At 34.2% G+C, this 72,089-nt stretch overlaps 3 protein-coding genes and 2 pseudogenes across 5 annotated transcripts; 3 read left to right on the top strand and 2 right to left on the bottom strand.

The window, feature by feature from the left end:
- The first annotated feature begins 39,701 nt into the window (after window positions 1-39,701).
- LOC120132545 lies at window positions 39,702-43,079 on the top strand (annotated as a pseudogene).
- A 6,406-nt stretch (window positions 43,080-49,485) lies between these two features.
- LOC120132536 lies at window positions 49,486-51,293 on the top strand. Its single transcript, XM_039149282.1, has 4 exons — window positions 49,486-49,702; window positions 50,003-50,188; window positions 50,695-50,960; window positions 51,069-51,293. The coding sequence occupies exons 1-4, from the start codon at window positions 49,486-49,488 to the stop codon at window positions 51,291-51,293; spliced, it is 894 nt and encodes a 297-aa protein (XP_039005213.1).
- Window positions 51,294-63,478: 12,185 nt separating this feature from the next.
- LOC120132836 (chorismate mutase 2-like) lies at window positions 63,479-65,244 on the top strand. Of its 3 annotated transcripts, none has more exons than XM_039149540.1 (6): window positions 63,479-63,565; window positions 63,802-64,047; window positions 64,290-64,376; window positions 64,476-64,619; window positions 64,715-64,807; window positions 64,913-65,244. In XM_039149540.1, the coding sequence occupies exons 2-6, from the start codon at window positions 63,823-63,825 to the stop codon at window positions 65,141-65,143; spliced, it is 780 nt and encodes a 259-aa protein (XP_039005471.1). In that variant the 5' UTR covers window positions 63,479-63,565; window positions 63,802-63,822; the 3' UTR covers window positions 65,144-65,244. The 3 variants fall into 3 exon arrangements, with proteins under 3 accessions (XP_039005471.1, XP_039005463.1, XP_039005456.1); XM_039149532.1 differs by having other exon boundaries at window positions 63,547-63,631; XM_039149525.1 differs by lacking the exon at window positions 63,479-63,565 and having other exon boundaries at window positions 63,682-64,047.
- Window positions 65,245-65,349: 105 nt separating this feature from the next.
- Window positions 65,350-67,844, bottom strand: LOC120132825 (phospholipase D Z-like). Its single transcript, XM_039149515.1, has 7 exons — window positions 67,609-67,844; window positions 67,317-67,521; window positions 66,909-67,110; window positions 66,527-66,720; window positions 66,237-66,390; window positions 65,994-66,158; window positions 65,350-65,928 (listed from the first exon to the last, which is right to left on the bottom strand). The coding sequence occupies exons 1-7, from the start codon at window positions 67,772-67,774 to the stop codon at window positions 65,470-65,472; spliced, it is 1,545 nt and encodes a 514-aa protein (XP_039005446.1). The 5' UTR covers window positions 67,775-67,844; the 3' UTR covers window positions 65,350-65,469.
- Window positions 67,845-68,657: 813 nt separating this feature from the next.
- Window positions 68,658-72,089, bottom strand: part of LOC120132817 — a 4,406-nt pseudogene continuing 974 nt past the window's right edge.

The following is a 72,089-nucleotide window of genomic DNA, read 5'->3' as shown; positions in this document are numbered from 1 at the left end:
TGGTTGAATTCGGAAAGGTTAAGGAAAATCAAGGATGCAATTACAGGTTTTAAAATATTTAAGTATTGGATTAAGTGTGTTAATTATATGCTTGAAATTTTAGTAATTAATTTGAAGTGAGCATAATGGTGAAGGACTAATATGAATTAAATGGAAAATTTGATATGAATTCTAAAAGAAAATTCATAAATAGTGATTTTAATGCAAAGATTGTGAAAGTTGAATGATTTATGATGGAAATGAACATTTATGAAATCAGATAGCTATTTTGGAAAGTTTAAAGTTATGATGAAATCGTGATTTAGTTTTATATCGATTTAGCATCGATTATTTTAATAGATTTATTCTATCGGAATTAAATTATGTTAGTATAATACTAACATATAGTTTGAATATTTTGTATGAATGTGATGTCATACAAACTACGACAAATCTTGTGATCTTACTGATTTGGAAGCAAATGGAAAAGCAATTGAATAAAATAATATCGTATTAAAGATTCAATAGTGAGGTAAAGGTGAGTGTAATTTATTTATTTAATTATTTTTATTGAGGAAGACTTGGAATAAGTAAACCTCCTATTATTATTTAAGTACGATTTTATTTTATTTATGGAATATTTCCATAATGTTATATAAAGGAATTATGATTATTTTTGGGTATGAAATTACCTAATATTTTTTATATGATATCTTTTAAAATGGTATTCAAATGAATTTTCTAAAGTAATTTTAAAGAATGGTCTGAATATTTTTATGAATGGAATATTTCCTCGATGATTTTCAAAATGTTATTTGAATTATTTTAATGTATCAGTTGCCCATGTTATAATTTTATGATGACAAATGGAAAATGATTCTCTCCAAAAAATAATGATTACAAACATCTATGAGAAGGGCCCTCCAAAAAATAAAATTAAATAAAAAATTTAAATCAAATCTAAATACATCCTATAAAAAGTTGTTATAATATAAGCATTATTTTATATAAAATTTAATTATTAATAATTATTTTCTTAGATTTCCAATACACATTTTTAGTGTAATGATTATACTCAACAACTCTTTTTTTTAGTCTTTGTACTTTTATATATATATGGTGACGAGTGAGTATTATGTTAAAAAATCATTCTTGTATTTGGATTATATTTTTTAAAAGTTTGTACTTTTCTTTTGGCATTTTTCAAGATACAAAGATTATTCATCAATTCAGATACAAATGTCAAAGGTTACTCCAAACTAAGGTAAAATATATCTTATGAATTTATGATTGTACTTTGATTTTATTTTTGTAAACTCTGAATTTATGATTGTACTTTGATTTTATTTTTGTAAACTCTGAATTTTTATTTTTTTTAATTTGTCGTTGTTAATTATGTTTTTTTTCATAATTATGATAATATAGGTGAAAGTGTGTTATACCTTCGATTAATTTATCTAAAAGTGAGGTAAAACTTCAACGACGAGGACTCAAGTGCTATCATTCTATATTTTTTTTTACTTCATATTTTCATAGTATAATGTTGCCAGAAAAACATGCTTATGGTAGTGAAAAAAGAAAAGAAAAAAAAAAGAAAACGGACACAAGAATTAGTAGAATCACAAAATGGAGCTTTAGATTTTTTTTTTCAAAACTAGTAGTAGAGCCTTTGGATGATGATGGGTCGGACATAGATGAAGATAATATCGAACTTGATGGGTCAAATATTGATATTGACATTGATAAGCATATAATCCCTCCTTTTGATATATATGATCCTAGAAATTTGGGTGTTCTTGATACTAAAACTAGATATATTTTGATTGAAAAAGGACCCATTAGAGAATTAAATATCATATTTCCTAAGGATAATTTTTCTAGACATTTTTCTTATTCATATTTTTCTAAAAAATTGAACAATGGAGAAACTCTTAACAGAAAATGGTTAGTTTACTCTATACATGTGAATAAAGTATATTGTTTTTGTTGTAAATTATTCATTTCTCAAAATAACAAAACCCTTTTAGCAAATGATGGGATGGATGATTGGAAGCATTTGAGCGAGAGACTAAAATAACATGAGAATAGTGCGCGGAGCATATAACTAATATGAATATTTGGAATGAAACAAGAATAAGGTTAGAAAAAGAATAAAGGTATTGATAAAAATTCGCAAGACAGAATTTCAAAAGAAAAAGAACGTTGGAGACAAGTTTTAATAAGAATAATATTAGTTGTGAAATGTATTGTCAAAAATAATTTAGCTTTTAGTGATTCTAGTGGAAAACTTTATGAGGATAATAAAGGTAATTTTTAGGTTTAATTGAAATGATAGTTGAATTCGATTTTGTAATGCAAGACCATGTTAGACTATCCAAAACCAAGAAATTCACTATCACTACATTGGTCCTCAAATTCAAAATGAGTTGATTTTTCTTTTGGCTCATGGTGTTAGAACTTCTATGATAAGGATTATTAAAGAGGCAAAATATTTTTCTATTATCCTTTATTGTACCCCATATGTGAGCCAACGAGAACAACTGAGTTTGATAGTACGAAGTGTAAATGTATCAAGTAATGAAATAAAAATAGATTAATTTTTTGGAGTTCTTAAATGTAAATGATACATCTGGGTTAGGAATTTTTAATGAATTATTAAGTGTATGAAAGTCACTTGATTTAGATGTTAATGATATTAGGGGTCAAGGTTATAATAATGGTTCTAATATGGAAGGAAAACACTAAGGGGTTCAAAAGAAGTCACTTGAAAAAATCCAAGGGCTTTATATATGTGATTTCCTTGCCATAGTCTTAATCTCACTCTATCGAATATGGTTCATTCTTGTGTAAAAGCTATTTCTTTTTTCTTTTTCTTTTTTGGAATTGTGCAACGCATATACACATTATTTGTAAGCTCTACTAAAAGGTGGAAGATTTAGTTGATAATGTTAAAAATTGTAGAGTAAAATCTTTATGTAATACTCGATGGGAGAGTCGAATAAAAAGCGTTAAAGCTATTAGATTTCAAGCACCTCAAATAAAACCAGCTTTGTTGGCATTGTATAATTCTAGTGGTGAAGATGCCAAGACAAAAAGTGAAGCGGAAAGTTTAGTTAATTCTCTTGCAAGTTTTGAATTCTTACTTAACTTAGTGATTTGGTATGAGATTTTATTTACTATTAATAAAGTGACTAAGAAATTAAAATATAAATCTATGCGCATTGGAACTACAATTAATGAAGTGGAAAGTGTAATGTTATTCTTTGAGAAATATAAAAATAAAGGGTTCGAGTCTTGCATGGATATTGTCAAAAGCATGACATTTGATATTGATATAGAATCAACACTCCCAACAAAACGTCATGTGTTTAGAAAAAAATAATTTGATGAGAATGATAATGAAGAAGAAATATAATCACCCGAAGATTCTTTTAGAATTAATTATTTTCTTGTGATTATAGATTTTGTTATAGCTTCTTTGAAAACTAGATTTGAACAATTAAAATTAATTTGATAATATTTTTGGATTTTTATTTGTTTCCAAAAGATTAAAATATTTGAAAATGATGAATTACAAAAATCTTACATGAACTTTAAGATTTTTTTTCTCATAATGATTTGTCTGATATTATTGGAGAATATCTTTTTTCAGAATTGAAAGTGTTACAAATGACAGTTAAATGAGTTAATTTCAACATTTGAAATTCTCAAGTTAATCTCAACATTTGAAATTCTCAAGTTAATCTCAACATTTGAAATTCTCAAGTTTATCAAAGTTGTGAATTATTATCCAAATGTTTCGATTGCTTATCGAATTCTCTTAACTATGCCAGTGACAGTTGCACAGCTGAAAAGAAGTTTTTCAAAGTTAAAATTGTTGAAAACATATTTGAGATCGTCAATGTCACAAGAAAGATTGAATGGTTTAGCCATTTTATGTATTGAGAAAAATATGTTAGATCATATTCATATAGACACCATTGTTAGTGATTTTGCATCTAGAAACGCTCGTAGAAATTGTTTTATGTAGTAGTTGGGAGTTCAATAAATTTTCTTGATGTTTCTATGTGAAATTTGATTTATTTATTAGATAGTTTGTTAACTGTAATAAAATATTAGTTTATTTTTGTATACTCTTAGATTTATTTTAATATTTATTATTAGAGGCCCAATTTTTAATTCACCCCGGACTACCAAAATCTCAGAAACGGCCCTGCCTCGTTGATAGACTTGAGACTTCCCATAATCACTGTTATCTGATGAGGTTTTTCAATCAACAGTAACTGAACCGGCAGAAGCTTGAGCTATGTTGGCATTAATGCTAAGACTATCAAATTACTCGAAGCTCTTCTGTTAAGTTTCAACATCCATAAGAACGAAGACAATCCCCTCTAAGGTAAACGGTTCTTGGTTAGCCTTTATTACAGTAATAAACTATCGATATTCAGGTGGTAAACCATTGAGAATGGTATAGATTCGTTCAAACTTCGAGATAGGACTTTCACAAGTTGTTAGTACATCTCAAATCTCCTTAACATGTGAGATGTACGTCCTCATGTCAAGACCACCTTTCTTAACAATCTTTAACTTGTAATGCAGATTCATCAAGGTTGTAGTAGATTTGCTCGCAAAGAAGGAGTTCACCGTCTTTCACATCTGTACAGAAGACTCAACACCAACCAATTGAGGAAGCAACATCGGGCTAATGGTGGAAAGAAACTACGAAGCAAGTGCACTGTCTTATGCCATGAAGAATTTGAAATCTTTAGTATCCACTATCGTACCATCATCTCCAAAAACCATAGTAGATGGAGGTTGTGCTACACCAGTGAGCAATTTTTCAAGTCAATGACTACGAACCACCAACAGAACTTTTTGTTTCCATAAGAGGAAATTATACTCGTCGAGAAAGACACTGGCCTTCTTGTTACTGAAACTCGACCCACTTGATCCAGAATCCATCGAGACTGAGCAAGACTAATCCTCACACAACTGGAAAAATGCAAGATTATCCCAAGACGAAAGCGACTGATACCATGTTAGACAACCTAGGTTAAGAGTTTGTGAAGAGCGAACACGAAGAACGAGGAAGAAGAGTGAACAAGAAGAATATAGAATTCATAGATTTCACACACATATCAAGAAGTACAAATAACGTGCTTATTTATAGAATATGAGGTAGGCATAACAACTTTTAGACCTCCTAACGACTTAACCTCCTAGCCTAACAACCTACAGCTTTCCCGCCACAAGTTTTTATATCTTCAACACTAGTTGAGTCTCCTTGCATCTAATTTTCTTTAAAAATATATTTAGAAGGCACAGAAAGTCTATATCTTATTAATAGATCTAGTTTGATTAGATTTCTATTTACTTGGTGGGTTGAGGGCCCTTTTGGTGTCACTTTCTTAAAAGCAATTTTAGTTAAAAAGCTCGTTTTGACTGTAAAATCAATGTTAAAAAGGTAAAAGATAAAAAAAATACGATAGAAACGATGATTTCAAATCAATAACAAAAGCTAGTGTCATAACCATTTTTTATAAAACATTTAAATATTATTTAAAAAAATTATGACTTTATTTTGAAAAAAATAAGAGATTTTGAATTGATTTGAATTAATTTAGATGGGAGTCGCCATTGACCTTTGGGTTAGGTATGTTGAATACCTAAAACGTCTTTTAAAAAAAATTAAGTAAAATTGTTTTTCAAGACAAAACTTGGTCTGCGTCACCAAAGATTTCATTTAACGGATTCAAGAGTTGGTTATGCGTGTGGAAGGATTAACACCCCACAACGTCCAAAATTGGTACTATATCAATTTCACGTTGTTGTAATGGTGGAAATCGTAAATCGAACATAAAGTTAAAATATGATCCGTTTATTGAAATTGATTAATTTGTTTCGAATTGTTTGTTAGGGAAAATTCTTTAACTTGAAAAGAAATCTCGAGATCAGAAGTCCTCCATCGGGAAAGCTATCTCGTCCATTTCTTATCTGTAAAAAATATTCCCTCCCCGATAAAAATTCGTATCGAATATATAAACGAAAAATTGCCATTTGCATAAAATAACATAAATTGACATTTAGAAACATGCATTGCATCATTTGAATTAAAACCGACTAATTAGCACTAAAAATAACTTTGATTCATTTTAAGCTTTCATTTTGTTCTAACGTCATATCGGAATGCAAATACATTCCACACTCGTTCTACAAATGAAATTCTTAAAAATACTCAAATGACGTATCGAATAAAATTTAGTTTATAAGTAAACGTATTATAAACTAACATATACATACATAAATATGTAAAGTACAACAATACATTCGTTTCGTGCTTAGTATATATGTGTTTTACCTAAGCTTAAACCAGACATTCCTCATTATTTTGTTTTCATTTAAACCCGAGGGGAGAGAGAGTAAAATAAATCCTCTCAACTCTCCTCACCTTCTCCTTACTCCTCCGCCGTGAGGATAAACTGAAAAGCCACGACCGTCGTGAGGTGACGGTGATAGCTCGAGAAATCCTACCAAAATCAGATCTTTTTACCTCCTCTCTCTCTTTCTTAGAAAACCAACCATTTACTACCCAAAAAACCTGAGACCCCATTTACTCGAAACCCTAAATCCAAGAAAAGATAACGTTTTACCTTCGGTGAGGGGTTCTTCAAGCTTTTGATGAGGTTGCTAAGGGATAGATCTATAAGGTATGCTTCAGTGGGTTTCGTTTTCTCTCTTTTCCCCATTCTCTTTTTTTCATCTCTGTTTTTTCGATATGGTTTTCTCTCTTTTTTTGGTCTTCGAATATTTTCTTTACCTTCTCCTCTTTCCCTCGAATGGTTGATTCCATTTTTGATTTATGGTTGCTTTGGGTTGCTGAAATGATTAAGTCTGTTGGTAGAGAAATGATAACCTAGATTCTAGGATACGATTTGTACATTTTTTTCAGATTCTAACTGATGGTGTGACTTTCTATCACTATTAATGTAGCAGCGACGTCAGAGGCGGTCAAAGTTGGCAGCAGCAGTAGTGGCAGAACTAGTGTTGATATGGGCCGGGTCGGATCCTGGACACTGGTATGGGCTTGAATCGGGTCATCCAGGTCTGCTGTAATCTGGGTCTGGTGCTATTGGGTTGGCTTGTAATGGTTGGCTGCTGGGCTTGAGTGTTGTAGTTGGGATTGAGCTTCAGGCCTACAAAATGTAAATTTGTAAATTAAAATAATAATAATAATAATAAAATAACGATAATAATAATAATCATATTTTTTAAGACCCAGACAAAAATGGGTGTCTACAGCTGCCTCTCTTTGCACATTCTTGTGTTAACAAGAATTGAGTAAAGACGATAAGAAAACGAGTTTTTGTCATGTTTTCTTTTGCTTAAAAATTGGATATGTTTATTATTAAGGATAACACTGCTCATACGTGATGAAGAGCTCTGGTCGTCTAAGGGTGACACGGCTCCTATGTGATGAAGAGATATGGTCGGGGGATGTCACGGTTCCTACGTGATGAGAATGACTGGTCGTATTTAGGGAATGTTGTAACATGGTTCCTACGCAATGAGGAAGATTAGTTATCTAGGGGTGACACGGCTCATACGTGATGAGGAGGTCTGGTCGGTGAATGACACGATTCCTATGCAATGAGAATGGTAGACCATCTTTAGGGATGATTACACGGTTCCTACATGATGTGGATGGCTGGTTATCTAAGTTTGACACGGATCCTACGTGATGAGGAGGTTTGGTCGGGGGATGACACGGTTCCTACGTGATGAGGACGGCTGGCCATATTTAGAGATTTGTTTCAAGAGAAACTGTCTCAAGAGAGAAAAAAATTTTGTTTCAAGGGAAACATACTCAAAGATTTTTGTTTCAAGAGAAACTGTCTCAAGAGAGACAAAACTTTGTTTCAAGGGAAACATACTCAATGATTTTTGTCTCAACAGATACAAAAATTTGTTTCAAGGAAAACAGACTCAAAGAGTTTTGTTTCAAGAGAAATTGTCTCAAGAGAGACAAAACTTTGTTTCAAGGGAAACAGACTCAAAGATTTTTTTAAGGAAGACTATCTCAAGTGAGACAAAGTTTGTTTTGAGAAAAATAATCTCAAGTGAGATCAACTTTATTTCAAGTGAAACGAACTCGAAATTTGTATCTCAAAGGAAAAATGTCTCAAGCGAGATGAAATTTGTTTTGAGAGAAATTGTCTCAAGCGAGACAAAATTTGTTTTTAAGAAAAATTGTCTCTAGCGAGACGACACTTTGTTTCGAGAGAAACTACATCAAATGAGATAGATAATCTGCTTGTTCCTGCCTGTTGAGGAGATTTAGCTACCTTTAGAAGATCTGATCGTTCACTTCAGGATATTGAATATTCAGATGACATTGTTTCTTCAAGCTAGAGACATTTTGTCATTTTCGAACCTTTATTTCCTAAAAAATCAATAATGCATTTATGGATGATTATCCTTGATGTTTATGGATGCCAGTATAAAGTTTATTTAATGTGTTTGATTTGATAAATTTTGTCCTCATGAGATGGGAAAATCAAAGTTTTTATTGCACATTATGATGAATGTATGAGGCAAAGATGCAAAATCATGTGACTCTTATGTTGATGTATGTTTTCTCGATCTATTAGGGGAATGATTATGTAAGCAGTCTTCATTCTATCCCTGACTCAATTGTCTTCATTTTCCACCAGTGGATACTCTTGCAAACCTCGACCTAAGACAATTTCTTTTCCTTGCCCCATCAAATTTTGCCCCAACAATTTGGCTTCCCTTGCCCCAACTTCGATCATGAGCTTCGGAGAGATATTTGTTGAATTCAAAGATATGCTTCCAAAGAGATTATATTGTTTGAAAATGTTTTTCTTCTTCTTTTTTATTTTCAACATTTTGAAAAATATCAAAAAGAATTTTGATCTAAGTTTCACAATTGAAGCAAACCATAAAACATGAGTTCATCGAATATCAAAAGAATGAGCTGCTCTTTTAATCTTTGATAGCTGCAAATCTTTGACAAATATCAGGATCGACAGGTTGGTTTTGAGGTTGGGTGCCTACATTTTGAGGTTTGTTTCCTTGATACTTCCTTTTTCCTTTTCTCGATCATCATGAAAATTAGGACATGCCCCTCTTTCTTGGTTTGGCATTTTGATCGGAGGCGAACAAAATGACACAACTAGCATAGTCAATTGCTAGATTCTTTAGAACACTTTTGTTTCAGTTCTCTGAAATCGTCCGTCTATTCAGGCTTCGTAGACTCCTCTAACCAAGGTAATACAGAAATATCGGTCTAAAAATGAGATTTCTAAGTGCTCCTATAAATTTGACTATAACAGGTGTTCCTCAACTCCCTTAGTCCATCTTCACCAAAACTCCTTAGTTAGTAAATTTGATTTAATTTTCCATTGTTTGGCTAGCTAAATTCAACTTTATTGTACATATATATATATATATATTATAATTGCCTTTATCTGGATAGCTGAAGGATTCACATCGTCAAAAAGTCTTCGACTTGACAATCACAGTGGAGCAAACACCGAATTGCCAAGTACCCAATCAATGTCATGGTTTGAATGTAATCTATTCATAAAGCCAGGGCTTTCGAGTTTCCTCTATAACCAATTACTTTAGTGGAATAGCTCAGCTTTATTGTATACATACATATATATTTTTGGTATATGGATTCCATTTCTTAAGCTCGTCGAGGAGAACCTGTTATAGTCCCGGTTTTTGTTGAAGGTCAAAAAATATCATCGTTAGAGTTTAATTCCTAATCAACTGACCTAAACTAGATTCACCTACTCGACCATTCCATCTGTGAAGATTATGATCATCATTGAATGTCATCAACAGAAGTAGGAACCAATTAGTTTACAATTTCATATGCTAGATGCCCCATTTTGTTTGCTCCTAACACATACCTAAATGCCAAGGCCCTGATTGAATCTCCATGTGAAGAGAAAGCTAGCTTGGTACCTGCAAGATAAGGGTGTGTATTATAGTGTATCATCTGGAGTATGATTAAAGGTTCTTGCTTTGCAGAGTTCAATCTTGTCATTTGTCAAAGATTTACAACCTCAATTATTAAAAATCTTTTAATTAAGATGATATTCAAGGAATTTCAAGATTAAAATTTGTTTATTGCTCATTTCCTCAGAAGGAAGCATTTTATTTAAAATGTTCGAACGTCAAGTGACTTACAAACATTTAAATGTAGCTATTTCTATTCTATTCTTTTCTTTTTTTTTGGAATTGTGCAACGCATATACACATTATTTGTAAGCTCTACTAAAAGATGGAAGATTTTAGTTGATAAAGTTAAAAATTTACAGTAAAATCTTTATGTAATACTCGATGGGAGAGTCGAATAAAAATCATTAAAGCTATTAGATTTCAAGCACCTCAAATAAAATCAGCTTTGTTGGCATTGTATAATTCTAGTGGTGAAGATGCCAAGACAAAAAGTGAAGCAGAAAGTTTAGTTAACTCTCTTGCAAGTTTTGAGTTCTTACTTAGCTTAGTGATTTGGTATGAGATTTTATTTACTATTAATAAAGTGACTAAGAAATTACAATATAAATATATGTGCATTGGAACTACAATTAATGAAGTGGAAAGTGTAATGTTATTCTTTGAGAAATATAAAAATTAAGGGTTTGAGTCTTGCATGGATATTGTCAAAAGCATGACATTTGATATTGATATAAATCAACACTCCCAACAAAACGTCATGTGTTTAGAAAAAGATAATTTGATGAGAATGATAATGAAGAAGAAATATAATCACCCGAAGAATCTTTTAGAATTAATTATTTTCTTGTGATTATAGATTTTGTTATAACTTCTTTGAAAAATAGATTTGAACAATTAAAATTAATTTGATAATATTTTTTTATTTGTTTCCAAAAGATTAAAATATTTGAAAATGATGAATTACAAAAATCTTACATGAACATTAAGATTGTTTTTTATCATAATGATATGTCTGATATTATTGGAGAAGATATTTTTTCAGAATTGAAAGTGTTAGAAATGACTTTGTCAAATGAGTTAATTTCAACATTTGAAATTCTCAAGTTAATATCAACATTTGAAATTCTCAAGTTAATCTCAACATTTGAAATTCTAAAGTTTGTCAAAGTTCTAAATTATTATCCAAATGTTTCGATTGCTTACCAAATTCTCTTAACTATGCCAGTGACAGTTGCATCACCTGAAAAGAAGTTTTTCGAAGTTAAAATTGTTGAAAACGTATTTGAGTTCGTCAATGTCACAAGAAAGATTAATGGTTTAGCCATTTTATGTATTGAGAAAAATACGATAGATCATATTGATATAGGCACCATTGTTAGTGATTTTTCATCTAGAAACACTCGTAGAAATGTTTTATGTAGTAGTTGGGTGTTCAATAAATTTTCTTGATGTTTTTATGTGAAATTTGATTTATTTATTAGATAGTTTGTTAAGTGTAATAAAATATTAGTTTATTTTTGTATACTCTTAGATTTTTTTAATATTTATTATTAGAGGCCCAATTTTTAAATTCATCCCGGACCACCAAAATCTTAGAAACGGCCCTGCCTCCTTGAAAGACTTGATACTTCCCATAATGATTGTTATTTGATGAGGTTTTTTAATCAACAATGACTGAAACAAAAAGCTTGAGCTATGTTGGCATTAATGCTAAGACTATCAAATTACTCGAATCTCTTCTGTTAAGTTTCAACATCCATAAGAACGAAGACAATCCCCTCTAAGGTAAACGGTTCTTGGTTAGCCTTTATTACAGTAATAAACGATCGATATTAAGGTTGTAAACCATTGAGAATGGTATAGATTTGTTCAAACTTCGAGATAGGACTTTCACAAGTTGTTAGTACATCACAAATGTCCTTAACATGTGAGATGTATGTCCTCATGTTAAGACCACCTTTCTTAACAGTCTTTAACTTTTAACCACGAAGCAAGTGCACTGTCTTATGCCATGAAGAATTTGAAATATTTAGTATCCACTATCATACCATAATCTCCAAAACCATAGTAGGTGGAGGTTGTGCTACACCAGTGAGTAATTTTTCAAGTCGATGACTACGAACCACCAACAGAACTTGTTATTTCCATAAGAGGAAATTATACTCGTCGAGAACGACACTCACCTTCTTGTTAGTGAAAGTTGACCCACTTGATCCAGAATCCATCGAGTCTGAGTAAGACTAATCCTCAAACAACTGGAAAAATACAAGATTATCCTAAGACTAAAGTGACTGATACCATGCTAGACAACATAGGTTAAGAGTGTGTGAAGAGTGAACATGAAGAATGAGGAAGAAGAGTGAACAAGAAGAATATAGAATTCATATATTTCACACACATATCAAGAAGTAAAATCATGTGCTTATTTATAGAATATGAGGTAGGCATAACAACTTTTAGACCTCCTAACAACTTAACCTCCTAGCCTAACAACCTACAGCTTTCTAGCGACAAGTTGTTTTTATATCTTCAATACTAATTGAGTCTCCTTGCATCTAATTATCTTTAAAATATATTTAGAAGGCACACAAAGCCTATATCTTATTAATAGATATAGTCTGATTAGATTCCTATTTACTTGGTGGGTTGAGAGCCCTTTTGGTGTCACTTTTTAAAAAGCACTTTTAGTTAAAAAGCTCGTTTTGACCGTAAAATCAATGACAAATAGGTAAAAGATGAAAAAATACGATAGAAACGATGATTTCAAATCAATAGCAAAAGCTAGTGTCATAACCATTTTTTTATAAAACATTTAAATATTATTTAAAAAAATAATTATGACTTTATTTTGAAAAATAGGAGATTTTGAAGTGAATTGATTTGATTTAATTTAGATGGGAGTCTCCATTGACCTTTGGGTTACTTAGGTTGAATACCTAAAAACGTCTTTTAAAATAATTTTAACAAAAATTGTTTTTCAAGACAAAACTTGGTCTGCGTTACCAAAGAATCGATTTAACGGATTCGGGAGTGAGTTACATGTGTGGAAGGATTAGCACCCAACAACGCCAAAAATTGGTACTATATCAATTTCATATTGTCATAATGGTGGGAATCATAAAGTTAAAATATGTTCTGTTTATTGAATATGGATTAATTTGTTTCGAATTGTTTATTAGGGAAAATCTTTAACTTGAAAAGAAATCTCGAGATTAGCAATCCTCCATCAGGCAAACTATCTCGCCCATTTCTTATCTGTAAAAATATTCCCTCCCGATAAAAATATGCATCAAATATATAAACTAAAAACTGACATTTGCATAAAATAACATAAATTTCCATTTAGAAACATGCATTGCATCATTTGAATTAAAACCGATTAATTAGCACTAAAAATAAGTCTGATTCATTTCAAGCTTTCATTTTGTTCTAACGTCGCATCGGATTGCAACACTTCAATTAAGTGATACATTCCACGCTCGTTTGTAAATGCAATTCTTGAAAATACTTAAATGACATATCGAATAAATTTTAGTTAATAAGTAAATGTATTATAAACTAACATATACATATATAAATATGTAAAGTACAAATATTTAACATAATATACATACATGCTTACAACTATAATTACATATACAGTGTCAATAAAAAACAAAAACAGAATAGAGAAGACCTAGTGAGTAATAAACCCAAAACATATCATACAATAATTTAAAAAAGACAGAACAATGAGGAATAATGGATAATAAGTCCCAAACATTAAGCACTAGGATAGTGACTAAAATGAACTCAATCACAAATCAGGGCTCAAAACAATCTATTTACCCTAAACATATTAGTGAACAAATAGTGATCACCTAAGCTTAAACTGGTCATTCCTCATTATTTTTCTTTCATTTAAACCCGAGAGGAGAGAGAGTAAAATAAATCCTCTCAACTGATGCATATAGTTGCATATTGTTGCATATAGTTTCATATTGTTGCATATAGTTCCATTTAGGACATTGGCATAACATTTTAGTTGCATATAGTTGCCAGTTATGGTCATTCCTCAACTGGTCTTTACCCTAAGCCATTGGCATAGCATTTTAGTTGCATATTGTTGCATTTAGGACATATTTTCACGTGGTGGATAAGTTTTGCCGAGGCAAAGTTTATTTGATTAATCTGATGCTGCTGATAAAATGTTGTTTGTTGATTGTGATGATGCAGGAAATGACTGAGGAAAAATTTATTTGCCAAGACAAATTAATTTGTTAGGGCCAATGGAACACAGAAGACGAAGACAGTGAGGAACAGATTTTCCTTGCCAAGGCAAGATTTATCTTGCAAGTCTGACGTGGATTTGACAAACTGCCGACGTCACCTGCCAGTTATCTTATTGACGTCATGTGCAAGCAAGCCCCCAAGATTCTGACAACAGCCAGTTGCTTTCTATTTATAGCTTGGACAAGAAAACATGGATATTTAGGGAATATTTAATTATGTGAAACCCTAAGAAAATTCCCTCAATAAATACCCAGTTACAACTACCAAAAAGGGGAGGCATAGGGGAGAATCATAAAGAGAAAATACCCTAGGTTTTGAAAAAGGCGGTCGTGGTGTCCTTTTTTCCACCGCCCCCACTCGTTCGTCCTTGGTGCACTCCATAGCCAGGGTTCACCGGGGCAGTAGCCAGACCCTTGAGAGAAGCTGGTGCGCTTGAGCAGTCATGGTGATGGTCACAGAGATTTGCTCTGGGAGTTTTTCTAAGGGCTTGTACTTAATGAATATTTTTTTGAATGATATTAACCACACCATAAACTATTTTATTTGGTGTTGGGAATGCTTGGATGATATTTTATTTTACCGTTAATGAATGATTAAGTATGTTTTTGTTAAGTGTTGTTTTGTTCATTGTTTTAACATTTTGCCTTGACACTGTAAGAGTTTCAAGAGATTGTCTGGTGCCTAGGCAAAATATTTCTAGACCTTGTAAGAGCTTTCGAGAGATTTCCATTTTTCTAGAAATAGATTCTTAGATTCTAGAGAATTAAGATAGATCTATGTGAGCAATGGAATAGATCCAAGATGGTTATATTCTAACCTTCCTGCCTTAGAGATAAGAAGATGGTTTTAATTGACTAAAAGATATAGATGCTGAAGTAGGATAGACAATGACTATAGTTCACGCTGACGGGTATTGCTACAACAACAGCCTGACAAACCAAGGGTTGTAGCTTACGCCGAATAGTATTTCCATAGCAACAGTCTAAGAATACTCAATAATCCTGTCGGGTAGCCTAAGCATAGCATACCAAATCATTCTTAGCATGAAATAACTTCTCGCCATAGCAAAACCAACCTAAATGCCCCGTTAGAAGTCTGATTGTGTGAGGTTGTCAGTTTATTTATAGAGTTTTAATAACTTTAATCTTTGCAACTTTTATTTATTTACCTTTGCATATTTTTCTTATCTCGATAAAACTTTTATTCTCATTTCACTTTACAATTTTTCTTGCCTCGGCCATACTTTTTTTCCATCCATTCATACCATTTTCCATTGCATATTTTCCTTGTTTATATCATTAGACTTAGATACTTAGGATTAGTTAGCGACACATATTCCTAGCTGTAGCAATCATTTAAAAGCCTTCCAATCCTGTGGAGATGATACTCACTCGCTACTATATTACTTGCATCGATTGTGTACACTTGCACAAATTTGCTTGTCTTAGCATATACATTTACAAGCGATCAAGTTTTTGGCACCGTTGCTGGGGATTGGAAATTGGTGTTTTTAAAAGTTGTTATAGAATTATCTTATTTCTTTATTATTGTATTTTTATTTTATTTTTATGGATTTATTCACTATTTTTGTTTACCCTTTTCAAGTGTTGTGTGGTTGCATAACTTGTAGAAGTCCCAAGGAACCATTATCTCATTTTGAACCTGAGATTGAAAAAATTTCTGCCAAAGAAGATATGTTCAAGGAACTCAAAAGGTTATATACGAAGATCAAAATGAAGTGGAGGAACCTAAAGAATTAAATGTCATGGAAAATAAAAGTGCAAATAATGTTGCAAGACCACAAACTATCAGAGATCACTTAGCTCCCACCTTGGATGAACTTAAGCCTACTATTATAGCTCCCAAGATTTAGGCAGACCACTTCGAGCTCAAACCGGTTATGTTCGACATGTTGGACTTGAATGGAAAGTTTGGTGGTGCTCCTCACTAGGATGCAAGGTAACATGTTCGAGCATTTTTGGAGGTATGTGACTCAATTCGATAACAAGGTGTGCATGAACATGTGCTGAAATTGAAGTTATTTCCATATTCTTTGAAAGATCACGCCAGGGCATGGCTTAATGGACTACCTTCTATCTCGATAAGGTCTTGGGTATATTTTTGCAAACAATTTTTTCTATGGCATAATCCACCCAATATGAACAACCATCTCAGGAAAGTCATAGCATCTTTTTACCAAGGCGATGAAGAGTATATATGAGTGCTGGGACCGATACAAAAGTTTTCTTCGCAAGTGCACAAATCATGGATTCCATGACTGGACTCAAGTTGTGATGTTCTACAATGAAGTCAACGCACCCACTCGCTTGATGTTGGATGCCTCGGCGAATGGTGCTCTGCTTGCCAAATCACCCGAGGAAGCCTTTGATATTGTTGATAGGATAGCAAATAACGATTATTAATTCCCTTCTACAAGGCTTGGAACCGGAAGAAAAGTGTCTGGGGTAATTGAACTTGATGACAAGGATTCAATGTCTACCCAACTTTCTGCCATAACAAATATATTGATAAATTTGCAATGTTCCAAAGAGGTGAAGGAAGTCAAGGTAACCAGCTTAGCATGCAATTTTTGCCACGACAACCATCATGAAAGTGAATGCCCGGAAAACAAGGAGTTCATCAATTTCGTGGGCAATTTTAACAAAAGTAACAATAACCCCTACTCTAATACATACAATCCTAGATGGCGACAACATCCAATTTTTTCGTGGGGTAATCAAGGGACCAACAGTAACCATGCATGCAACCTTAACATGCCACAACAAAGTATTTCTGAACCTACAAATTTTCAGCATCAACAGATGCCATGGCAAAAATATTAACAAGGGTTCAGCATCTTTCTCAAATTCTAATTCCCTCGAAGTTTCACTGCAAGATTTTATGGCCTCGACAAAAGATTTCACGACTTCAACTAAGGCCTTGCTGCACGAACACTCTTCAATAATTAAAAGACAAGGAATATTGTTGCAAAGTCAGACAACTTTATTACGAAATCATAGCTCATCTTTTAGAGCATTGGACAACTAAGTGAGCCAAATTACCACAACATTACATGCTCGCCCACAAGAAAGCCTCCCTAGTGATACTGAGGTCACTAAGCCTCAAAAAAATTAGAAATGCAGTGTGCTTATTATGAGGAGTGGTACCCAGATCAATCAAGAAGACAAGTTTGGGGGGAAGAATCAAGAAATATTTCATCGAGACATTGTACCTGAATAATCTGAAGGTCAAACTGAATTTGTTGTACAAGAAGAATTATCTATGGAGAAGGAAAATGACGAGGGTTTAACAAGTCATCCTACTGATGGTGGAAAATTTATTGCCATGGCAAAAGTTTCACCCCTACCTGCAGCAGATGAAGTCAGGCCCCCTTTACCCTTCCCTCAACGATTGATGAAGCCTAACAAAGAGATCTTATTCCACTATGATTCAGCTTCATGCGGAGAGCACTTTAAAGGAGATAGGACTATTGCAAAGGTCCTACAATTCAGATGTGTAAGACATGAAATGTCAGGGCAAAATATTTTGAAGGTGGAACTGTTATATGTGTGGGGCATTTTAGTCTATATTGGTGCTCCAATTGAACGCGACAAAACTACCATATAAATTCAGGATGTTTAGAGTTTGTATCCCTTCAACCCTATTTATTTTTATTTTATTTTGGTCATGGCAAATTTTTTTATGTTTCTGTTTTTCTTTGCTTTATTCCTTTATTTACTTTTAATATTAGTTTTCTTATAAGAACAGGCTCCCAAGCATGTGGATAAGAGTAAAGCCCCTGTGGATATTGCACCCACTTAGAAAGAATACTCAATTGGTGTTGGCACAAATGATGACATTACTGATGATGTTCGCAGCACCTCTGATCAAACATCACCTGAAGAGGACAGACAATCATGTTTGAACTTCTTCACCTAAGGAATCTGTGTAAAACAACCCCACCACCATCAAAATAGATGTTAGTCAAGGTACCTTGTATTACATTTCATCTTTAGTTTAGTCTCCATGCATTGAGGATAATGCATCTCTCAAGTTTGGGGGAGGTGTTGTACTCCATACTTAGTTTTTTCATTTTTTGATAATAATTGGTTTAAATATTTGTTGTCATGGCATGAGTTTCATTAGGATAATTGTTGGAAAAAGTTTATGATGCCCAATGATGAAAGCAAAATTTATTGCCTAGGCCAGAATTATTTTACATGACTGTTGAAGGCTAGAACTGACCTTAGGACTTGACTCTTTGTGACTCATCGAACACGATTGTATGTTTTCTCTGCTTAAGGTACTTAGAAAATTTTAAGGAAAGAATTTTTTGTTCGTCACAGCATTAAATGTTTGAAAGGCTAAATTGAACTCCAAAATGTGTTAAAATGTGTTGAATTATAAATAAATGCCTCGACATAACTATAGAGGGACACTCCGTTGTGTGATGGCATGACCTAGAAAATCCCTTAAATAATTGGTTGCCTCGGCATATGAGTGAATGAAAGCAATCATGGGATGACTCTACCTGACTAGCTCGAGGGTGGAAGGTATGCTCCATTTCACTTAGAGTGTGGGATGGTAGTGTGATAGGTTGACTCCCCTTAACGTATGTTAAAAAAAACTCTACTGACTAGCTCGGGGTGGAAGGTATACTCCCTTTCACTTAGAGTGTGGGATGGTAGTGTGATGAATTGACTCCGCTTAAAGTATGCTTAAAAAATAAAGTTACATGTTGAAAATATACGAGTGAAACTATACTTGTTGAATAATTTGATGCCTTGGAAAAATAGAAGCGCTTACTTATGAGTTTTCTAACTACGTTAAAGCATAGACTGTTATACAATTACACACACACACCGCAAAGAATCCTGACCTAGGAAAGGTAATTGACTTCTCATACAGTCTACTATGTTGAGGTAAAACCTTTTGCTAAGGGCTGAAATTTTAAACCACATGATTGTCCTAATTTTTTTCTTTGCCATGGCAATTTATTTCTCTACTGTTTATTATCCATTGTTTGAGGACAAGTAGTAGCTGAAGTTTGGGGGTGTGATAACTCCGTAAAAAGACTATATTTTAAATCTTTTCACTTAAGTTAGTGATTGTCTAAAAGCCATTGGCATAGTATTTTAGCTGCATATAGTTGCATTTAGGACATATTTTCATGTGGTGGATAAGTATTTTTGAGGCAAAGTTTATTTGATTAAACTAATGCTGCTGATGAGAAAGGTTGTTTGATGGTTGTGATGATGCAGGAAATGACTGAGGAAAAATTTATTTGCCAAGACAAATTAATTTGCTAGGGCCAATAGAACACAGAAGATGAAGATAGAGATGAACATATTTTCCTTGCCAAGGTAAGATTTATCTTGCAAGTATGACGCAGATCTGACGAACTGTTGATGTGGCCTATCAGCTGTCTGATTGACCTCATATTGCAAGCAAGCCCCCAAGATTCTGAAAACAGCCAGTCGCCATTCCAGTTATAGCTTGGATAAGAAAACACGAGTTTTTAGGGAATATTTAATGATGTGAAACCCTAAGAAAATTCCCTCATTAAATACCCAGTTACAGACGCCAAAAATAGGAGGTAGAAGGGAGAATTATACAGATAAAATACCCTAGGTTTTGAAAAAGGTGGTCGCGGCGTCCTTTTTTCCACCGCCCCACTCGTCCGTCCTTTGTGCACTCCATAGACAGGCTTCCCCGAGGCGACGGCCAGACCCTCTAGAGAGACTGGTGCGCTGGAGCAGTCATGGTGATGGTCTGATGTCATGACAAAGCTCTTTTCTGGGATTTTTTCTTCCTCTTGTTCTTCATGTTTTATTTTTCTAACTGCTTGTACTTAATGAATATTTTTGGAATGATGTTAACCATACCCTAAACTATTTTATTTGGTGTTGAGAATGCTTGGATGATATTTTATTTTACTGTTAATGAATGATTAAGTATGTTTTTGTTAAGTGATGTTTTGTTCACTATTTTAACCTTTTGCCTTGACACTGTAAGAGCTTCAAGAGATTGCCTAGTGCCTAGGCGAAATATTTCTAGACCTTGTAAGAGCTTTCGAGAGATTGCCATTTTTCTAGAAATAGATTCTAGAGAATTAAGATAGATCTACGTGAGAAATGGAATAGATCTGGGATGGTGATGTTCTAACCTTCCTGCCTTAGAGATATGGAGAGGGTTTCAATCGACGAAAAGAGATAGACGCTGGAGTAGGATAGACAATGACTATAGTTCATGATAAGGGGTATTGCCACAATAATAGTCTAACAAACCAAGGGTTGTAGCTCATACCGAGTAGTATTGGCATAGCAACCGTCTAAGAATACTCAGTAATCCTGTTGGGCAGCCTAAGCATAGCATACCAAATCATTCTTAGCATGAAATAACTTCTCGCCATAGCAAAACCAACCTAAGTATCCTGTTAGAAGTCTAATTGTGTGAGGTTTCCAGTTTATTTGCAAAGTTTTAATAACTTTAATCTTTACAACTTTATTTTTTTACCTTTGCATATTTTTCTTATCTCGACAAAACTTTTCTACTCACTTGACTTTACAATTTTTCTTGCCTCGCCATACTTTTTTTCCATCCTACTTAGATACTTAGGATTCGTTAGTGACACCTATTCCTAGATGTAGCAATCATTTAAAAGCCTTTCAATCCCTGTGGAGAAGATACTCACTCACTACTATATTACTTGCATCGATTGTGTACACTTGCAAGATTTGCTTGTCTTAGCATATACATTTACAAGCGATCAGTTTCGGTTTCTCTCTTTCCTTATTCTCTTTTTTTCTTCTTTGTTTTTTATATGGTTTTCTCTCATTTTTTGGTCACCGAATAGTTTCTTCGCCTTCTCCTCTTCCCCCTGAATGGTTGATTCCCTTTTTGATTTATGGTTGCTTTGGGTTGCTGAAATTATTACGTCTGTTGGTAGGGAAATGAAAACCTAGATTCTAGGATACGATTTGAACATTTTTTTCAGATTCTAACTGACGGTGTGACTTTTGTCAATATTGATGTAGCGACGACATCAGAGGAGGTTAGAGGTGGTAACAGTAGTAACGGCAGCAGCTCTCTAGGGTTTCAAAAACCCTAGGGTGTTGATATTGGACCGGGTCAGATCCTGGAAATGGGTATGGTGCTATTGGGTTGGCTTGTAATGGTGGGCTGTTGGGCTTGATTGTTGTAGTTGGGCTTGAGCTTCAAGCCTACAAAATGTAAATTTGTAAATTAAAATAATAATAATAATAATAAAATAACGATAATAATAATAATTTTTAAGACCCATACAAAAATAGGTGTCTAAAGCTGCCTCTCTTTGCATATTCTTGTGTTAACAAGAATATGGAAAAGACTATAATAAAACGAGTTTTTGTCTGGTTATCTTTTGCTTAGGAATTGGATATGTTTTTTGTTAAGGACGACACTGCTTATACACTGTTTATACGTGATGAAGAGTTTTGGACGTCTAAGGGTGACACAAGTCCTATGTCATGAAGAGATCTGGTCGGGGGATGGCATGATTCCTACATGATAAGGACGGCTGGTCGTCTTTAGGGAATGGTGATAACACTTACGCGATGAGGACACTTGGTTATCTAGGGGTGACACGCTCCTACGTGATGAGGAGGTCTGGTCGATGGATGACACGGTTCCAATGTAATGAGGACGGCATGCTATCTTTAGGGATGATAACATGGTTCCTACATGATGAGGATGGCTGGTTATCTAGGGTTGACGCGGCTCCTACGTGATGAGGAGGTCTGGTCGGGGGATGACACGGTTCCTACATGATGAGGATAGCTGGCCATCTTTAGCGATTTGTGTCAAGAGAAATTATCTCAAGAGAGACAAAATTTTGTTTCATGGGAAACAAACTCAAAGATTTTTGTTTCAAGAAAAACTGTCTCAAGAGAGACAAAACTTTGTTTCAAGGGAAACAGACTCAAAGATTTTTGTTTCAAGAGAAACTGTCTCCAAAGAGACAAAACTTTGTTTCAAGGGAAACATACTCAAAGATTTTTTTAAGGAAGACTGTCTCAAGTGAGATAAAATTTGTTTTGAGAAAAATAATCTCAAGTGAGATCAACTTTGTTTCAAGTGAAACAAACTCGAAATTTGTATCTCAAAGGAAAAATGTCTCAAGCGAGGCAAAATTTGTTTTGAGAGAAATTGTCTCAAGCGAGACAAAATTTGTTTTTAGATAAAACTGTCTCAAGCCAGACAAAATTTATTTTTAGGAAAAATTGTCTATAGCAAGACGACACTTTGTTTCGAGAGAAATAACATCAAAGGAGACAGAGAGTCTACATGTTGAGGAGCTTTAGTTGCCTTTAGAAGAAAATGACACAACTAGCATAGTCAATTACTAGACTCTTTAGAACAATTTTGATCGCAGGCGAACAAAATGACACAACTCATCATGAAAATTAGGACATGCCCCTCTTTCTTAGTTTAACATTTTGATCGCAGGCGAACAAAATAACACAACTAGCATAGTTAATTGCTAGACTCTTTAGAACACTTTTGTTTCAGTTCTCTAAAATCTTCCATTTATTCAGGCTTCGTATAATCCTCTAGCCAAGGCAGTGCAAAAATATCGGTCTAAAAATTAGATTTCTAAGTGCTCATGTGAATTTGACTATAATAGGTGTTCCTCAACTTCCTTAGTTCATCTTCATCGAAACTCCTTAGTTAGTAAATTTGATTTAATTTGCTATTGTTTGGCTAGTTGAATTCAGCTTTATTGTACATATATATATTTTTTTTTGCATATGGTGTTAATATCATGGCCTTCAAGATATGGGCCTCTCTTGGTTTGGATTGAACTGGAGTCACAATGTTCTTCTCAACTAGCCTTGGGAACAATTCCTCATATGTCATTGGGATTGATTGATACGAGTCCTTTCACGGAACATCTTATAAAGTTTGGTCCCTTACTTAGCTAGATAAGATCTCACAATGTTAATTTCAACTCTTTCCTCAAAGTCAGTACTACAAGTGCCTCTTATCTGGCCATTCTTGACAGCTCTTTTGATCATTTCTCCACACATGATGATGTCATAGAAACTCTTAGTGGTAGCTCCAATCATGTAGTTGATATATAGAGATTTTAATGTGTTGATGAATATACTGATGAACTCTTTTTCACTCATCGATGGATGCACGTGAGATGCAACAGCCCTCTATCATTGTGCGTATTGTCGGAAGCTCTCATTACTCTTCATCTTTATATTTTTAGTGTTATTCGATCAGGGGCCATATGAGTCATGTACTTGTATTGGTCCAGAAAGGCACGATCCAAATCCTTTCTGGAGCGGATTTGTGTACGACTCAATTGATTATACCACATAGAAGCGGGTCCAATCAAAATATCCTGGAAGCAGTGGATCAATATCTAATCATTGTTGGTGTATCCAGTCATCCTTCAAATAAACATTGTGAGATGGGCATTAGGGAAACTGGTTCCACTGTATTTTACAAAGTCATGAATCTTGAATTTGGGCGGAAGCACCAAGTCAGGAACTAAGACTACTTTTGTTTCATCCATTTTTTGTGAGAGATTTGTCCTCTCATTCCCTTAAATGTCTCTCTACACCACTTTTTCAAATTCTCCGAGATCTCATTACTGGCTCTTTTCATCTCATCAGAATTTGGCATGTTGTGATCAATAGGGTTACCCCGAGGATCTAACACGATGGCTTGAGTTTTAGTGAGGATAAGCCTACTTGGTGCTTGGAAGCTTGTGGGGAGAAATTATTATTTTTGGATTTGTATGTCCACTCACACATTCAGAGGTTTCACGGGTCGAGAAATCTTCTTTTCCCCTTTGATTGAGCCCGGTCAGTTATGCTACGATTTGGTCAAATAGGTCTTTTGGTTTTGTAAGATACGATCCATGGTGACATTTTACACCTCCTCCATTTTAGCTTCCCAATCTATTTTCATCTTTCGCAAATTCTCTTCCAACTCTTTCTTCAGCTTCTCAAATTTTGTATCCATTCTCAGTACTATGTGAACAAAGTTGTACAGTTAGAAATACTTCCTCAGTCCTCCAAAAGATAAACCCATGATTCCATGATTAATGCATGTAAAAATGCTTGAATGAATGCCATGCACATGCAAAAAATATTAATCCCAACGGTGAATATCATAGAACAATTTTCACCAGAGATAAAAGCCTTCACATTACAAGATAGTCCACTTTATAGACATGTTTTCGTTTAGATGTTGAGTATGAAGTGAATCACTGCTTCATCTCGGATCTTCGTCCTTAAAATGATGCCCCTCAAGTGTTCTGTAATCTAACTCCGTTACTGCCCCGGCAATGCTGAAGTCAGTGCGTCGCTCCTTGATGACTAGCGTTGGAATGATAGTAGATAAAACTCTTCTGCCAGATTACTCCTCAGATCAGTGGATCATCATTTCGGTCTCAAATGCTACATGATCTTCAAGTAAGTCTCATTCTTATACACTGAACTTCTTTTAGCCCTCGATGCAAGTCTGTGTATACGACCGCTTGATTGAAAACTATTATCTCTTCTTGTGAAAATTTTCTCTCGAGTATTCCCTTGCGGATCAACACTTTTGCATTATATCATGACAACGCAATGTAAATAAGGATGAAAAATGGCGTAAATAAAAGAAAATAAATAAGTTACTACGGGTAAGTTAATTTATACAGATAAAATATTATTCAAATATGAATATAACACTTACCCCGACATGATATCTACCCGAACATGCTTTTATTAAATAGCATTCCTACCCAACATGATATCTGCTGTTATTTAACAGAATTTAAAACAAAAGGAAAGGTTCAGAAACGCTCCTTCTTTGTGTACACTTATTTTGGGTACCTACAGACGGACAGAGGTTCGGAATAGCTATACCTAGGGTGACCGTTTACGGTTCACTATATGCATGATTTCGGCTCTAACATGAAAAGGGTACTCGAATTATCCTTGATGTTGGTGCCCCCTTGGGCTGTCAAACCCTTAATCCTCACACATTACAAGTTTCAAATGGAACGAGTTTAATTTGAGGGTATTCATTGCCTTATACCATACGAGGAATAAATCCCTACGAAGGTATAAGGTATGTATGCCATGAGTTATTTGCTAAAACTCATACGAATAATAAATTCTTATGAGAGTAAAGAAATCACCCCGACTTATTTAGAATGAAGCTCGGGTCTAGAGCTTATGTCATGCAAATCTACATGAGGTGTGTGAGGAGGAACGTACAAACCTTTGACTCAAAAGGAAACGTAAAAACTCTCAAAAACTTGGACAGGGCTAAAAGTAAAAATTAAAATGTTAGTATGACAATTAAAAATGAAGAAATTAAAAACTTCAATAAATGGGTCATAAGTTAACTAAAGACTCGAAATCATAATTTCCACCACAACGACAATATATAAGTGATAGCCTGACTCTCTAAAAAAAGTTCCCAGCGAAGTCGCAAAGCTCTCATAACCATTTTTTTATAAAACATTTATATATTATTTAAAAAAACAATTATGACTTTATTTTGAAAAAAATTGGAGATTTTGAATTGATTTGAATTAATTTATATGGGAGTCGCCATTGATCTTTAGGTTAGGTAGTTTGAATACCTAAAAACGTCTTTTAAAACAATTTTAAGAAAAATCATTTTCAAGATAAAACTTGGTCTGCGTCACCAAAGATTTGATTTAATGGATTCGGGAGTCAGTTACGCGGAGTTAGTTACGCGTGGGGAAGGATTAGCACCCCACAAGGCCCAAAATTGGTACTATATCAATTACACATTATCGTAACGGTGGAAATCATAAATCAAACATAAAGTTAAAATATGATCCGTTTATTGAATATTGATTAATTTGTTTCGAATCGTTTATTAGGGAAAATTCTTTAACTTAAAAAGAAATCTCAAGATTAGCAATCCTCCATCGGGAAAGCTATCTCACCCATTTCTTATCTGTAAAAAATATTCCCTCCCCGATAAAAATACGTATCGAATATATAAACTGAAAATTGTCATTTGTGTAAAATAACATAAATTGCCATTTAGAAACATGCATTGTATCATTTGAATTAAAACCGATTAATTAGCACTAAAAATAACTATGATTCATTTCAAGCTCTCATTTTGTTCGAACGTCGTATGGGATTGTAACACTTGGATTAAGTGATACTTTCCACGCTCGTTCTACAAATAAAATTTTTGAAATACTCAAATGACATATCGAATAAAATTTAGTTAATAAGTAAACGCATTATAAACTAACATATACATACATAAATATGTAAAGTACAAAAATTTAACATAATACATGCTTACAACTATAATTACATATATATTGTCAATAAAAAACAAAAACATAATAGAGAAGACCTAGTGAGCAATAAACCTAAAACATATCATAAAATAATTTAAAAATATAAAAATAGAACGATGAAGATTAAGTGGATAATAAGCCCCAAAAATTAAGCACTAAGATAGTGACTAAAATGAACTCAATCACAAATCAGGGCTCAAAACAAAGTACTTACCCTAAACATATTAGTGAACAAATAGTGATCAAAATGAAATAGGAATAAATATTGAATAAAAAATGAAGCAAACATAAACATAATATGATGACCAAAACGAACAATACACAAAACTAACAACCAAAATCTAAATATTTAAACATATAAAATAGTAATATATATATGACTAAAATGAAATATGAAACATATACAAAGCTTGAAATAGGAGGATAAAAATTCATTAAGTGACTATATTACAACCATTACAAAGATTGAGGGACCTAAACTATGATTTCCCTAAAAGTATGACAAATACGGGTGAGATTACAAAAGGCATGGACTAAATGAATTATTAGCCTAATACATGAAAACACGCTGAACCCCCTTTTGCAAAATGATGTCGTTTCGTGCTTAATATATATGCTTTTCACCTAAGCTTAAACCGACCATTCCTCATTATTTTGCTTTCATTTAAGCCAGAGGAGAGAGAGTAAAATAAATCTTCTCAACTCTCCTCACCTTCTCCTTACTTCTCCACCACGGGGATAAACCGAAAAGCCATGGCCGCCGTGAGGCGACAGCGATAACTCGAGAAATCCAACCCAAATCAGATCTTTTAACCTCCCCTCTCTTTTTCTTAGAAAATAAACCCTTAAATACCCAAAAAAACTCGAGACCTCCATTTACTTGAAACCTTAAATCCAAGAAAAATAAATGTTTTACCTTCACTGAGGGGTTCTTCAAGCTTTGGTGAGGTTGCTAAGGACCAGATCTACAAGGTATGCTTCAGTGGGTTTCGTTTTCTCTCTTTTCCTCCTATTTTTTTCTTCTCTATTTTTTCTTTTTTTTCGATCTGGTTTTCTCTCTTTTTCTGGTCTCCGAATACTTTCTTTGCCTTCTCCTCTTCCCCCCTGAATGGTTGATTTCCTTTTTGATTTATGGTTGCTTTAGTTGCTGAAATGATTAAGTCTGTTGGTAGGGAAATGATACCCTAGGTTCTAGGATAAGATTTGTACATTTTTTCAGATTCTGACTGATGGTGTGGCTTTCTGTCACTGTTGATGTAACGGCGACATGAGAGGCGGTCGGAGGTGGCAGCAGCAGAAATGTCAGCGGCAGAGGTAGCGGTAGCAACTCTCTAGGGTTTCAGAAACCCTAGAGTGGTGATACTGGGTCGGGTTGGATCCAAGACATGGGTCTGGGCTTGAATTGGGTCATTCAGATCTGCTGTAATCTGGGTCTAGTGCTGTTGGGTTGGCTTGTAATGATGGGCTTGAGTATTGTAGTTTGGCTTAAGCTTGAGGCCTAGCAATTTATATTTGTAAATTAAAATAATAATAATAATAATAATAACAATAAAATAATGATAATAATAATATTTTTTAAGACCCAGACAAAAACGGGTGTCTACAACTAGGATTTCTAGCTTTTTTATTTTCAACTTAGCGTTTGGAAGCAAATTATAATTTTACCTTACTAATACATGAACTCCACTCAATTATGTATTTACATTTTATTTTAATAATTTAATACTAACATCCTTAAAAATTTTACTTTAATTACTTAAAAGTAAAACAAAATTCATGGTTTATATATTAAACTATTAATAGTGAGTAATATATATATATATATACACTTATTATAATTATTTTTATTTTCATTTTTATATTTTTATTATAGTTTAAATTGATATATTTCATATATAATAATAATTTCTTTTGAGTTTATTTATAATATTTTTCTTGAAGAGACCACATATATTTTTTAGGGTAAAGTATAGTAATGGTCACTAAACTTTTCTAAAGCTTTCATTTAGGTCTCCTAACTTTTAAAACTTGTAATAAAGGCCTCCAACATTTAGTCCGTTTGCAATATGGTCCCTGACGTAACCGGTGTTTGACGCAGTTACACTGCCGCGTTTGCAATATGTTCACTGAACTTTTCAGGCGCTTGCATTTAGGTCCCCCAACTTTTAAATTCTATAAACACAGTCCTCAATTTCATTCTAAACCTCAAATTCCTTTTCGATCTCGAATTTCCTTTTTCGCTTCTCTCTTCTTATTTTCAGCATAACTTTTCAGTCGGGGATGTATGGGAAATTCTAATCTAACTTTGAATTATGTTGTTGACTTGAATAAGGGTCTATTGAGAGAAGACTTGGCCAATGGACTATCGAGACCATCAACGATTCAAGGTGTAATGTTAGATATAGGTCATCTCAGGTGAAGCATATATGTTCGATGAAATGCTTGTGAGAAAAAATGGGGTTAGAAATGCAGAGTTGACAAATACTACTAAGATGAACTAAGTATCATTGTTGAAAGTCTCCAACAAAGTTGGTATTATTTTGTATAAATGGCATATAATAATTTCTTCGTTTAATCCTTGTAGTTAAAGATTTTCCAACAGATGATCAAATATAATGAAATCCCATATAGCGCATTCACCTCTCTGTCTCTTTCGTTCACATGCACTCTCATTTGGTTTTTTTATTCAATTTTCCGCCATGTAAAATTGTAAACTCAAGCAGTGCTCTATCTTTCATCTTTTTATTTACAAAGAAAAAATGGAGGAAGAATTGTTGGAACGCAACACCGATTGCGTTTATTTCTTAGCATATCCCCTCACTTGCAAGAAGATATTTATTTTCTCTTTTGGGCTATCCGAAAGTAAGTTTTTCCACTTTCACACTTTCCTATTTTTAGCTCACATTGTGTGTTTTTTGTTGAAATTTTTATGTTTCTAGAACTGCATGTCAATTATCTGGATATGCAATGTTAGTTTTGAACTAAAACCATATGATTTTCTTTCTTTCTTCTTAATCAAACTTTTAGTACTCCTTATGAAAGATATTTAATCCATCAGAATAGAAGTGAAAGAGGGTCCTAGGCTAAATTTTTTTATCTTCTTGTTTGGTTTTTCTTTAAATCAGGGAACTGGTTGTGAGTATCGACATAGTGAAATCATCAGACTCAATCCGAGAGACTGCTGGTACTAGTTTACTGGGAATTGTATTGATCTGACTTGTGGTTTTTGGCGTCCTGTGAGCTCGTATTCTCTTTAATAAATTCATGTTGATTATGGGACTGATATATCGTGAATGAATTGGATTTTTTTACATGTTTTGGAAATTTTATAGTTGAATTATAGCTTTAGAAGATAATTCTCATGCACGCAACTCGAAAGGCATCATGATAGGATAGTATATTTGAAGCAGCTACTTGACCCTATCATGATGCCTTTCGATTTGCGAAAGAGACAGAGAGGTGAATGCGCTATTTGGGATTTCATTATATTTAATCATCTGTTGGAAAATCTTTAACCACAAGGATTAAACGAAGAAATTATTATATGTCATTTATACAAAATAATTCCAGCTTTGTTGGTGACTTTCAACAATGATACTTAGTTCATCTTAGTAGTATTTTTCAGCTCTGCATTTCTAACCCCATTTTTTCTCACAAGCATTTCATCAAACATATATGCTTCACCTAAGATGACATATATCTAACATTACCCCTTGAATCGTTGATGGTCCCTATAGTCCTTGGTCGGATCTTCTCTCAATGGACGCTTATTCAAGTCAACACCTCACATAATTCAAAGTTAGATTAGAATTTCCATGCATCCCCGACTGAAAAGTTACGCTAGAAATGAGAAGAGAGAAGAAAAAAATAAAATTCAAGATTGAAAAGGAATTTAGGGTTTATAATGAAATTGAGGATTGTGTTGTAAGTTTTAAAAGTTGGGGATCTAAATGAAAGCCCCTGAAAAGTTCAGTGACCATATTGCAAATGTACTAACGGTAATGTAACGGAGTCAAACGACCAGTTATGTTGGGACCATATTGAAAATGGACTAAATGTTAGAGGATTGTATTGCAAGTTTCAAAAGTTGTGGGACCTAAATGAAAGCTTTATAAAAGTTCAGTGACCATTACTATACTTTACCCTTTTTATTAATCTGGGGCAAGTACAAAGCAATATCTATTCAAAGATAACTCTCAACCATTTGACATTGAACGCTCACACCTTTGGCATTCCTTGTGCTTGAACCCGGAGCCTCGAGGAATAATAACATTTCCTTTACCACCGAGGTTGCTTGGTTCGTTCTTTATTTTTTAAATGGTTAAAAGTATAAATATATCATTTAAATTATACTATTTTAAATTTCAAATAAATGATTGTGGTTGAATTAGAATAATTAAACACTACATCTTGTTATGAAATGGAATTAATGAGAGATGCTATAGCTTTTAGTTTAATAAATTCACTTTAATTTGCTAGCACTAATGTATTTTTTTTGTAATACTTTTTGTCAAAACATGTATTAAAATTATAATTTCATAACAATTTAAATATGTTCAAAGATAACACTCAACCATTTGACATTGAACGCTCACACCCTTGAATTTCTTTGTGCTTGAACCCGGAACCTCAATGAATAATAACATTTCCTTTACCACCGAGGTTGCTTGGTTCGTGCTTTATTTTTAAATGGTTAAAAGTATATATATATATATATATATATATATATATATATATATATATATATATATATATATATATATATATCATTTAAATTATGCTATTTTAAATTTTAAATGAATTATTGTGGTTGAATTATAATAATTAAACATTCCATGTCGTTATGAAATGGAATTAATGAGAGATACCATAGCTTTTAGTTTAATAAATTCACTTTGCAAACACTAATGTATTTTTTTGTAATACTTTTTGTCAAAACAAATATTTAAATTATTATCTCATAATAATTTTATATCTACATGTTAAAAAACATTTATAATATATTTTTTCTTAATAAAATATTTCATTTATAAAAATGTTATTAGTGAGTTATCTTAAAATATTTTTTTATATTTTTATTATAATATAAGTTGATATATAATTTATATATCATAGTGTTAATAAGTATACATATAATTTAAATTCTATATTTTTAATTTTCTACCTAATGTCTATAAAGAATATTTTATATTTTCAAAATCATTTTTTAATAATAATCACAAACATTTAAATTTTAAATTACACTTTAAAAAAAATTCTATCATACTTTTTAAAGTCGCTTTTTAAAAGAATTACCAAATTTAGAAAAGCATTAAACTGCTTACTGATATCAAGTTCTTAAACGTAACCTGAAATATAATTAAATTAAAGATTGATATCTTTAAAATTAATATATTAAAAAAACATTACGACAAATTCCAATTTACCGAAAATAAAATTTTGAATATCAGTGTAGATAATTTAGACGAACCTAATTTTCAGACCACCAGTAGGCACTAGCAATGTTGACGTTCACGGTAAACCCGACCCCTGCATATTCTTCGGCAGCTACCATACACTTAAGCAGGCTAAACTCACGATATAATACTTTGGAAATAAATAATTCACGAAATAACGTTCTCCCAAGATTAATTGATAAAGTAGGTGAATTGCACAGTTGGCCGTAGGTCGCCATGCCTTCCGGGCGACCTACGACGTGGCTTCCGACGAGGGTCGTGTGCATGAGAATGATCGTGTGCATGGGACATGCACAACCCAACCATAAGTCGCCAAGCACTCCCAGCGACCTACAAGGTCGCCATGCACTCCCAGCGACCTTGTAGGTCGCCAAGCAATCCCGGTGACCAAGCTTCACGTGCCCCTCTGCTCCTCTCCTGCTCGTGAAATCACCTGCTTCATGCAGCAATGCATGCATGTGAAGCCGTGAATTATTGGTTCAATTATTGAACCATTGCAGCGTGAAATCAGCTGCTGCCATGCAAACGTATTATTGGTAAAATAATTTAGGCAGCCGGTGACATTATTGGTGAAATAATTGGTGCAAACAATTATATATGGGGTGTGCATTATGGTGAGAACATAAAAGAAAGAAAGGAGAAGAGATTGCAGCAGAAGAAAGGGAGAAGAAATTGCAGCCGAGAAAGAAAGAAAGGGAGAAAGGAAAGGAAGAAGAAGAAAGGGAGATAAGGCTCTTGTGAGGTAATTTTTTTTATTTAAATTAGTTTATTATTATAAATGTTTAGTTTGTTAGTTTAGGGTTTATGGTAAAAAAAATCAGTTAATTAGTTTGTTAATTTAGGGTTATATGATTGTTAGTTTAAGTTATATTATACATAAATAAAAAATTATTTAATTAGTATGTTTGATAGTTATATAGTTAAAAAATAATTAATTAGTTTGTTTTGTTAGTCGTTAGTTATATAAAAAATTATTTAATTAGTTTGTGGTAGTTAAATAGTTAAGTTATATTTGTTTGTTGAATTTATATTATATAAAAAATTAGTTAGTAAGTTTATTAGTAGTATATTATAATGAAAAAATAGTTTATTAGTTTTAGTTATATAAAAGAATATTTTATTAGTTGTTTAAGGGTTTAGCGTTTACGTTTAACTTATATTTTAAAAAGTTTAGTTTGTTAGTTTATTAGTTTATTAGTTTATTATATTAAAGTTTAGTGTTGTAAATTAGTTAGTTAGTTTATATTAGATTATATTAAATGATTTTTTAAATATTGTTGTTTAATTTTTTTTACAGATTCATCCAATGGCTCACCAAATTCCACTGTTGAGGCTTGACAATGAACATATTTCAAGTCATTTGGGAATAATGGTGAATAAAATATTTGTTTAATGAATTATAATTAATAAATATTTGAATATTATTTTATGATTGTGATAAATTTTTTGAAATATTTAATTGCAGGAGGACGAGCAGCGAGTCCTTCGTCTTCGGCTACATAAAGTGCCCAAGCCACACAGATTGATAGAAGAAAACTTGCAGGAGGCTGAATTTTGGTATGTAACATTTGTGCGAGATTACAAGTTGGTCCTCAGGTTTGATCTGTGCCTTGATTGAGCGTTGGAGACCAGACACGTTTCATTTGCCGTGTGGCGAATGTACGATAACTCTGGAGGATGTGGCATTGCAACTCGGGGTCCAAACAAATGGGATGCCAGTGGTAATGTCACATGAGTTTAATAATGTGGCACAACTTTGTAGCTTGTTTCTTGGGAAAACGCCCGTACCACCAGAGTGTAAAGGGTGGCGTGTGAGGTTGTCATGGTTGAAGAATGAATTTCAGCTTCAACCAAATAGTACGGAGCACGAAATTATATATGCAACACGAGCATATATATTACAGTTGATTGGGGGTATTTTAATGCCGGATAAATCCGATAGTTATGTTCACACTCAATATCTTCTTTTTTTAAGAAATTTTGAGAATAGTAGGCAATATAGCTGGGGATCGGCGATATTGGTGTTCTTGTATCGTGATATGTGCAAGGCGTCATTAGTCGTGAATGATAATAATACAGTAGAAATCGGTGGATGTCTGTTGCTGCTACAGTCATGGGCTTGGCATAGACTTCCGTTTCTGACACCGATTAGTCGGACTGCGGTTGACTTTTCGCTTGCCGGAAGGTAATATGAATTCTCTATTTTAATATAAAATATTAATTATAAAATAAAAATGACCATATTTTTGTTTTGATTGATATATAGATGGAGGCATAAAATTGAAGGTACGGGGTTGGTGCACAACAACATTAAAGAGTTCAGGCTGAAGATCGACATTAAGGCAAAAAAGAAGGTATGTATAATCTGTTATTTTAATTATTATTTAAATTAACTATATTATTTTATTTAAATAAATTTTATTGTTTTTGTAATTTTACAGTTTAATTGGAGACCATACATGAATGAAGAAATACTTGCGTTGATACCGCACGATATTTTAGATGGGTTTCAATATTGGTGTGCTGGTACACCATTGATCAATTTTGCGTTTGTTGAGATCCAATTTGGGGATAGAGTGTTGAGGCAATTCCACTTCCACCAACCTATTCCGCGGAGTCCATGGGATCATGACCTCCTCCAAATCTTAGATGGTCGTCGTCATGTGAATTGGGTTGAGACGCATGACCAGCTGCACAGATTTGATGGTCGTCGTAAAGAAAATGTTAATTGGGTTGAGAAGCATGTAACCTACATTAATGCTTGGAACAATAGGGCTTCATTCATGCCAACTCTTGACGACATTCAAGATGACGACTTTAATTTTGAGACTTCGGCTTACCTTGCTTATTTTTTGGATAATGGAAAGCCATTCTTGACAACAATTGTAGAGAGGAGACAATTTTTGAGGTTTAAGAAAAGATTTGGTAAAGCTGAATACTCTCTACCAAGTGGGAGTGGGAGTTCATCTCAACAACCTGAAGCGGAAATGACCGATGTGGATAATAACGCACCACAACCGTTCGATGATGCATACATAACAGAGGTTGTGCAGACTGATGCATCCATCTACTCTCCCATGTTTTCGTCGACGTATGACTTTGAACACATGTCAGTTCAAATGCCCCCAACGAATGAGGAGGATGGGTACCATACTCCTGAGCAACCGCAACGACCACAACGCATCAGACGTCCGCCCCAACATTATCATTCAACAACACCCCGACATCGGCAACAATTGTAAACTAGTTTGTTATTTGTTACAAATTTAATATTGACATTAAACTAGTTTTTTCAAACCTTAACAAATTCGACATATTTATAATGATTTTTAGTATCAAATCATTATTATAATTTCATCACTAGTTATGTAACGAAAATATAGTTAATTGAACCAAACATTGTTCATTGTTCAAGTCGTAAATCATTACTATCAAATCATTACTAAATCATTAATATCAAATCATTAAATATTAATAATAAATTATTATTACTAATCATTACTATCAAATCATTAAAAATTAATAATAATTTCATTATTACTAATCATTACTAAATCATTAATATCAAATCATTAAATATTAATAATAATTTCATTATTACTAATCATTACTAATCATTAGTATCAAATCATTAAAAATTAATAATAATTTCATTATTACTAATCATTACTATCAAATCATTAAAAATTAATAATAATTTCATTATTACTAATCATTACTAAATCATTACTATCAAAACATTAAAAATTAATAATAATTTCATTATTACTAATCATTACTATCAAATCATTAAAAATTAATAATAATTTTATTATTACTAATCATTACTAAATCATTAATATCAAATCATTAAATATTAATAATAATTTCATTAATACTAATCATTACTAAATCATTACTATCAAATCATTAAAATTTAATAATAATTTCATTATTACTAATCATTACTATCAAATCATAAAAATTAATAATAATTTCATTATTACTAATCATTACTAAATCATTAATATCAAATATTAAATATTAATAATAATTTTATTATTACTAATCATTACTAAATCATTACTATCAAATCATTAAAAATTAATAATAATTTCATTATTACTAATCATTACTATCAAATCATTAAAAATTAATAATAATTTCATTATTACTAATCATTACTAAATCATTACTATCAAATCATTAAATATTAATAATAATTTCATTATTACTAATCATTACTAAATCATTACTATCAAATCATTAAAAATTAATAATAATTTCATTATTACTAATCATTACTATTAAATCATTAAAAATTAATAATAATTTCATTATTACTAATCATTACTAAATCATTAATATCAAATCATTAAATATTAATAATAATTTCATTATTACTAATCATTACTAAATCATTACTATCAACTCATTAAATATTAATAATAATTTCATCATTACTAATCATTACTAAATCTTATAAATACATAGAAATTCATAGAAATACATATATCATTACTAATGATGAGGCCTATATCTTGGTAAATTAGGACAATTATTTTTTGAATGGCCTTCACCCCTACATAATCCGCATCTTTTTGCTTGACCTCTCTCTCTAGCATGGAAATCCATACTGGTATGAATACGAGTGGACTCAGGTCGACCCTTTGGACTTCTGCGAAGCATTGGATTTGGCAGCCATTCGTCGTGATCTTTTCTGGGCCAATATGATTCATTCGGTATCTGTCTGAACGCATAGCTGTAGACATTTAATATCCTACGTAGGTGAATTGCACTCATAAACATAAGTGTATGCGCTTACACCAGCATACATACATGCAACGACTGCATGAGCACATGGATATTTCCATGCCTGAAAACGACCATAATCACACTATTTCTGTCGTAAATCAACTCTAAATGTTTGGTCTTCTCCTCCGACGTTACGACGTATGCACGACACGACAAAAGTATGACCAACTCGGTCGAAATTATGAACAACCATTGATGTTTCCAATCGCTCATTTGCTTCCATTGATTCCACCACTGTAGGAGCCCAAGTTTTACCTCTATTTATAAGACTCTCTATTTCTTTTCCTTTGTCAGACCAAACTTTAGCCAATCTAAAGTACGTCTCTTTCATCACACTCGCAATTGGGAGATGGCGTGTACCTTTTAGTACCGAATTAATGGCCTCAGCAAGGTTTGTGGTCATATGTCCGTATCTCCGACCTTCATCGTATGCTTGTGACCATTTTTCCCGTGGTATTTTTGAAGCCCACTTCCAAACACGCTGATCATCGTAAAATACCTTCAAATTCTCCAATCTCTTGTCAAAATTTGGTCGACGTAGTTCGTATCCTGTTTCATAATATACTATGTTAAACCGCAATTAAAAAAACCATGTAAAAAATGCACAAATATTGAAAATAAAACTTACCCATGCTGACTATCTCGCTACGAATGTGTGCGTTATAAAATTGGTCGATACTATTCTTGCCAATATGACGGATACAAAATGTCGGATATGCATACGGAGGTATCCAATGACTTCCTGGTCGTTCAATTGCCGCCAAAATACCCGTTCCTCTATCGGATATCAAGCAAACTCCATCTTCACGAACGACATATTGACGTAGATTAGTCAGAAAGAAATCCCAAGCCTCTGTTGTCTCTCCCTCAACAATGGCGAATGCAATTGGGAAGATATTTCGCTCACCATCTTGAGCAACTTCCATCAAAAGTACATGCCTATATTGACCATACAGCCACGTACCATCTACTTGGATCATATGTTTGCAAAATGGAAATCTTTCAATACATGCCTTGAATGCCCAAAATAGTCTATGAAATATTTTCTTCCCTGGCAGTAGTTGACCTTCTTCGTCATATGCGGGCATGGTTTGAGACTTCACTATGGTTCCTGGGATAAATCGCTTCATTGCTTGTAGCAAATGTGGTAGCTCATTTTACGATGTATCCCAATCTCCATACGTCAGCTTCATTGCCTTCATCTTCGCATTCCACACCTTGCCATATTTTACTTGATATCCAAATTGGCTTCGAATAGATGCAGCTAACAATGAACAAGATATCCTTGGATCCTTTTTAACCATCACCTTCACGTATTCACATATTACATCGGAGTCCAATAGTCGGTGGTCTTGTTCGATGAAGTTTCTCAAACATGTGTGCGGACCATTATACCTCGTGATGACCCAAACATCGTGCCTTTGATTTTTCGACACTCTGATCTTCCACTTGCACTCTAGGCCATATTTTACACACTTCGCGTATAGGGTTTTCTGGTTGGACTCTGCAACATGGATATCAACATGGCATTTTATGCAGTACTCTTTAATCGCCAGGGTAGCTTCATTTTTTCCTCTGAATTGCACCCCAACTGAAAATTCACCAGAATTATCGAATGATTCAGTCATTTGGTATGGAGGTAAATGTGACATGTCTGGGAATTCAGGTGCCCTCATCGCATCATAGTCTATCTCGTACATGTGAGGAGTAGCTTCATACGGTGCCGGAACTTCATCAATTACACCTCCACCAAAAATATTTTCGTCGCCGCCCAAAACGGGTTCTTCGGTTTCTTCATCTTCGCTTGAATCATCATGAATTTCTCCCCATCGATTTTCAGCGTCAATATCAACAACAAATTCCGGTATGTTTCTCGTCTCATACTCTTCTGTTGCAGATGTCCCCCGACTTCATTTACACTTTCCAATAGTGCCATAAAACTGTTCGGGAACCTGTATGTCGGCTCCTCAAACTGACTATATAAAGTCATTTCAGATGGATTTTGAGCCACACCTCTTGATGACCCAGGAACATCACATATGTTATGCACATCAACAAATAACTCAATAACTGCTATATTGGTTGACTCATGTAATCCAACCATGGTTCCAATATCATCATCTTCTTCAAGTGGAACTGCAGCATATTTGACTGGGTTGTGGCATATCATAAACCTATACCTCAAACCATCAACTGCAACTCGAATTTTTCTTTCTATCTTATGCTTCATTTCTATAAATGTGATGTCTTTTTTGAACATCATATTTATTGGTTTTTCAGACTGAAAAACTACTCCGATCTCATTTTCATAATATGTCCATTATAATGGACAATCGTGAAAAAGTTGATGCTCATTTCCTTTCCTTTCCTTTATTGTTTCTTTCTTCGAATCAATATGTACGTGGGAAAATGTTGTGGAATAATGCTCTGTACGTGTAAAAAAATTATTTTTTTAAACAAAAATAAATTAAAAAAATTAAATTTATATAATCTAATATATTATAATATAACTTAAACTAATAAACTATTTCTTTATTATAATATAATTTAGTTAAAATAACAAACTAACAAACTAATTAAGTACTAATTAACTTTTTTAATATTTTAACTTAAACTTCAACAAACAACCTAATATACGTTTAAACACACTAACAAATTAATTAAATATTTTTTACATTTAATAACTTAAACTAAGAAACTAATTAACTAATTTTTTATATAATCTAATATATAACTTAAACTAACAAATTAATATAATATAACTTAAACTAACAAACTAATAATTTATACCCTAAACCCCTCATATCCAATATATAATGATCTTTGCACGGTTGGTAAGCTGCAATCAATTTGAGCTGTATAATTCACGTTGAATGCTGTAAATTTTTCAACCGTTGAACGCTGCAATAATACAACACTAATTGCTGCATGCAACAACTGATTTTATGCTGCACCAATACAGCTATGATAACAAGAGTGGACAGTCTCGAAGCTATGGCATGAGGGAGCAGCTATGGCTCGAAGCTAGGGCACGAAGCTATGACACTTTGCAGCTCAAATCATGCTGCAATAATACAGCTATTACAGTTGCATGCATGAGGTCTCTGAGCAGATGTAAGAGGAATCACGCGAGGAGCATGAGGAATAGGTTCTCTGAGCAGCTGCAAGTGGAATCACACGCGATGAGAGGATTGTATGGCTACTATCCCATACCACGTGCATGGCCCAGGCAAAGCACCAAAGCAGAGCAACAGACGGCAGAACGTTGGCCGCCGGGCGTGCATGGCGACCTATAAGGTCGCTGGGCGTGCATGGCGACCTACCATGTCGCCTGGCGTGCATGGCGACCTACCATGTCGCTGGGATGCCCTGGCGACCTACGCCAACACTGTGGAAATCACCCCATTTGAGCAATTAATCTGGGGACTGCCTTATTTCGTGAAATAAAGAATTTGAGAGCATTATCTCGTTGAATATGCCCACTTAATCATTGTCAGTCCATAAATATTGAAATCGGTATTTTTTTATTACTATTTTGACTCCCATAAAATTGATTCATTCATGCACTCATGACTCATAGGTGGATGGTTTATCTCGACTTCTCCGGTAATTAACGCATAACATGGCATAGAACTATACGGCATAGGTTTGGCTAATTGAATTCTTGTTCAACATAAATTAACACGGGAGTTTATTGCTCATAAACGCATGAATTAGGCGCGGATAATGTAAAAGATATATTATATTAATTAGATATGATATTTTAAAATATCTAAATATTTTAAAATATTTAAATATTTTATTTTAAATTTATAATTATTTTTTAAAAATAAGCCATTCATATTATTTAAAAAAATATCCGACAATAATAGTTTACAACTATCATCGTAAACTAAATACATAACGTGAATTTTTCCTATAACATTGAAACTAGCAACTTTAGATTATATAATGAACATACATAGAAAATATTAAAAACTCAACCAAGAGACTAAAATAGATACGAATAAATCTGATTGCACCGACAATCGAACCACAAATGGGAATTAAACTACTGAAAGACTACCAAAACTACAGATCAGAGTCGAGCGTCGTGAGAAACTACCACAAACGAAAAATCACGCATCCAAATTCAATTTAAAGATCCATAGCAGGAAAGATCAACAAGATTTTAAATAAACACCATCTTGATCAGTCGTGGTATCGTCAAATCCAACTCTAAGTAAATATAAATAAAAAGCAAAAAAAAAGATTAAAAAAAATTAAAATATGTCACAAAGATAGAAATAAATATGCAACACAGTTAAACTATTTTTATTAAAAAAATAAAGAAAAAAGAGAATCATCAATTAAAAATCATTAATAAAGTTGATGTCACCGTCGATTAAAAAAGATTAAAGAAAAAAATTGATATAATCTAAAAAAAATGAAATAAACTCGAAGGAAAAGAAGAAAGAAAAAAAAAGATAAAAGGAGGGAGATAGTGGTTAAATTTATATTTATTAAACGATTAAAGAAACTGTTTATATATCCGTTTTATTCGATTCATGTTAATATTCATCTCTGTGTTCTTCTCTGTCATTGAGCGTCGTCAGCTGAAGAGGAGCCATGGCAAGACGAAAGGAGAAGATGATGACGTGGCTCACCCCAATCGAGCTGCCGCTCCTCCTGATTTTTCATCAGGTGAAATTTGTATTAATTTCTGATTGATTACAACAAAGGAATGTGTATCGGAGGATTGGAAACTAAAAATAAAAAGCACCATTTATATGGAATTTAATTCCATAAGATAGTGTTTGGATTTATTCGGTAGGAACGAAATACAATATATAATCTTATTTTTGAAATTTTTAAATAATAAAATATTCGGAGGATAGTTAATCTTATCGAATTAAATCTTTAGCATTCTAGGGTTTCTATTATCGGATCTGTGAACCAATTTGAAAACCATTGGGATATTGGATATACCGATTTTAGGTAACAGAGGTTTATAATTTGATTTTTGAGTTCTAAATTCCAATTTGTTCTTTTTTTTACCAAAACACACACACACAAAGATGCAGGACGGAAGCTAATTTCAACGTGGTGATAGGATGTTTTTTTGCTGCAACTGGTTGCTGAGAGTAAAAATGAACTTCAAAAGATAACGGAATTGAGAATTCAAATTGAGAGTGTTGTTAAAAATGTTAAAGAAGAGCTTCGAAATGAAGACTTATTCATTGCTGCTAAAGAGATTGAACCAAACAATGGCGTCCAGGAAGGTCAGAACATGGAGAAAGTACTATTTGATCAGCCTTTGAAATTCAATGATGTGCCGAAAGAAGATAGTTGGCTCGAGGGAATGGATGAAGCAGAACTTGAAGTTGAGTTAGAACGTTTACAACTCCATTTTGATTCAGGCAAATTATCCACAAATCAACCTCAGGAACCCATAGAGGTACGACCGAAACTTGCAAATTTCTTAGTTTCGCATATTTAATTTGAACCTACTGATTCTGATCCAAACTAGAAAAAAAAATAGTTTTTTATTTATTCAAATCTAATATTCAACTTATTTCAATTTGATAGTAAAATCACTTATAAGTTTAGAATCTTAATTTTAGAATACTCAAAAACTAAAGGTAGATCTTGACTTAATGATACTTACAACTTAAAGATTATTGTTTGTAATGATTGGTTTTGATTATAAGTTATAATTAAAAAAAACCTTTAAAATGGGTAGGATTTAGAATGATCTTAATCGGAATTGAAAAAAACTTGAAAACTTGTAGTTTATGTAACAGATGAAATGTTTCATGAATTCCGTGGTGCAAGTACAGGAGAGTAGTGTGAATAGTTCAAGTATGAGGTATGGGGAAGTGGTTGACCCAACAATTGATGGTGAAGAAGATCGTGGGGACTTGGAATCTGGGGTTCCTCCGTATGAACTGGAGAGACAATTGCACGAATTGCTGGAAACGAGGCAGGAAGAGCAGATAAGAGAATTAGAAATTGCTTTGGCAACTGCAATGCAAGAGCTTCGTGACAAGGAAAAACAGATTTCTTGGTGGAAAGACACTGTACAGCTTATGTCAAAGCATGTTCAAGAACCTTCACTATAGTTGAGCTGAGAGAATTACATGTAGCAGAAAACAGCATCGTGTCACTATAGTTTTTGGTGTTTGAACATGAATTGCATGCTTCCCTTTTGTCTATGGTATTTTGCTTAGCGGCGTTTTGGTTAGTTTGCAAGTGCATTGGAGAATAAGGAAACCGGGAAGCTAATTCACAGGTTAAAGGGATTTCGTTTGTCAATCAATAGTTCTACAATTAATATTTTCATTTTTTTTATTTTTATAGGAAAAAGATAAGGGTTATTGTTTTATTCTAGTATAATAAATTCAGACATCTTACAATTTTCATCAAAAAAAACAAAAAAAAATCCCATTTTTTAACATTAAGACCATTCTTTGAATTCAAAATTATTCAAATTTAAATAACTAAAATATAAAATGAATTAGAATTTAAATAACTTATATATATGAAAGTTATGAGTGTTATCTCTGTCGCTTCTTTCGGCCCTTTGTTGATCAAAGGGTGTCACGGTTACTGCTCCTCGTCATCTTTCATCGAGTGGGCATGTACAGGTTTTGATCCCTGGTATTGCCCTTGGTCTTTACTTGGTCTCTCTCTTGTTCTCTGATTGAGGTTGTTGGTTATCGAGTCTTGTCTGCCCTGCCATATCTCCACTCTCCAGGATGTTAATTCTGATATCTGTTTGATAATTTTTATTTTGTTTGATTCGCGGATCAGTGATGTTCCTCCTAATAACTATTTCTTTTCCAATATCTTTGCTTGCAAACCGTCTTTTGGGCCTGATCACAAGTTTGCCTTTCAAGTTGCATGGCACATGTAGGCTCCTATCCTTTGTTACGCGCACGTTTGTTGGCGGTTTTCTGTTGCAGTTCTCTGTGGTTTTCCACGTTCTCCCAACTTCGTTCCCACGACACTCTTCTTTACGGTTTCCGGGTTTTCGATGGTTTCCACGATTCATGGTTGTCCCTATAATTTCTCTCCAAGACTTGTGTGTCAACAATTCCACATTCATGGCGGACAAGGTTCAACGTCTTTTTGCTAATCTTCATTTCACTGTGGATGAAACTGCGAAGTTTCCCTTACACCTTTGTCTTCCTCTTCTCTGGATACTATTGCGGATACTTGGCTAGTTGGGCGGGGTTTTTTTGAAAACCAGTTGGATACTGAATCTGTCACTAGAGTTTTTCGATCTATTTGGTCTCCATCTCGTGTCTCTGAGATCACATTGTTGGATGCTCATTTTTCCTCTTCAAGGTTTCTTCCACCGAAGCAAAGGATTATATCTTATTCCGCTCCCTTTGGACTTTCAATGGTGATTTGGTTTCCCTTGTTCCTTATGTCTCGGACCGCATCTTGGGTGATTATGATTTTTCGGGTCTTCCGGTTTGGGTCCGAGTTTATGATGTTTCACTGGGGTGGCTGAGCACTGATGTTGGTACAGTTATCGCTCGTTGGATAGGTACGCCGATGCTTATTGATCTTCGAACTGGGACAGGTCGAATGAGAGATTATTTGCAGCTCCGGGTTGAACTTTTTTGGATAAGAACTCCATTGTTGTGTTGCTTTGGGTAGGCGAGAAAATGGTAAGCCTCAACTGTCCATGCTTAAGTATGAAAGACTTCCTACATTTTGGCTTTTCTGTGGATTATTGGACACTCAGTTTCCTATTGTCCACTTGATGGAGCCCTTTCTGCGTCGCCTTATAAATATGGTGACTGGCTTCGCGTTCGTTTCCTGGTTCCACGACATTACCTCCTTGTCCCCAACTGGATATTGTACTGTTCATCTCCTGAAGATTCTCGAGTGCCTACTTTGTCTCAGGTTGACACTGCCGTTGGCACAACGGAGGTCACCCCTCCTTAATTGCCTTGTGATGCATTGCCTATGACAACAACTGTGGAGGTAACCTCAATTGGTCATTCATCCAAGCGTTCTTCTAAGAGGCATCTTATGAATGTCTCGGATGATTCATTGTTGGTTCATTTCAAGTGAATAAGGCCTCCTTTGGTATCTTCGCCTCTACCTGTTGTACCTCCTACTACTAGTTCTATCTTTATTGTTTCGACGGTGGCCGAAGATCAACCCCACCGGTCACCATGAATCTCATGTCTGGAACTGTCGAGGGCTTGGGAACCGCCTGAAGTTAGTTCATTTGAGCCATAATTACTCGAAAAGGACGCACAATCTTCTTTATGAAACAACTTTTCCTAAATTAAATAAAAAAACGTTAAGATGTATCTGGTGTTTTCTAAAGTTCTTTCTGTGTGTTTTCGATCAGAAGTTCAATACCATTAGCAGTCTACTCCAGTTTCGGGTGTACGAAATTCGGAGCGACCGTGTTAATCTCGGGGGACGGTCCGCCTACTGCAGCGATTACACACATCGGGGCGAATTCGTTTCTAAGGCAGTGGTTATACCACGACACGGTTTACCATTCTGTTCTTTTTCAATTATTGTTTATCTTTCATGTCAGTGCTAACGGTGTGGTTTTGTAGTCTATTTTACCAACAACTGAGGCTGAATGTATTCAAAAGGTTCAATCTCCAATTTCCAAAATCCAACCGGTGGAAGTTAATTTATAGGCCTGACAGCGTGTCTGTCGATAGGAGGTTGGTCGGATCTCTATAATCAAACAACAAATTGATCAACTGTTGGGGGAAACATGTCTGAGGAGGACTTATGTGAATGTGCATATTTAAAATAGGAATTAAATGGGCGTTTGACACGTAATGAGGCCTATTTACATCAACGTTCATGTGTTAGTTGGCTACATTATGGGGATTGAAACACGTCCTATTTCCATACTCGAGCATCAACGTTCATGTGTTAGTTGGCTAGATTCTTTCCTTCTTTTTGACCACTCATTGGCGGTGATATTATAACCCTTTGTCTTGATCTTCTCTCTGGCCAGGTTTTAATGGCGATTGTGAATCAAACCGTTTTATTGCTTTTGCCTAATGTTGCTGAACCGTCTCTTATTTCCCAGTTCTGACACATTGCATTGTGAACCGTTGTCTACAAGATTGTTTCAAATGTTATTGTTAATCGGTTAAGAACCATCATTCCTTCTAGTATTAACGACGATCAAGCAACATTTATCCCGGGCCAACTTATCATAGATAACTTTCTGGTGGCCCATGAAATCGTAATTGAAGTTTGATTCTCCGGATGCTTCCCGAGGTGTTATTCTCAAATAGATATGACAAAGGCATATGATCATGTTGAATGGTCCGTTTTGAGCGTTGTATTGCTTCAGATTGGGTTTGCTCCGGAATGGGTGTCGTTAATTATGTCTAGTGTTTCCTGTCACCTACCAGATTCAAATAAATGGTAATCTTAGTGACAGTTTCTCTCTGAAATGAAGGTTGCATCAAGGAGACCCCCTCTCGTCATTTCTATTTATGATTTGTACTCAAGCACTTTCCTTTTTGCTGCACTCGGAACAGCACAATCGACAGATTTGCGGCCTTCTGCTAGCCGTTCTAGTCCATGGATAACCCATTTGCTTTATGCTGATGATAGTTTACTATTTGTTCGTAACCAGCCTCATGAACTTGAATGATTAAATGAAGTTTTGCAATTGTATGAGCTTGCTTCAAGATAACAAATTAATTTTGCCAAATCCAATGTATATTTTAGTCGCATACACCTCAATCCTCTCGTAATTGGTGTTGCTCATTGTTTGGCGTTGCCAGAGTTTCTGATCTTGGCAACTATCTGGGTTTATCGATGCTAGTGGGGGCTAATAAAGCGTCAACTTTTGAGTTTATTCGGAAAAAAGTTGCTTCTAGAGTGCAAGGATGGGCAAAAAGTCTATTATCATATGGAGGTCGTGAGGTGTTTATTAAATTGGTCGGCCAAGTATTACCCATATAATACCCCAAACATCGGGTCAGTGACTAAAGTGTAAAGATTTAAAAATTTAGCGGTTTAATTTAGATAAATTAAAATGTTCAAGGATTGATTTGGAAATTTTTGTTTAGGACATTTTATTAAAGATTGAAGTACGGAAGGGCAAATTGGTCTTTTTAGCATGAAATGAATTTAAAATTCATTTTAAATGTTATATAATATGTGAAGAAAAGAAAGAAAAGGAAAGAAAAGCCTAGAAGCATTCTATTTATCTTCTCTTCTTCATTCCATCGTGAACCTCCATTGTCAATGTTAGTCATTTTTGAAGTTGGTTGTTTCTTGAATTTTTGGTTTGGTTTTGAGTCTTTGGGTGGTATAGAAGCTTAAGAAAGCTTAAAGATGATTAGAAGCTATGAGATTGATGAGTTAATGGTGATTTGGTAAAATGGTTTTTAAGGGAATTGATGAAAATTGATTAGTATTTGGATATTAAAGGTATATTTGACTTGTCAAATGTTTGAATAAGGTATTTGAAGTATTAGAAAGGATTAGAAACATGTTTGAAGAATGGGTGTGATTTTTAGTTTTAAGTGTTCTAGTGAAAATTTTAGATGTTGAAGGGATTTAATGCATATAAGTTGGTTGTGATAAGTGTTAGTAAGTTTAAGGGTTTGATTGGAGTTAGAAGTATGAGATTTAGGGGAGTGTTGGGGAAAAATCGAAGTGAAATAAGTGAATTATGGGCATGGGTATTGGTACTGTAAGAATAGTATCGATACTGTATGAATCGGATGAACAAAATCGATACTGAAGAGGTAGGATACCAATAGTATGGTATCGATACTGTAATTGAAAAGGAAATTTCATAATGCAATTTGGGTATTGATACTGAGGTAGGTATCGATACCATAGAAGGAAAGTATCGGGTATTGGGTGTAGAGTACCGATATTGTTCGGCTTGAAATCGTAAATTAGGGGTTTTATTTAGTTTATGTAAATGATGATTGGTTAACAATTATTTGAGATCTAGTATTCATTTTGGTTATGTTAACGTGTAGATTTTGCTCGAAATCAAGTACCGAACGAATCAACATAGTAAAGAGGTTGATTGAAAATGAAAAATATTTTGTTTAAGGCTTAAGTGAGGCAAAGGTGAGTGCAATTTGCTTATTTATGTTCGATGTGAGGGCGGCTTGCAATGAGCCAACCTCGAAGGTTTTCAATCGAAAACAATTTTCATTATTTTCTGAAATGTATTTATAATGTTTTGATTTTATTGCTATGTGTATATTTGTTCTATGTGAATGAATTATTATTGGAATAATGCTATGTGAATACTTATATGGTTAAAGCCCAAAGTATGTGCTATGAGAATTAGAGGTATAACTGCCATGCTAAGAGTCGAGGGTTCTACGCGGTTGTACGGGACAATTTTATGTGTTCCTTCGAGACAGTTCTACGCGGTCCTTTGGGACAAATCTACGTGGCACTTCGGTGTAAATTCTACGCGGCAGTTTCGAATGCAATTACAGTGCACAACCTCAAAGTACTCACATACCTTGAGTTCTCAGTGATATGTGTTGGGCTATTTAAACAAATTGATATGGATTGAACAATGCACAACAGTACATGTTACTTATATGAAATGTATCATGTTTTTCCGCATTCAATGTTTCTTCTGAAGTGCTTAAGCAAGTGTTTTAATATTTTATTGCGCTCATTTATGTCTCAATAAGTCAAAGACTTAGAGTGTGAGTGTTTTTCACACGTAGGTTCAAAGAAGTCAGGTGAGTAAAGTTAGGTCGGGATAACATATCTCTGGAGAAGATCAGATCAGATCAATTTGAATGGTAGGTGGTTTTGTTATTTTAAAATTTTGTTAGCATATACTACAAAGGTTTAAATCGCAAATGCTCTTATCTGTTTTGTAACTATATAAATTTAAGGTTTATGTAAGTATTTTAAATGTTTGTTTTTATTGTTTAATATTAATTTTAATTTTAAATAATGGGTATAAGGGCTTCGCCACTAAAATAAAAGTAAAAAGTTGAATTTTAATCAGATTTTCAAATAGTCAAAGTATTGGAAAGTCAATGTTACACCTCAGATTCATATCCCGGTCGGGTATGGGTCAATTGTGTGACATTTATTGGTATTAGAGTTAAGGTTTATTCGATTTTAAGCTCAAAACGAAGTAATTTATGTTTTCAAAGGTGTACATGCCAACAAAATATTAAAAATCTTTGATCTAATGATGTAATGAGTATATTGTCGTTGCTAATATAGTTAAGTGATTATATCTTAATAGATGTCGAATTACGAGGGCTCCCGAAGTGAAGCGGGAGATGGAGTAAATTAGGGAATATTTTTCAGAAGTTGGATGTGATTCTGACGTGTTTCCAACCGTCCACTCCCTCGGCTCCTAGGATGAATGTTGCTAAAGAGCTAAAAATTTTAGGAGCACCTGAGTTTAGAGGAGAAGCTGAGGAAGGTCCTGTTTCTGCGAATCTTTAGCTTAATGACGTAAAAATTATGCTCAATGGTCTCCATTATTCTGAAATGGAGAAGCTGGATGAAGTAGTATCACTGCTACGAGGACAAGCACGTATATGGTGGACTAATGTGACGATAAGAGCATCTAGGGATCAAGTGACGTGGTTGTTCTTTCTAGACAAGTTCAAGAACAAATATATCAGTGATCAATTCATTAGACAAATGAAGTAGGAGTTCATGGATTTGAAGCAAGGGAACTACACTGTGTATGAATATGAGTGTGAGTTTAATAAATTGAGTAGATTTACAGCTGAATTGGTCCCAACTGAGAAAGATTCCTGTGATTGGTTTGTGGAGGTTTTGCGCCTCAGATTGAAGGACCTGCTAATAGCATTAAATCTTCATACTTTTCAAGAGGTAGTGAATCGAGCTAAAGCCTTGGAGAGAGCACAAAGTGAAAGATTCGGGGAGCAAAAAAAACCAGTTTACTAATAGAGTGGGTTCCTCATCGAGTGCATCACAATCAAAGAGAAGCTGAGGTTCGGGTTTTCGACCTAGAACCCAAACTAGATCTGAGTCAGTTGCATCCTCATGGAGAGGATCAAATCCTATGAGAGCTAGGCAGACTCAATCAGTTAAATCAGGAGCTGAAAGGTCGTGTCAATGTCAGCATTGTGGAAAAAATCATAATGGTGTGTGTCAAGTGGTCTTCGGAGCATGTTTTTGATGTGGGGACACTGGACATTTTATCCAGGATTTCTGTTAATGACCGGAGAGCCTTCACAATCAGAGAGATTTTCTACTGTATCTCAAAGAGGTAGAGGAAGAGGTAGGGGAAGGAATCAGTCTGAATCGGCCACTCAACCTGAAATGCAGGTGACTGCTCGAGTATACAACCTTAAGACTAATGAAGATCGTGTTGATCCGAAAATCATTGCATGTACTTTCCAATTAATTGATAAACTTGTTTTGGTATTGATTGACCCGGGATCAACTTATTCCTATATTTGTAGTAAACTAGTAAGAGATTTGAGAATTCAGTTATAAGCTATAAGTAGTGATGTAATTGTGACTAACCCATTAGGGCATAGTGCTATGGTGAACCAGATTTGTCGAGGTGTCCTATAAGGATTCAGGGAATTGAATTCCCTACTAATCTAATGGAATTACCCTTTGACGAGTTCGATGTTATATTCGGAATGGATTGGTTGTATCGTTATCATGCTAATGTTGATTGTCGATTGAAGCGGGTAGTTTTGAGAAGTTTAGATGAATCATAGGTAATTGTGGTCAGCGAGAGAATTAATCCATTATCTAATGTGATATCAGTAATGTCAGCTAAGAAGCTAATGTTGCAAGGATGTCAAGCTTTCATCGTCAAAGTGATTGATACTCGAGCCACTTAGATTAGATTGGAGGACATTCTGATGGTCCAAGAATTTCTAGACGTGTTTCCAGATGAATTATTGGGATTACCTCCTGATAGAGAGGTTAAATTTCAAATTGAGGTAATTCCAAGAATGACACCAATTTCGATGGCTCCTTATAGAATAGCCCCGAAGGAATTGAGTGATTTAAAGGCTCAGTTGCAAGAGTTATTGGATAAAGTATTCATCAGACCTAGTATATCACCTTGGGGTGCATCAGTGCTATTTGTAAAGAAGAAAGATGGTTCGATGCGTCTATGTATGGATTATCGACAACTCAACAAGGTGACAATAAAGAATAAGTATCCTCTCTCAAGAATCGATGATTTATTTGATAAACTTAAGGGAGCTTTGGTGTTCTCCAAAATTGATTTGCGTTATGGCTATCACCAGCAAAAGATACAAGAACAATATATTCTAAAAATGGCTTTTAGGACCCGATATGGCCATTATGAATTTGTGGTAATGCCGTTTGAATTAACTAATGCACCGGCAACGTTTATGGATCTTACAAATAGAGTATTCCAACCGTACCTTGATCAGTTCGTTGTCATCTTCATTGATGATATTTTGGTTTATTCAAAGACGAATGAAGAACATGACGCACATCTTCAGTGATTCTTCAGACACTTCGAGATAAGAAGCTTTATGCTAAGTTGTCTAAGTGTATTTTGGTTACCTGAAGTTGCATTCCTTAGACAATTAGTGTCTGCAGAGGGGATTTAGGTGGATCCTCATAAGGTTAAATCTATTATAGATTGGGAAGTTCCAAGAAATGTTTCTGAAGTACAAAGTTTCTTGGGATTAGCTGGATATTATCGAAGGTTTGTAAAGGACTTTTCGATGATTGCCTCCCTTTTGCAGAGTTGTTGAGGAAATATGTCCTATTTATTTGGACGGATAAATGCCAAGAGCGTTTTTAATCTTTAAAGAAGGTTTTAACGGAGGCTCCAGTGCTGGTACAACCAGAATCGGGCAAGGACTATACAATCTATAGTGCCCTTTCCTATAATGGTCTAGGATGTGTTTTGATGCAAGAAGGAAAGGTAGTAGCCTATGCTTCGAGACATCTTAAGCCACATGAACGAAATTATCTGAATCATGATCTTGAGTTTGTAGTGGTGGTATTTGCACTTAAGATATGTCACCACTATTTATATAGTGAGCGATGTTATATTTGCACTGATCACGAAAGTTTAAAATATTTACTGACTCAAAAGGAGCTAAACTTCATACAAAGGAGATGGATCGAGTTACTTAAAGATTATGATGCAATCATATACTATTATCTCAGGAAGGCTAATGTTGTAGCTGATTCGCTTTGCCGAAAGACTTTTTCAGCTTTACGTACGTTTGATGATCGATTATTTTCAAAGGATAGTAGTGCTCTAGTGGCTGAATTAAAGCTAAAGCCTTTATTGTTGGAGCAAATAAAGGAGTTGCAAAGGAGAGGTGGAAATTGTTTAGAAAGAATGGAACAAGTGGAAAAAAGAGAAATCAAGGATTTTGAAGTAAAGTCTGATGGATCTTTATACTATAGAGATCGAGTTTGTGTTCCAAGTGATGAAGATTTGAAGAAATATATACTTTTTGAAGCACATTGTAGTCCGTTGACTATGCATCCAGGAGGGAACAAGATGTATCAAGATTTAAAAGGTTGATATTGGTGGCCAGGTATGAAAAGAGCTACCACAGAGTTTATTGTAAAGTGCTTAACTTGTCAACAAGTAAAAGCTGAGCATCAGGTACCTTCAGGACTTTTACAACCGATCTCTATTCCTCAATGGAAGTGGGAGAAAGTTACGATGGATTTCGTAATGGGGTTACCGTTAACACCGAATAAAAAGGATTCTATTTGGGTGACAGTTGATAGATTGACGAAGACAACACATTTTATTCATGTTTGAACTGATTATTCGACGAATAAATATGTTGAATAATCAAGTGATCGATTTTTGACTTCATAGAGTGTCGAGTTCAATAGTCTCTGACAGAGATCCAAAGTTTATGTCAAGGTTTTATAAGTCTTTACATGAAGCCTTGGGTACTCGATTGAACTTTAGCACATCTTTTCACCGACAAACAGATGGTCAATCTAAGTGGACTATCCAGATTTTGAAAGATATGCTAAGAGCGTATGTGATTGATTTCCATGGATCTTGGGAGAAATATCGGTCGCTCGCAGAGTTTGAATACAATAATAGTTATCAATCTAGCATTAAAATGGCACCGTATGAGGCATTGTATGGAAGAAAGTGCAGAACACCTCTTAATTGGTACGAATTAAAAGATCAAGATGTTCTTGGTCCCGATTTGATTAAAGAAATAGAAGAAAAGGTCCAGGTGATCCAGCATAACATTAATGTGGCAGTAAACAGAAAAAAATCCTACTCGAATTTGAAAAGAAATGAGATTGAGTACCAAGTAGGAGATAAAGTGTTTTTCAAAGTTTCTTCTTGGAAGAAAATGCTTCGTTTTGGTCTAAAACGAAAGCTCAGACCTAGATTCATTGGCCCGTATGAGATTATAAAGAGAGTGGGACCAATGACATATCACTTAGCATTACCACCAGAAATGGAGAAGATTCACAATGTTTTTCATGTTTTGGTGCTCAGAAGATATTGATCAGATCCTACTCACATCATAGCACCGGAAGAAATATAAGTCCAATCTGATCTGACCTATGAGGAAGAACTAGTGTAGATTTTAGCACATAAAGTTAAACAACTAAGGAACAAGATGATTACATTAGTTAAAGTTATTTGGAGAAATCACAAAGTGGAAGAGGCGACATGGGAGTGTAAAGAGGACATTAGAAGATAATTTCCTTATCTCTTTGTGCAATGAAAATTCGAGGATGAATTTTCTTAAGGGGGAGAATTGTAATACCCCAAACATCGGGTCAGTGACTAAAGTGTAAGGATTTAAATATTTAGCAGTTTAATTAAGATAAATTGAAATGTTCAAGGATTTATTTGGAAATTTTTATTTAGGATATTTTATTAAATATTAAATGATAGAAGGACAAATTGGTCTTTTGGCATTAAATGAATTTAAAATTCATTTTAAATGTTATATAACATGTGAAGAAAAGAAAGAAAAAGAAAAGAAAAGCCTAGAAGCATTTTATTTATCTTATCTTCTTTATTCCACCATGAACCTCTATTGCCAAGGTGAGTCTTTTTTGAAGTTGGTTGTTTCTTGAATTTATGGTTTGGTTTTGAGTCTTTGGGTGGTATAGAAGCCTAAGAAAGCTTAAATATGATTAGAAGCTATGGGATTGATGAGTTAATGGTGATTTGGTAAAATGGGTTTTTAAGGGAATTGATGAAAATTGATTAGTATTTGGATCTTAAAGGTATATTTGAATTTTCAAAGGTTTGAATAAGGTATATGAAGTATTAGAAAGGATTGGAAACATGTTTGAAGAATAGGTGTGATTTTTAGTTTTAAGTGTTCTAGTGAAAATTTTGGATGTTGAATGGGATAAGTTGGTTGTGATAAGTGTTAGTAAGTTTAAGGGTTTGATTGGAGTTAGAAGTATGAGATTTAGATGAATTTGGGGAAATTTCGATGTAAAATGATTGAATTTTGGGCATGGGTATATGTACTGTAAGAACAATATTGATACTGTATGAATCAGATGAACATAATCGAAATTGAAGGGGTAATATCGATACTGGGGTATCGATACCAATAGTATGGTATCGATACTGTAATTGAAAAGGAAATTCCATAATGCAATTTAGGTATCGATACTGAGGTAGGTATCAGTACCATAGAAGGGAAGTATTGGTATTGGGTGTAGAGTATCGATACTGTTCAGCTTGAAATTGTAAATTAGGGGTTTCGTTTAGTTGATGTTAATGTCGATTGATTAACAATTATTTGAGATCCGGTATTCATTTTGGTTATGTTAACGTGTAGATTTTAATCGAAAGCAAGTACCGAACAAATCGATATAGTAAATGTAATACCCCAAACATCGGGTCAGTGCTAAAGTATAGGGATTTAAAATTTAGTGATTTAATTTTGCTAAATTGATATGTTCAAGGATTGATTTGGAAAATTTTGTTTTGCACATATTAATAAAGATTGAAAGATGGAAAGGTAAAATGGCCTTTTGGCATGAAATGAATTTAAAATTCATTATAATGTTATTTAAGCATGTGAGGAAAAGAAATGATAGGAAAAAGGAAAGCCTAGAAGCATTTGTTCATATTCTCTCATTCATTTTCTACCGTGAACCTTCCCTTTGCTAAGAGTTAAATGTATGAGATTTAGGTGAATTTTGGGTAAAACTCGAAGTGAAATAGGTGAATTCTGGGCAAGGGTATTGGTACTAGAAGAACAGTACAGATACTATAAGGTTAATGGAAGGAAATTATATGAATAGGATGAACAATGTCGATACTGCATGAGTGGTATCGATATTGGGGGTATCTATACCAATGGATGATACCAATACTGTAATTGAAAAGGAAATTCTATAATGCAAAAAGGGTATCGGTACTGAAGTTGGTATCGGTACCATAGAAGGGAAGTATCGGTACTAAGTGTAGAGTATCGATACTGTTCAGCCTGAAAATGTGAATTTGGTGTTTTCTTTAGTTTATGAAAATGTTGATTGGTTAATAACTATGTGAGATCCGATATTCATTTTGATTATGTTCATATGTAGATTGCGATCAAGAGTAAGTATCGAACGACTCAAAGTAGTAAGAGATTGAGTGAAAGTAAAAAGAAATTTTGCTTAAGGACTCAAGTGAGGCAAATGTGAGTGCAATTTACTTATTTTATATTCGATATGAGGACGGCTTACGATGAGCCAACCTTAAAGGTTTTCGATTGAAAACTATTGGAATTAATTTATGTTAAATTTTATTGTTTTACTTAAATTGTATTTCATAAGCATTGTTTTAATTATGTTACTATGAGCATATATGTTCTATGTGAATGAATGATAATGAAGAATGTTATGTGAATACTTATATGGTTAAAGCCCAAAGTATATGCTATGAGAATTAGAGGTATAGTTGGCATGCCAAGAGTCGAGGGTTCTACGCGGTCCTTCGGAACAAAATCTATGTGGCACTTCGGTGCATATTTTGCGTGGCACTTCAGTGCAAATTCTACGTGTCAGTTTCGACTGCAATTACAATGCACAACCTCAAAGTACTCACATACTTTGAGTTCTTAGTGATATGAGTTGGGCTAATTGAACAAATTGATATAAATTGATCAGTGCATAACATTATAAGTTATTTTTATGAAATGCATATTGATTTCCGTATTCAATGTTTTTTTTAAATGTTTAAGTAAATGCTTTAATGTTTATTATGCTCATTTATGCCTCACTAAGTCAATGACTTTGTGTGTGAGTGTTTTCACACGTAGGTTCAAAGAGGTCCGAAGAGTAAAGATAGGACAATACAACATACACTTTGGAGAAGATCATATCATATCGATTTAAACAGTAGGTTGTTTTATTATTTTGTAATTTTTTTGGCATGTACTATAGAGGTTTAAATCATAAATGCTCTGATCCATTTTGTAACTAAACTATTTAAAGTTTATGTAAATATATTAAGTCTTTTTTTTCATATAGAAATATTAATTATCGATATTAACTTTTGAATGAGGGTTTCACCACTAAAATAAAAGTAAAAGTATAAATTTTAAACAAATTTTCAGAGAGTAAAAGTGTTGAAAAGTCAATGTGACACCTCAGATTTGTATCCGGGCGGGTACGGGTTGGGGGTGTTATAGTAAAGAGGTTGATTGAAAGTGAAAAAGGATTTTGTTTAAGGCTTAAGTGAGGCAAAGATGAGTGCAATTTGCTTATTTATATTCGATATGAGGACGGCTTGCGATGAGCCAACCTCGAAGGTTTTCAATCGAAAACAATTTTCATTATTTTCTGAAATGTATTTATAATGTTTTGATTTCATTGCTATATGTATATGTGTTCTATTTGAATGAATTATTATTGGAATAATGCTATGTGAATACTTATATGGTTAATGTCCAAAGTATGTGCTATGAGAATTAGAGGTATAATTGGCATGCCAAGAGTCGAGGGTTCTATGTGGTTCTACAGGACAATTCTATGTGGTTATTCGGGACAATTCTACGCGGTCCTTGGGGACAAATCTACGCGGCACTTCGGTGCATATTCTACGTGGCACTTCAGTGCAAATTCTACATGGCAGCTTTGACTGCAATCACAGTGCACAACCTCATAGTACTAACATAACTTGAGTTCTCAATGATATGCTTGGGCTAAACAAATTGATATGGATTGAATAATGCAACAGTACATGTTACTTATATGAAATGTATCATGTTTTTCTGCATTCAATGTTTCTTCTGAAATGTTTAAGCAAGTGTTTTAATATTTTATTATGCTCATTTAAGCCTCACTAAGTCAAATACTTAGTGTGTGAGTGTTTTCACCCATAGGTTCAAAGAAGTCAGAAGAGTAAAGCTAGGTCGGGATATCATATCTCTGGAGAAGATCAGATCAGATCGATTTGAACAGTAGGTGGTTTTGTTATTTTGAAATTTTTTTGGCATGTATTACAAAGGTTTAAATCGCAAATGTTCTGATCTGTTTTGTAACTATATAAAGTTAAGGTTTATGTAAGTATTTTAAATGTTTGTTTCTATTGTTTAATATTAATTTTAATTTTAACTAATGGGTATGAGGGCTTCGCCAAAAAAGTCAAATTTTAATCATATTTTCAAAGAATCAAAGCATTGAAAAGTCAATGTTACACCTCAGATTCATATCTGGGTCGGGGTGTGACAACCTTATATGTTATGAGTTGTTTTCTTCTTCTTAATGGTTTGCTCAATGATATCACACACATTCTTCGTGATTCTTGGCGGTCTAGTCATTCAATTGAGCGTGGATGACCTCCTCTAGCTTGGTTATCCATGTGTGTCCCAAAACGAGCTGGTGATACATGCATAAGAAGGTTCACATTAAAGGAAGATGGACTAATGCTTCCAATTGATCCACACAACAAAGCCTTAGAAAAGAAGAATAATAGAGCAACAGACTTGCAGTTGCTTTTTGAATAGGATCTGATGTTATTTGGCCAACATGTCTACTAGAGTTACAATCGGCTATCTCTTAGCTTCCAACTATTATAGAATCATATCAATCTAATAACGAGAACTCAAAATAAGCTCATTTAGTGAAGACATCACATGCAAAAATTCTTATACGAGATTAATACGAAATTTTTTAAATATTATGAATTTTTAATATTTTATTGATTATTTGTAATATGATTTAATATTGGATTATGCATTATCTTTAAGGGTGCGTTTGGTTCACGGAATGTAAGATTATCAGGGAATAGGATTACTGGGAATGTTGTATTTTGTATTTGGTTGATTTAGCAGGAATGTAAGATTACCGTGTTTGGTTAAAGGAATAAAAGATTATTGCAATGTATATTTGACCAAATTGTCCTTATTATATTTGTTTTTTTAACAAGTTGGAAAATATTTATATATTTTCTTTAAAAAATTTAAATTCATAAAATTTATATATATATATTTTACAAAATTGAAAATATAAAAAGGTTTAATGAAAGGGTAAAATTTTATTTTAACCCTGAACATCATATAAAATTTTAATTATAGACTTTATAGTTTAAGGATAAATTTGTAATTTAACCTTCGTAGAATTTTTATTATTCAATGGCAGAAGAATGATATTTTTGAAAAAAAAATAAAAATTTAAGGCCATTTTAGTCCAAAATGCATGTAATCCAACAATACCTAAGGAAATGGATGTAATGACATTCCCGATAATATACCCCAAAAAATATACTATTGGTAATAAAACATTACCGGGAATGAGATTCCCGGCCAACCAAACATGGGAATGTGGATTCCATTCCTATGGGAATCCACATTCCTTGATCCAAACACCCCCTAAGGATTAGATTTATTATTTTATTAGGAATTAAGATAGAGTTAAAACAATTATCTTTAGTTTATTACTATTAGGAATTAGGATAGTATTGTTATTGTTATTTTTATTATTATTATTATTTTCAAGTATTAGTCATACTACAACAAGAACTCCTTCACCCCATATAAATAAGGCTCCTCTCATCATTCTAAACACAACTTTCTTGAATAGTAATACAATGTGAGTACTTTTTTGTAAGTGTTGATTGCATTATACCTTTAAAGCTTCTTCAACCTCAAGTTCTTTCAAGTTCTTGCGAGGGAGGTCAATCTTCACACTCCGGTTTGTCTCTTCATTGCAATTAGGAGGGTTGATTAGAGCGATTTATCGTGTTTACCTTTTCATTGTGACTAGGAGGGTTCGATAGGGATAGTTATCCATATATTTTTCATCTTCCACTACTCTATCATCATCACCAAATCATCATTTTCACCCATCACCACCAAAACCCTAATTTTGGCTACGTATCACTATCCATTATATTCTTTGTCTTCTTTTATTTTATTATTATATCTTTATTATCTTAATCTTATTTTCTTTGATCAATTTTCAGCAATCATAAATCCCTTAAAAACCCTAATTGTCATATCTCCTTCAATTCTTTTCCATCTCATTCTTTGATCGGGTTTAGAGCTTATTAGGTTTGATTCTTCAACACGAGCAACAATCATTCATCCGCTATAGCATCTCTATCAGCGGTAGCATCTCTATCAGCTAGAGGAATTGATTTCCGTGATCTTTAGTAGTTAAATATTGCATTTATTGGCAGGCAAATTTGGTGTCTCTTACGACGGTTAAATAGTTTGTTACTCAGATATATCCGGCTAAATATTACCCGACTGGTACTCTTTTTGACTCACGTTTGGGAGTAAGGCCATCTTACGGATGGAGGATCATTTTCCAGTCTTTGAATATTCTACAATCTGGATTCCATTGTGTAGAATATTAACGTATAAAATAGCAGTAGTTTAGATTAACTAGAATTATATCTTATTTGATTTAGTAGTTTAGATTAATTAGAACTCTATACTATTTGATTTAGTAGTTTAAATTAATTATAACTTTATCTAGGAGTAATTGTAGTTGTATTCAAACACTTATACTCAACCTATTTAAATGAGCCTTGTATATCTCTTCCAATGTATCAAAAAATCAAAGTATCACTTTGGTCTATGTTCCTAAATCCTTAATTTCTACATGGTATCAGTCTAGGTTTTTTCGATTTTTATTTTTTTCATCCTTGATTCAATGGCCTCTAAAAGCAGTTCATGGGTTGGTTTATCACAAATACCCATTAAAGATTTCCCTTCTAATGTACAAAAGGCTTTTCTTATACATGACGGTAGTCTTTCATTTTCTAATACTGTTGATAATGATTTTTCTCATTGGATTGTCGATAGTGGAGCCTCTATTTATGGAATTTAGTACTCTTGTGACCAAGTCCAATGTAAAAAATTTGATGGTTCCTTGGTAGCCATTGAAGGGAGTGGAACAATTTCGATCAATAGGGATATTGATTTAAAATATGTGCTTTATGTTCCAATTTTACCTTGCAATTTGTTATCTATTAGTAAATTATCTCGTGACTTGGGATGTTGTGCTAAGTTTGATCTCGATGGATGTGTGTTTCAGGTACTGGGTTAGGGGATGACTATTGGCAGTGCTATGTTGTTTGGTGGACTCTTTATTCTTCAAAGTTCTCATTCTTCACCAAAACAAGCCTATTCCAGTTGCATTTCAAAATCTATTCCTTTTTCTGACCCTATTTCAAGTGAGATTATGTTATTGCATTTTAGATATGTACATCCAAGTTTCTTTTATCTTGCCAAATTATACCCAAATTTGTTCAATAATAAAGGCTAATCTTTTCCATTGTGACACTTTCCAATTTACCAAACATCACAGAACAATGTATCCTCCCTCCATTTATAAATCTTCTCACCTATTTTCCATCATCCATAGTGATATATGGGGTCCTTCTCTGGTAAAAAATGTCAATGGATCCAGGTGGTTTATAACGTTTATAGATGACCATAGTATAACAACTTGGATTTTTCTTATGAAGGAAAAATCAGACGCTGATGCACTCTTTAGAGTTTTTTTGCACATGTCCAAAATCAATTCCAAAGTAAGATTCATATTCTGAATACGGATAATGGGAGCGAATATTTCTCTAATGTCTTTGGTCTTATTTTAAATAAAAGGGTATTATTCATAATAGTTCCCGTGTTAATAGTCCTCAACAAAATGAGATTGTTGAACATAAAATAGACATCTTTTTTCAGTAGCAAGGTCTCTTTTGTTTGCTTATAATGTTCCTAAGTGTTTTTTTTTGGTGGGGGAGTCATTCTTACTGTCACTTATCTTATTAATAGATTCCCTAGTTGTATTGTTCTCTTTCGATCTTCTAGGGATGTTCTTCTTGTTAAATTTCCTTGGTTCAAACCTTTGTCGTGTGATCTTCCTATCAAGATTTTAGTTGTTCTGCAATCTAAACTGGATCCAAGGTCAGTAAAATGCATTTTTCTCAGCTATTCATCTACTAAGAAGGGATATAGATGTTATTCTCTTGTAACAAAAAAGACCTACGTCTCTATGGATGTTATTTTCTGGAAACTAAACCTTATTTCTTGAAATATGAAATTCATGGGGAGATTCAGGATGAATTTCAGGTACAATTTTTTGACAGCCTTCAACAGTTGACAGGTTTTCCTTCTAATCCTATACATCAACCGATACTAGCTTCTAAACCTCCTTCCAATTATACATCTCAACCGATATTATATTTTTAACCTTATTCTTCACCTATACAGCCTTCTTCAAATCCTTCTCCTACTCAAACCCAAATTCTTTCTATGACTCCATAAAAAACCAATACCTTGTATTCCAAAAGTCCTCAAATAATGGACCTTAATGTCTACAAAAGGAGAGAGAAGTCCACTCTACAACCTAGAAGTTGTTGAGAGTTGGACTTGAATCCAATTACCTTGGAAAATTTGGATGGTATGGAATCTTCTTCTAGTGAAAAACATATTCCCCTTGTTATTACTGATGATTTACCTATTGCTCAAAAGTAAGTTTGCTTATAGACGTTTGATGTCTGTTTTCGAGGCTTTCACAACAAACATTGATAGTACACCGGTTCCAAGGATAATAGAAGAGGTTTTAGGTGATCCTAGATGGATGAAGGCAATGAGGAAGAGATGAGGGCCCTTGACAAGAATGGTACTTAGACTTTGATAGATTTACCTCAAGTAAATAAACCAATAAGATGTAAATGGGTTTTCACCATAAAAAAACAATTCAGACGGAAGCATTGAGAGATTTAAAGCAATGTTAGTGGCAAAGGGGTTCACACAATCTTATGGTATAGATTATCAAGAGACTTTTGCACTAGTTGCGAAGCTAAACACAATGAGGGTCTAATTACCTTTAGTTGTGAACCTGAATCCATCAATTAGATAAATCTTTATACATTTTAATATTTACATAATAAAGATAAATTTATTTGTGATATATTTATTATGTCATTTTAATAATACGTTGCGATTTGCGAAGTGCATTATAAAATCTTCTGAAAAAATCCAATTCAAAAAACTTGGCCCATCAGAGTTTAAAACATCTGTTATAACAAACTAAAACAAGATAAACCCCTTGTAGGTAAGATTTTTTTGACAACATAGGTTGTTCATGGGCTTCGAGCAAAAGAGAAAAGGCTTCTCCATCGACATTAGCCGTTGACTACCAATTTATTTTCTGACCAATAAAACAAAGACAAGTAACTAATTTTTAGGGTAAATATCTCATTAGTCTATTAACTTTAATTTATATTCAATTTGGTCACTAAATTTTAATCATTGCAATTTTATTATTAATTTTTTTTTATCATTGAGCTATTAAATCATTAACATTAAGATGATATAATAATTTGATGCTGATGTCTATTGACGTGAAAGTAAAAGATAGTTTTATTTTATCTCATCATCTTCTCCATAAAGGTTGGGTTTTTCACAAATTTTTAGTTGTCATATAAAAATTATTATTCTCTAAAGTATTTTATAATCATTCTAGACACCATTGAACTTTTCTCATCTTTTATCACTTTATCAATTTAGATTTTTCCAAAATCTTTTTAAAACTCACGAAATTACACATAAGAAAATCTATTATTCTGTTTGGATATGAGGACTTCCTATGATTTGAGTTTTGGAGTGTTTTTTTTTTCTTCTGAAAATTTGAACAATGAGAAGTATTCTTATGAAAAGATTAATAATATATTTCGAAACTAACTTCATCATAAGATTATTGGAGGAGATCAATGTTTTAGAATGATAAACCTTTAGATGAATTTTCATTCATTTTGAATGAATTTCATAAAAAATTAATAATCAATCTTGTCACGGATAGTAATCAATGACGTCCAATTATTGACCAACAACAAAGAAGATTATTTTATTAAAATCACAAATAAGAAACTATCACATTATCATGTCATTGCAATCCAACGAAAAAAAAACAAATGTCAAGTTTAATGCTAAAATTAAAGCATTTTAAAATTTAATGATAAAATCAAAACATAAACTAAAAACAGTAGAATAGTTTATCCTTGTTTTTTCTGTTCCCAAGTTGCAACGAGAGAAGGAACCGTCACGTTTTTCCGTTGCCCTTTTTGTTGGGAGAAAGCAAGTTATTAACGGTGCAATTGCAATCACGCCACGCTTGAGCCGACAATTTGCCCTTAGCTGATGCATATAATAATATCATTATTGTAGTCTGAACGCAAACAAAATCGGCTCTCTCGTGCACACTACGCACCACCCACCTTTTTTTTGCCTTGTTTGTTCTTTTGATACTTCCATTCAAACCTTCATTGGTTCCCGACCGGCGTTAGCATTGTTGGGTGAGTTGTCATAAATTTGGCATATAATTCAGACCACGAAAACCGTCGCTCTTCTCACTTGTCGACGTAATTACTCTTCAAAATCTCGTACAATTTTCACTTTTGATTACTTTTTTTCTTTTTAAGCATAAATGCACTCATTCTAATCACCAGATCTTGAATATCCACCTTGAATGTTGTTTTGACCAGACATGAATATGTCTCTGATAATGATGATGCTAACTCATTTCTTTCAGACAGCCACTTCAGTTTACGAAATGGCGGCGAATGCAGAGTCCAACAACGTTGACGATGGGTTGACGCTACAGATGGTGAGGGATTCGTTGATAAGGCAAGAGGACACCATCGTTTTCAGTCTGATAGAGCGAGCCAGGTTCCCTTTCAATTCTCCGACCTACCACCCTTCCTACGGTTCCGTTCCTGGGTTTTGCGGCTCTGTGGTTGAGCTCTTCGTTAAACAAACAGAGGCCGTCCAAGCTACAGTACCCTTTCTCCCCCTTATCTCAACAATGTTTGGTCTTTAATTTTATTTTTCTGGGTTAATTGCATTATACACCCCCAAACTATAATTCAGATTCTAAACTGGTTCCCTAACTCCATAGTATTTTAATTGAACCTTTACGTCAACCTAGTCATTAAATGTAGCGGTAAAATTGCCTCTTTGCAATTCGTTCATGTATCTTGACATTAAGTGGCATGCAAACTAAGTTTGAATGTGCTGCAGGCTGGAAGATTTGAGAATCCCGAAGAACATCCGTTCTTCCCAGATAATCTACCACCCTCACTGGTGCCACATTATAAGTACCCCGAGGTATAATTTAGTACCCCAAGCTGCCTAAACTACATGTCTTTGTCCTCTCGATTTTCCGAAAATTGGAAACCGATTCGATTTATAATCTCAAAACAACAGGTTTTGCATCCTGCAGCAATGTCTATTAACATAAACAAGGCCGTATGGGACATGTATTTCAACAAACTGCTCCCATTGTTTGTTGCTCCGGGTGATGATGGAAACTATGCTTCGACCGCTGCTCGTGATCTCGAGTGTTTGCAGGTATTTAACAATCCCTTTGTAAACGCCTTCTTATTATATCTACGGTGATATGAAGTTAGAAAGGTGTCTCTAAAGTACATTGCTAATCCCTTCAGGCCCTCTCTAGAAGGATTCACTATGGAAAACTTGTAGCTGAAGTTAAATTTAGAGACGAACAGAAAGACTACGAGCCGCCAATTCGTGCTCGGGTATTATAGTTTCATTGTGCTCCTATGATGCATATAAACTGTGAAGCTAGTATTGTGTTATTGACTAGAAACATTTTTTAATTTCAGTGTTTGTGGTTATTTCAGGATAGAGATACTCTGCTATCTTTATTGACATTTGCGGATGTTGAAGAAGCAGTAAAGAAGAGGGTGGCGAAGAAGGCTATGACATTTGGTCAGGATTTGAAGCTTGGTGATGGAGGAGAGAAGGGAAAGTACAAGGTTGATCCAGCTGTTGTTTCTGGTCTCTATGGAGATTGGGTGATTCCCCTAACAAAAGAAGTTGAAATCGAATACCTCCTCCGTCGGCTCGACTGAAACCTTCGCCATATCCATTGTCGATATTTTCTTCTGAATAAGATCATTGATGTGTCACAAAACTGCTTCCTAATTAATAAGGTTGTATCATAGAAAGTTGGGAACTGAGCTGACTTTTCATATTTTAGATCTTTTAGTTCAACTCTAGAATATGGTTTATTCAAGGTGAAAATGCAAAGAAGTCTAAAATAAAAATAAAATATGTATGAAAGTAATAATTATATTTGATTATGCTTTTAAAATTTTCTGGGATAAAATACAGCAAAATGTAATCTGTTTACAAGACATTGATTTCACAGTTTCGAACTAGGTTGGTCCAATGAGTATTAACTAGAATAAGCATGGCCGTTGCTTGTCTCCTCGACTGGAACTGCATAGGGCGAGTTCCAATCTGCATTGAAGATTTCTTGAAGCTGTGAAACAATGGCAGGGGCATACGTCCCGAAGCTAACTCCGGCTGTTGTATAGAAATAATCCCAAACCATATCGCTGGTACCAATGTGAGCACGCACATCACTAACTGCATACTTGCCATGATTGAATCTGGTGTAGGCCGGATAGATATTTCCAGTAGGCTTTCTTTTGTGGATGGCCGGTCCAGTCAAGTTGTAACCTGGAACCTTGTAGTACTTTACCTCAATATTTCCTGAACATTTATTGTCCTCGGAAGAATGGCAGAGGTCATTGCAGTAGAGAAGTGACTTCAGGTAGAGCTCGGTATTTTCGGTAAAATGTGACCAATATGCTACAAGTATCTTCACTTTTGCATGCTTGGAGAAGACAACCTACCATGTTTAAACATCATAAGAATGGAGAAACACACGAGTTTGTATGGTATATCTGAGAGTACCTCCGAAATAGCACTAGAAAGAGATGACCAATAAACTGTTTGCTCTGTGTATCGGGATTGGCCGAGCCAGTCCATGGTACTAATCCTCACAGTGCCTCCATCTCCCACCGATTTAATTGTATCTAGCCATCCCTGTTCATCGGGCTGGAACCTGCCAAATGCAAGCTGCTGACTGCAGTCAGCATCAAAATTGGATGAAGCATAACAGTACAAATTCCTAGTTGGCCTTAAGATTCCACTTACTTCAGGTGGAGCAAAAGACAGATAGTTGGACTGAGGCACTGAACTTTTATAACCATATCCAGGAGCATCGATGATCAATTTCAATATTTTAGGGTCCGATAATGAAGGGTAGCCAGCCGCATAAGGAATCTCCACAAAACGTGGAAGTCGAGGCCTGAGATGAATAAACATGTAAATGCATCAACTTTCGTGAAGAACATACACATTAAATACACTTGTGAGTTGTGACACCGGCCAATATTACTTCTGAAAATAGTAATGAAAATTTCGAAACAAGGCCATTAACATACGTGCATCTCATGTCAGATTCAATGAAATGAGACCAGCAGGGAAGTTTTCTTTGAATCTGCCATTTCGGGTCTAATATTGTTGATGTGAATTCTGAGACATCAAGATATGCAAGTCTCCATAGATTCTGAAAGAAGACGCCAACCTTTCTGGCTACTTTTGGACAACCAACAAGATAAATTCCAAGTTCCTTCACCTGTAACCATAACAATGACATTTTATCCCATGGTTCAAAAACAACATGGCGAGAGACAAAACTGCTATGATGCCTGAAGATAATTGGAAAACTGATTTATGTACGTACATCTTGTAGAAATTTGTAGAATGTCACAAATATAGAAATTAATCTGCAATGCTACTAGTACTTTATGATCTTTCATATACCTGAGTAAGAGATTTCCAGTCATTGTTTGCAGATCCTATATATACATCCCGGTTATCTGATATCCAAACTTTTGCGTGAATGATGCCCGAACCCCACCATTTATCAAGTAATAAAGTCACACTCTTGACATTTGCTCTTCTTGAAGCAAGGCTGGAGGGCTCTCTGGTGTAGTCAGGATACACTCCAGAGTGATGTATCAACCTGATTTGATAGAGGAATGGAAAAAACAATATAATCAAAACTGAAGAACAACACTTCGATAGCATATCAAGCCCATGCCTTAACCAAGATATGCAATGCACTATAAGTTTTGAAAGCATTTGCATATGCTACATTTCCCAATATAACAGTTAGTTTCCCGATTGATTCCATTAGTAAAGAAAGAAATTGAATCCATACGACATCACCTGATATCGACATCTCGATCAGCAGCATTTTGCAGGGCTGTATATACAGAAAAGCCTTGATGGGCACCAAAACGACGCATATCATCTTTCAAATATCCATAATCCCCTGACTGATAATCCTTTGGTTGTGCTTTCAACTGCCAATAGTGAGCTATTATATCTAGCTTGGCAGTTGAATTGTACGCCAACCACTTAAATACATCACCTATAAAGCAAGAAAAAGGGGTCAAAGAAAACAAAGATCAGTTCCACTAATTTTCACTTTGGTGCTTGAAGCAGATAAGAGTGTTACCAGTGGAAAGGACACCAGGGACCCGATGGAGATGAGGCATATCTGTAGGGATTGATTGGACCAACCATGCCTTGCATCGAGGAATTGACTCGGTGAAATGTGGCAGAGACAAATGGATCAAGAGAAGCAACATTAACAATATGATGGTACTGTTCTTAAACTCCATTTTCCTTTTCCCCTAATTGGGTTTTTTCTCCTCACTATCCCTTGAAGTTTTATACTAAACAGGCTCAAAGTTATTTATCATGAAGTTCACGGTCTAAGAAGGGGTTCCTTGATGATAAATTTATATTAATTTATCAGTTTTCAAAATGTTGCAGGTTATTCCTATCTGGGTCATAATTTTTTTTTTTTTGAGATTTCCAACAAAAAGGGAAACTTTTTGAGATCGTCATCTTCAAGAACAAGAGTCGGTTAAGTTACGAGCCAAAAAGAAAAAAAAAATCTGATCTCCGAAAGGGAAAGTTACGAAAGCTTTTCATGCAAAATTGTTGTCTTCAAAGAGAAGCATGTCCATTGCTAATGAAGCTTAAGAACTTTAAGACCATATAGTCACTATTTAGGATTATTAAAATAAAGAAGATTAAACAAGAAGATTTGCCATGTTTTATGTAAATGTTACTACAGCTTTAACAGCGTTTTGTAGAAGAATAATTGTGTGTATATATATAGTCAAATTTTGAGAAATTTCAGGAAGCATACTTCTGTCATATTCAATCCATCAAATTTTCTTTTCAGGGAAAATAGTTGTATTTCAGTGTTAAAAAAAGGTGGTAAACTGGTAGCTTTCTGCAGCTGTGTTGAACGCAAGAGAAGGGAAATTTCATGGATATCATACTTTCTCACGTTTTCTTGCATTTTCAGGGAAGCCTAACACTTCCTGTGAACCAAGCATTTGGTTGCTTGATTTTACCGTCTCTGTGTGTGTATGTATTATTTCACAAGGACTCGTAGTTTCAAGGAAATGTAATCCTCCATTAACCACATTGAGACTTAATACAAGGACGATCGTTCAATTGGATAAGATTTTAGAATGGTTCACATATGACAAGAACCTTCATCATAAAACTACCACAAAATCCCACAGCTTTTTACACTTAAAATATTTTGAATCTTCTTTCTCTAGGAGGATATAGAGTGCCTCCCATTTCTCGAAGATGAACCCGAAGACTTGGTATCCCCTGGAACCATTGAAGCTGAGCTTAGCGAACTTCTAGACGTCTCGGAACTTCCGTTTTCGACATGATCTTTACCGAAACCCCACAACTTGTCAAATATTCTTCTCGATCGAGATGGCAGCAGCTGCACGCCACTTTTACTGCTGTTGTTATTATTCTTGGCCAACTTACCAGTTTCTTGGAATTCTTCCTTGTTTATCTTAACCTGACTCATCTGTTTATCGAGGGAGTCGCAATTTTCAGCTGCAGCTTCTCTGATTCCTCATCGGTGTTGGCCGTGGAATGGGATGCACAGCAAGGATTGTTGTTTAGTGATTGAGCTCTGGCTGCAGCAGCCCTAACCTGCTCAAAGAAGAGAACCTGTACTACGACCAGTAATGGAAGTCTCTCATTCTGTGCAGCATGCATAGATGCATCCATCATCAATTTCTTGACATCCATCAAGCAGCACAAATTCTTTCTTTCAGCCTTCTTCAAGCTTGGATGCTCCTGCAGACAACAAAACTTACTTTTCACTGTCCAATTGCACTCACGAAAATGTTTCAGGTACTCATTATACGATTGTAGCACGTAATTTAGAAGGAAAAAAACAGCTGGGATTACAAAGTTATAATGAAAGATAAGGAAGCATTTGGGATTACAAAGTTACACCGAAAGCTATGCAGATGCTGTAATGGTCATAGACGCTGTCACAGCTGCAGTACAATAAACCTATAAAATGGTTGATGGAAGAGTGGCCTAGAAGTACATTAAAATATTCACAACACGAACTTTGTCGAGCATAGTAACTATACTGAAAGCGTTTATGCATATGATGGGATATATAATTCTAGAAATTGAAAAGATCAATGAAATTGGCACATGGTTGAAAAGCCTACCTTTAGGTAAGGTCGATGGCTTTATAGAGTCTGTCATTAACTGGTCTAGCAAACTCAGGTATAGACCGAGACAACTCAATGAAATTGGCAAGGGAAAGATTTGGATCACATGCAACTTCTTCAAGAAACTCATCAATCAGTTTACCAACACGCAACAAGGATCCATGCCCTGGAACAATATCCGTGCATCCTGTCTCATTTTTTGCAACATATAAATCTTGAATATGCATCATATGCTGATTCGTAAGGAGAGAACCATCTCGATATCATATAATGTAGTTTGGGGAGGCCACGCCGGGATTAATAATCCATGACAGAAGCTTCATGCAACTTTAAACTTATCCTCTTCAATAGATCTTCCTTTGCAGAATCATTCACCCCAACCAGAATGGCAACTTTCAACAGCTTCAACAAGAGACTACATGGACAACCACTACCCTTATCTGAAGGAAATAAGCATACAACTGTTTCCACGAGTAATTTGTTTCTCCATGAGTGTACATCAGAAACCAAGGCATCAACAGAATCTGGCAACCATCTAACAGTGTAAGTTTTCAGTGCCTCGCCATTGGTCGCCGCATCCACTCTTCCCTTTGATTTCACAGCAGTCATGACTCACTTGTAGAGATCAATGTCTAGCTCACATATATCTTCAACCCACCAAACATTCGAAACAGATACAATCTACTCTCGAAATTTCAAACCATCATTGATCATTTTGTCACGTGCTGACAGCTTCCAGTTACAAGTGTAGGACCATGTAACTTTCTCAAGATCCATAGAGGTTTTAGATGCTATGGAATCAATGCATCTTCCAACGATCTTCAGGTTTTCGGACCATGGTAGAACAGATTTGGTGGTTTGTACAACAATAATGGAATCTTTCCAGCTACGGAATATACTAGAATTAAGAAATACTTCGATCTTAAATATTAGGTTACCTCGATCAACATCCTCAGTCATCTCTAGGTATTCGGCAGCACAACGAGCAGCCACGACATTGTAAGCATTTAAAGTAACAGTCATCCCATAGCAGAATTTGGCACAAATTTCAAATGCTTTTGGCCCACCAGGAAAATCAACCATATTAACATCACCACAGCATTCTTCACTGGCTTTCAGCTCTAGTTCTTGCAAGCAACGGCTCTTAGACAACAAAGGGAACTGCAAAGCCATGTAAAAGTGACATTTGACAATTATAATTAAGCAGTTGCTCTCCATAGGCGGAATGCTTGAAATTCATAAATTTAGAAGGAATTAAGCATACCTTGTGAAGGTAGAATTTAACTTCGCCAACAGTAATGGTGACATCTATTGCCAAATCAGATGCTATATACCTGTGTTAACGGGAAGTTTCTGTTTACTACACCAAGAGGGAAAACTTAAACCTAAACACATTGAGAGAACACCAAAAACTCAACCCATTCTCCCCTAAAAAAAAACACATACACGCAAAGAAGTCGCATTCATCATGAAGATAAGGGCCTTAAAAGAATCAAAAGAACAAAGCAAAAGTCATATTTGCCTCATTGGCTCCAGTGAAAGAATCTAAGGTTATTGGTCACTCGTCATATTTTTGTCAAAGGACTTGAAAATTAAATTCAATGAGAAACTACATGGCTTGACGACTTTTAGGCGCAACTACTGGCTTTCTCAAACATGAATAACTGTAGAAAAAAACAAGGAGCACAGAAATGGCTTGAAAGCCTCAAAATCACAGTTGTCAAGCAATTGCACTTTAATTAAAGATTAATTAAGGTTTATTAGCTTTTAATTATTTAGTTAAGTCCTTACGGTTGCAACAAAGATATTAAGTATGAGCTCGACCAAGATGTCTTCAGAAAAAGACTCTGGCCTCAGCTTTCTAGAAATACATTAGAATGGCCTCAATGCAACTATACATTCAACGAAGAAAGACATCTACAGGTTTCCATTTTAGAGCTCTCAAGTCTACTTCAATTTCCGAGTTCGAATGAATTGTGTAATCTTAATCAGGTCTTATTAATCTGCTAGTCAAAGAGTGTAAGCATCTCAGATCAGCACATAGTTCAAGTAACACATCGATTTGCTTATGAGACTAGTTCCCTCTTACTTATTACCACACCCTTAGCAAGACAAAGATGAAGTGATTCGGTTATGAGAACGTGCTGTCAGTGGAAGAGGCTATTGAGCATGTTATAATGGAGTAAATCCCAAGCTCACTCCTCGTTAGGTATATGCTAATTGATTACAACGAGGAGAGATTCTTAACAACCATGATTGAAGGCGTGCGTGCTCCCAATATGCCTTTCCACATATTTGGACCACTAACTCATGAAAAAGAGAAGAAGTTCAACAGCTGAACCACATTCAAGATACCTCATGTCTTTTTTTTACACTCTTCAATCACCCCATAAAAACCAAACAATAAAAGAATAATAATTTC

Source organism: Hibiscus syriacus, unplaced genomic scaffold (assembly GCF_006381635.1).
Source record: "Hibiscus syriacus cultivar Baekdansim isolate YM2019G1 unplaced genomic scaffold, ASM638163v2 tig00001728_pilon, whole genome shotgun sequence".
NCBI lineage: Eukaryota > Viridiplantae > Streptophyta > Magnoliopsida > Malvales > Malvaceae > Hibiscus > Hibiscus syriacus.
Note: the sequence above shows the minus strand (reverse complement) of the source record. Positions and strands in the feature narration are given on the sequence as shown.

What these genes read in the sequence shown, in the direction of transcription:
- LOC120132836 (XM_039149525.1), top strand. Translation starts at nt 63,757, where the DNA reads ATGAATATGTCTCTGATAATGATGATGCTAACTCATTTCTTTCAGACA. An exon ending in CAGAGGCCGTCCAAGCTACA is followed by an intron (nt 64,048 to 64,289) that starts GTACCCTTTCTC and finishes AATGTGCTGCAG; the next exon opens with GCTGGAAGATTTGAGAATCC. An exon ending in CACATTATAAGTACCCCGAG is followed by an intron (nt 64,377 to 64,475) that starts GTATAATTTAGT and finishes TCAAAACAACAG; the next exon opens with GTTTTGCATCCTGCAGCAAT.
- LOC120132825 (XM_039149515.1), bottom strand. Translation starts at nt 67,774, where the DNA reads ATGGAGTTTAAGAACAGTACCATCATATTGTTAATGTTGCTTCTCTTG. An exon ending in ACTGGAAATCTCTTACTCAG is followed by an intron (nt 66,721 to 66,908) that starts GTATATGAAAGA and finishes TTATGGTTACAG; the next exon opens with GTGAAGGAACTTGGAATTTA. An exon ending in TTTCTAGTGCTATTTCGGAG is followed by an intron (nt 65,929 to 65,993) that starts GTACTCTCAGAT and finishes TAAACATGGTAG; the next exon opens with GTTGTCTTCTCCAAGCATGC.
- LOC120132536 (XM_039149282.1), top strand. Translation starts at nt 49,486, where the DNA reads ATGGATTTGAAGCAAGGGAACTACACTGTGTATGAATATGAGTGTGAG. An exon ending in TGATCCGAAAATCATTGCAT is followed by an intron (nt 50,189 to 50,694) that starts GTACTTTCCAAT and finishes AAGAATTTCTAG; the next exon opens with ACGTGTTTCCAGATGAATTA. An exon ending in ATTATCGACAACTCAACAAG is followed by an intron (nt 50,961 to 51,068) that starts GTGACAATAAAG and finishes GGCTATCACCAG; the next exon opens with CAAAAGATACAAGAACAATA.